Raw genomic sequence first — 72,089 nt, forward strand, 5'->3', positions numbered from 1 at the left:
TCAGTGCATGGGGCTTGTATCTTTCGCTATCCATGGTGAGGTGCTGTCAGGTCCAACAGCCTTTGTTTCGTTAATTCCCAGGAACTGGGTCATTACTTCTGCCTGTTACCACTATTGTACTCGGCTCAGTCTCAGGGGTAAAGGTCAGGTAGTTGCTCTGGCTTCACCTTGAAGACCTCTTGGAACTTTTCATTGAAGTCTTCACGTTTTTTCCCATCATTCAATGTTAAATCTTCACTTATCGTAGTAAGCCCTACTAGCTGGTCGTTTTTTGTGTCTAGTTGAAGCTTCCTCGAATTTCAGTCATTCTTTCATTTAGTTCTATTTTCCCCAGAATAGCCAACAGCAAGACGAGACAGCGAGACCCACGCCTAACTGTCCGTCACGTCCCAGATCTTGATGAGTGAACGCCAAGTCATGAATGCCAACTTGGAATGCAGCCCGTCCTCATAAACAAAGGCCAATGACCACTCCATCCACCCGCCAAACCCCCTGTTTATGAATGAAAAACGGTTTACACGCGACTCATAACTGATGACGTTCGAACACTTCCGGAACTAGTGCTTCGCTGAGACGACTTTTGTTCGAACCACAACGCTGTAAGTGCTTCATCCACGTACTACAAATACACATAATCAGGTGAAAGGAAACATGCCTATAACCGTTTTTATTTCGCCCGGGAATCGAACCAGGGGTCCTGGTTTGCGAGTCGAGGACGTAGGCTACAGGACCCATATGCACTATTTTCATGGAAAAGTAGAGTGACCGTGAATTACAGTTTGGCTTTCCATTTGCGGGATCGATAGGAAACTCGTTAGGCTTTTCAAGGACGGGCTCACCATAGCCCGTGTTACTTGCCCCGCTCCTGTGCCAGGTAAGTTACGGGCTCACTATAGCCCCGTGCTACTTGGAACTTGTTCCGAGTAGCTGAATCTATAACAACAACAACATCGTTAGGGTTACTGAAGTCCCTCTATAGCCAATAGTTTCTGACCTTCAATAGGACCTTTTCCGACCCTATTTCTATCATGGGCCCGGTAGCGCAGTCGGGTTCGTTCCCGACTCACACTCGGGAATTCCGGGTTTGAATCCCAGGCGGGACATAAATGGTTGGTGGGGGTTTCCTATCATCTAATTCACCTGTTCACCTAGCTGTAAATAGGTATCCCGGAGTTAGTCAGCTTGTAGTGGGGGTAGGATCAGTAATTCGACCTTATGTGGGGGGAAGTGGGGGGGGGGGGATCGATATAAGCCTAAAATGTATGTATATATGTATATATATATATATGTCGTACCTAGTAGCCAGAACTCACTTTTTGGCCTACTATGCAAGGCCTGATTTGCCTAATAAGCCAAGTTTTCCTGAATCAATATATTTTTTTAATTTTTTTCGTATGAAATGATAAAGCTACCCATTTCATTATGTATGAGGTCAATTTTTTTTTATTGGAGTTAAAATTAACGTAAATATATGACCGAACCTAACCAACCCTACCTAACCTCACCTAACCAATCTTTATAGGTTAGGTTGGGTTAGGTAGCCGAAAAAGTTAGGTTAGGTTAGGTTAGGTAGGTTAGGTAGTCGAAAAACAATTATTTCATGAAAACTTGGCTTATTAGGCAAATCGGGCCTTGCATAGTAGGCTGAGAAGTGCGTTCTGGCTACTAGGTACGACATATATATATATATATATATATATATATATATATATATATATATATATATATATATATATATATATATATATATATATATATATATATATATATATATATATATATATATGTTTACATGTTAGGTTTATATAGCCTAACGCTGGCTCTCTGTCCCCCGTTACAATGAAGTGTTAAACAGGGGTAGGGGATACAGCTTTAGTTCTGGGGGATACTTAGTTCCCAAAACATATTTAAACTAATTTCCCAAAGCCCATTCCGTCACTGGGTCGCCTGAGTGGGCTCGTGTTAGCACACGTTACGTCACTCGCTAATTACGTTATCGTACGTTATCGTGCAACGCAAGGGGCCTGACGGCTGAGTGGACAGCGCTCGGGGTTCGTAGTCCTAAGGTTCCGGGTTCGATCCCCGGTGGAGGCGGGGAAAATAGGCCGGAATGCCGCGCCAAAACACTTATAAACAACGGGAAATATCGTGACGTCATCAGTGACGTCTTACCTAACCAATGAACAAGTGACGTCATCAGTGACGTCTTACCTAACCAATGGACTAGTGACGGCATCAGTGACGTCGTCACATGCAGGCTTGCCAGATGCACGGTTCTGCACACAGAAACCTAACTGTCTATCGTCCAATTATCCTAACGTACCGTAAGCCTTACCTCGTACTGAACAGCTTTGGCTGTTTGGGCACATTACTCTATTAACTTAGCTCTGGGGCCAGATTCACGAAGCAGTTACGTAAGTACTTACGAACGTGTACATCTTTCCTCAATCTTTGACGGCTTTGGTTACATTTATTAAACAGTTTACACGCATGAAAACTTGCCAATCAACTGTTGTTATTGTTATAAACAGCCTCCTGGTGCTTCGGAGCTCATTAACTGTTTAATAATTGTAAACAAAGCCGCCAAAGATTGAGGAAAGATGTACAGGTTCGTAAGTGCTTGCGTAACTGCTTCGTGAATCTGGCCTGTTATTTTCCGGTCAAATAAATCGTTTTGTCGGGGACAGGAAGACCGTGAATTTATATAATTTAGGTTTGTATCAAGGAGACATCCCCTTCCCCCCCTCCCCAAGGTCGAACTATTCACCCTTTCAAGAAAGCAACCCCACAACAGTTGGATAAGTCCCGGATACCTATTTACTGCTAGGTGAACAGAGGCATTAGGTGTAGTGAAACTTGCCCAGCCATTTCTGTCCCGCCCGGGAATCGAACCCTGGATCCCCCGATAGCGAGTCGAGAATAGGGCCAATGTACGCGAGCCTAATCGTCAACTATGCTATTTGAGGTTAATATGATTTGCTAAGTTAACTGTTTCCTTGTACCGTGAGGGTAAATGCCCGCCATGCATACACTCTCTACACCGTAACAATAACTCCCAGCACCGTACAATAACTCCCAGCACCGTACAATAACTCCCAGCACCGTACAATAACTCCCAGCACCGTACATTAACTCCCAGCACCGTACAATAACTCCCAACACCGTACAATAACTCCCAGCACCGTACAATAACTCCCAGCACCGTACATTAACTCCCAGCACCGTACAATAACTCCCAGCACCGTACAATAACTCCCAGCACCGTACATTAACTCCCAGCACCGTACAATAACTCCCAACACCGTACAATAACTCCCAGCACCGTACAATAACTCCCAGCACCGTACATTAACTCCCAGCACCGTACATTAACTCCCAGCACCGTACATTAACTCCCAACACCGTACTGTCAGGCACGATACCCCTAAATCCTGAAACCTTGACCAGACGACCCGTCCTCTCTCAGGTGTGGGGGTGGATCCTCCTGTAATCATCTCAAGGTAACTTAAATACCTGTTTGTTCTCAACAATCTCCAAAAAAACTCGAATTTTTAGGGACGAAATTTACCTGCGCATTCCTCAACAGATGACGAATTCCCCGGTGCGGGTCACTTTGGAGACGGCATGACGCTCGTTGAAAGAATTAAGGGAAGATGATAATCAATGTGGCCAGGAGCCCGGAGCCGCTACTGGAACACCTCACCCTTTAAACAGTGAAAGTGTACTGAAGGTGGAAGATCGGCGAATGTGTATGTATGTTTGTGTGGGAGGAGTCCTCCCACGGCGGGTGGTGACAGGCTAAAGCTGTACGATGATTCTTTATCTTTATTCGTCTATATTCATCATGAATACTCGTTTTTTTCCTTGACTGACTGTGCGATGGGTGTTATATGTCTAGGTTTTAATGTATGTCTCATTGTCTCGATGTCCCACTTCTTTGGTTCTGTGATATATGTGTTTTAAAGGATGTCATTGAGAAATATATGATGCCACATGCCGCCAGCAGGTAACATTTGCTGATCAACAGGTGTGTAAAGAAAACGGGAAATGGATCTTCAAAGCCACCTCTCGCCTAAGAAAAAATAATCTACAAATAAATGCAAAATTAACATGATACAGTATTATGAAAATATATAATCTTACTGTTGTCTTTATTTTAAATTAATTGTCGTGAAATGTATTTGTTATACATAAAAAAGTTAATAAGGGATAAGTAAATATAATTACATATAGTATATACACAATATATATAATTATATGTATATACATTGTCATATAGTATATACATATAATTTAATTTAATATATATATATATATATATATATATATATATATATATATATATATATATATATATATATATATATAATATGCCAAAACGGTTCAGGACAAATGGTGGGGGACCTTTGGCAAACCGCGGGCTTCCTGTCCTCATCGAGGCCACTAGAGAGATAGCGGCCCCTAAGGTAAATTCGGGTATATTCTTCAAATGGTCTGTTACCATCAGTTTGTTGTATCTGGGTTTAGCTTCATACACGAGTATGTTACATTTGTGTCAAAAAGAGTTTAGCCCAATTAAAAATGATTAAGATTATTTACAATTAACGTGTCAAGCCTGGGATCATGAACACATTATACTAAGAAGGTTAGGTTAAGTTGTGGTTTTCTATTCAGCTTTTCAATGTAAACTCAAATATTCACAATAAATTAGTATGTCCCATATGCACTTATTCATAAGCAAGATATTGACTATAAGCAAGTGCGAGAAGATACATTTGAATACAAGGATCAATAGTTTGATCAGAAGGCTAGAAACCCAGTTGTTTGTTCAAACTATATATAAATATACACTATTGGCTCCCTGATAATGGCAACCCAAAACTATATGTCGGAGACTGAGAAGCCATCACTGTACCGTCGACCGTGAGTGTCGAATGACCCGTATCGTCGACCGTGAGTAAATATTTGATGAGAGTGAAAGATAGAAATTGTGTATAGTTTATGCTTCATTCAAAATGATCTGCTACCTGATATTTTAGCCAAATATCCCCAGTTTGTTAACTGTATGCAATAACTGGGTGATTGTAACCTTTCCACCGCTGTCCACTGGATGGGTTGGGTGGTGGGAAAGGAGGAGGGGACGTCGGTGTGTAGGACAAACACATCAATTGTAACACTAGCTCTCCACATATGTCAGTTGCTTAATTTAGAAACTGTACTTGTGGTCGGTCTCGTGCCCATTGTTGATGTGACGACGTGCATTAAATATTACAACTATAGCACATCAAGACTGTAACTTGCTTAACTAAATGAATATTTGAGTTCCTAGAGTCCCTTGGCCCATTATGCGACTCTGTGAACCGTTCCACTACCGCCCACAGCATGGGTAAGGGGATGTATAATGACTGAACTATACTGACTCATGCACTGTGTATGAGGCAAGTCATCCGCAGCACCGAGTGTGTGTGTGCATAGTCAGAAATAAGATTACCAGATAGCAGAGTCAGCACAGTAAATCTCGCTATTACGCTGTCGTTGTGTCTACAAAAGATTTACTTTTGTATCCTCAAAAGTCGAACTATTTGCTATACAAATACGAGTATTTATTATTATTTAAAACACAATATTGATATCTTAATTATCTTCTATTTCTAATTCCAATTATTGTTCTAATCCTCATTATTATTCTAATCCTCATTAGTGCTCTAATCCTCATTAGTGCTCTAATCCTCATTATTGTTCTAATCCTCATTAGTGCTCTAATCCGCATTATTGCTCTAATCCTCATTATTGCTCTAATCCTCATTATTGTGCATTCTAATCATCTGAATGTTCAGCTAAGTAGCCTAAAATAAGAATGCACGATTGAAGTATACAAATGGATAAAAGGATATAAACAAAGGAAATACTAATAGTGTTAAATATATCAACAGCATATTGATGTAAAATGGATAAGTTTAATTTGAAGAAAGATCTAGATAAATGCAGGATTGGAAATAGAGGGGGGGGAGGAACAAATTACCGGGCAACATAATAGATGTGTGTCTCTCCTGTATCAATCTAAAATTATGTAGTTGTAGTTTAGAAGAATTATGTAGTAATGATAATACAAAATAATATTAGTTTTCAAAATTAAGTAGGGAGGGTATCGGCTAGACTCGCCCGTCTGTCTGGCACCTCGGGCCCCCCAGGACCTCTCCACTGTAAACAAACCTTGATAGTAGCTACTGTATGTATTGTTGTGTGTGTGGGGTGATAGTAGGCAGCAGCTCTCTCTCTCTCTCTCCTCGTACGCTCGCTATGACCTAGGTAAGGACATGTGCTGCCATCTTAATAGAAGGGATTTGGATAAGATATTTCTTGACTGTGGTTAAAACTATTAGGAGGTGTTGTGATGTGCGTATCGCGATACTATTGGGTCTGGTCAGTAATTGGATGGGTGACTTAATGGGCTTCATGTCACTGAGACTGATATTCAGTACTAGTAATTATTCCAGTTGGGTAAAATTTCCCTTATTAGCCATTTAAGCAGCGATTTCTGGTTTAACTTTGAAGGGGTCCTGTAGTACAGTTGGGTTCATTCTCGACTCGCAACAGGGAATTCTGAGTTCGAATCCCAAGCTGGATAGAAATGGGCGCGTTTCCTATCATCTAATGCATCTATTCACTTAGTAGTAAATGGGTACCTAGAAGTTAGTCATCTTTTTGTAGGGTTGCATCCTGGGAAGGGGCAGTAATTCGTCCTTTGGGAGGGACCTCGATATAAGCTTAACATGTATATGTACACTGGCTGTCTGTCCCCTGACAATGAAATATAATTATTAGGTGAATATCTGGCAACTGCTAGGCCTGTGATCTCCAAAATATGTATTGCTGTCTCTGGACATAGGTTATGACTTTGTCGAAAGGCATTTTTATTTATTGACCCAAATCTATATGATGGCTGATTTCAATGTTCGGCTGACTCGAATGGGTGATGGGCCCCATATAATTCAGGTTGTTGTGCATAGAAAGTGCTATCACTTTTAGATGATGGGTTGAAATATGGATGTTTGGATTGTAGGAGGAATAAAAGATGAACAAAAGTTTGAAATGGTGTAAGTTTTTAAAGGGAAAGTTTAATGTATTGTGCAAGATTCATGTGAAACAAAGTTGAAAGGGTGAAATAGCCCAGACTACATTGGAACCAAGCTACGTTTTCACACACCTTATGTACATTTGTAAAATGTTTTATTATTGTTCCCCCAAGAAGAGCTGTGGGGATCTTAATTAGTGCACCCAATTTCTATTGAATGATCCTGGTTTTCACGGTAAAGACATTCCGTATCCACAGTGACTTATGGCCATGGACGGTGATTAGTTTTGTTGGGGGTTGTACTGCAGGGACTGAGCTGATGTCATGAGTTGCATCCTGGTGAAGTTTAGAGTTATTTAGTTTGTATTTGCTTGTGGGCGGGACTCTTTGAGTGTCAAAATTAGTATTGCTATGTATTATCCTGGTGTTGATAAATATTGGTAGGACCTGTATCATTAAGTACATTTTTAGATATCTCTGGTTAAGGTCAATTATTGTGTATTTATTGCAGATAACAGAAATAATGAGAAGTGCCAGAGAAAGTTGTGTGAGAATAAGAGAGAGTGTTACTGAAGATAATGGTCTAGACCGAAATCTTGAAAAGAATTCTCTTGATGTTCACATGCACCATATGGCAGCTGCAGTAGATATCAATGGAGAGGGATTCTTTTCTCAGGAGGTAAGGTATTTTAGATCTTCGTCATACTCTTTACTGTTTGTGAATTTGCATTTCAGTCAAATATCTAATCTGTTTATAAAAAAAAGATGTTTGTCAATATACCAGTTCTTCACAAATGTAAAGATTATTCAGCCACATGGAAAAAAATAACTCTCACAAGAGCACCTAGAAGGCTCATTTTGAAGATCTTCCATTTGAGATAAATCTTGACCTCTCTTGTCATGCTAATCTTACTAATCAACACATTGTCAAAAGTACTTTTGAGTCTTTTTAATTTAATATTTTCTTTCTTTCAGGCAGTAATGATTACAGAATGCGATGGAGAATCGTATAATACAGATGCCACTCTTCACTTCTGTAGACGAATACTCAGACCTCGTGATGCTATCTTTTCCTGCTTAGGTATGATAATAAAATAAAGAAAAACTCAAAGTGAATTTACAAAGGAAACGCAGTAGAGGTCTGGAAAGGATGTGAAAGAAAAGGAGGACAGTTCGGAGGCAGGGTTAGAGGCAGGATTAAAATCTGGAGCTTTCTGTTATGACTACTCTCTCTCTTTCTTTATTTCATTAATGTAATGTATTTCAAAGGAGTTAGTTTACAGTGGACTCTTGATAAGTAAAATTGTTGAAAGCTATTTACTTAAAAGAAATCGACCATTCCCACTAACTTAATACCTGGGTAACTCTAATTGTGCATCCCTGAGGTATGTGTATGTGTAGTATGTACAGGTCAGGATTTGTCTCTGTCAGTCAGGTGATCATTTGTTTGCACAAACCATTAGAAATCAAATAACCAAACAGCTTGTGCTCCTGTAGAACCAAAATGCTAACTTGCAGCATCATTTCTCATTCAAGATTTCTTTGGGAGTGAATATTCAACAATTGTAAGACTGAGTAAATTAATGGTTCTAAAAAGAGAGTAAATTAATGGTTCTAAAAAGAGAGTAAATTAAATAAGATAAAGGTCAAGACAGTCGAGCTTACTGACCAGCTAAAGAATCAAAGGGCAAATACAACTCTACAAATCACTGAAGCTGGAGGCTGCAGTGTCAACACGTTACCTTCCCTGAAATATGAAACAAACATTTTGATGCAGCTCAGGCACCAGTTACAAGATGTGCTCTATTTTAAGGAAGAGTTGGGAAAAGTCTGTATATTCTGATGCAACTCTAATGGTTCAAGTCCACAAATTCAGAAAAAATATCAGTGCCTGGAACTGGACCAGAGGAGTGACCTTGAATAAAATGATGGATCAACCAGACTTCATCTGTATGACATACTGTAGTTGCTAAATGCAAAATCTGTATTCCCTAAAATAACTGACTTGATTCTAGGTGCCTAACAAAAAAAAAAAAAAAGTTTCCAAATCATATAAGGTTTGACCTGATTTCCTGGCCTTCAAAACTGTCTCTTGGACTTTGTAAGTGCTGCTATCTGTTTGTGATAGAAGTCAGAGTAGGGGTTGGAATAAATGTAAGGTTTCAAATGATTATGTTTGGAGTGGGGAATAGGTGTCTGTGTAGGGGTGGAAGGAACCTTTTGAGAAGCCACAGACTTTCTGACCCTGATGAGATTATTAGGGAGAGGGGGGGGGGTTGCCCTTGGGGTAAATTCAGGTTAATAACATGACAAGATCACTTGCAAAGATACCTGTCATGATGGTGATAGACGTCTCAAGAACAGGTGATAGAGAGTCCCTGAAGAGCCATGTATGAGCTAGCTATGGGAGTATTCGTGGGTCCTACTTAGAAAGGAGCATTTTTCTATGTTCAACAACCTATTATTTTTACATGAAAACTTATCTGAAGTTATTCATTTCATAGGAAATTCTAATTTATATTCTTTTAACATTTCAGGGTATCGTCCATGGAATAAGGATGGTGGTGACCAGTCGTTGTGTGTGAAGGTCTTGAATGTTGCATATTTTATCCTTTTCTTCCTTTGCCTCTGCATAGGACCTGTTCTGCAGTACAACATCTGTCTTAAGTAATTTGGTTTGATCCATTGTAGTTTCAAATAGCAATGCAAAATAAAAGCCACTTTGGCCTTTGACCTCAATTTGTGACCCCATCTTTTCATGTTGACTACTAGGTTCTAAATTGGTTCATTAAAAATTACACGAGTAACTGTATTGACGTATATTAAATTTACTCGAGCAGACAGCATAAGTGTCTGGCAGACACTTGGCAGAACTGGATGAGATCAGAATAATAAATCAGGGTCTTGAATTATACAAAATTCTACCCCAGTAGTAATTAACTAAATTATTCTATTTTAGTATTTTGCGATGCACTGACATGCTATTTATGTTGCAGTAATAGGTTTTAAGAATTTTGCCCAACTTGATGTAATGGTATATCGTGAGATTTTGTTTTGTATTTTATTCTCCTTTCTGCTTCTTTTATTTTTTAACTCCCTGTTTTGTTGCTACATATCACACCTTCACTGATATTCTTTTTAACATTTGTTTATTGCATAGTGAAAATAAAACTGTTCCAGTATGTTAGCTTAACCTGCATGATTAATTCTATAGCGCCATTTTTAATATACTGTACTAGTGGAAGTTGTGTTAAATAGCTAAATCATATTATAAAAAATGTCGGAAGGAGTCCAAGTGAATTTTTATTTTGTGCTACCAGTTCAGACGTCCAGTATTCCGGGGAATCTTTGGATTAGTGAATTCATTGAAATCAAACTTACGGTTAAATTGGAAAATTTAAGAGGTGTTCCAGAGTTCTCCCTATGTACGTTTTTTCCACTTTTTCCCAATAAAACACATATCTGAATAATATTATTAAATATTCCTGTCACTTCCCAGTTGCCAGTGTATTGTACTGTATAAAGTAGAAATGTACACTAGCCAGTGTTGCAAATGATAGTAATTACCACTCTCAAGTCACAAGTATACAGTATAAAGTAGATTTGACTTTTCACCACAGTGTATATAAGAGTTTACATTACAGCAGGCATTTCGGAATAGTTGAAAGGTGAAATGATTCAGGAATATAATTAATAAGTGCGTAAAACTCCCGGAAAACTGTGGTAACTCATGTGTAGAAAACTATATGCTCGTATTGTTGAGATATTGTTAGTATTTTGGTGTTAAATCCAGTGCAAGTCCTGCTTTGTGTATTGTGAATTTCACAAATATTGAACTCCCATACATATCAAGGGCTGTCTTCATTATATTTACCGAACTGCTTATCAAGTATAAGTATATGATTAAAGTGAAATAGTCGATATATCTGAGAAATAATGTACTGTACTGTAGAATATATATTTTTAATATTTTAATTTTCAGAAGAGATCAAGGCTTGGGAAATGCAGTGCTCCACATTTCTCAGAATTTTACTACACATGGTAAGCAACACCATTGTAACCATTTTTACTGCAAGCCTATTCCTCAATGTAACCATCTTAACCACATATTGTCTTCATCACTGTAACCATTTTCACTACAAACAGCTCTCGACACTATAACCATCTAAACTACACACACTACTACATATAACAGCCATCATCATTACTGTACTTTCCTTCATCACCTTACCCCACCTTCCCTCTCCTTCACCACTTCCCCTCTCATCATCACCTCCCCCTCTCATTCACCACCTTCACAGAAAGCATAAGTGCAACAAAGCAAACTTCTGGTTTAGGAAAATTAAGTTCACTCGGGTAACGAGGTGGATATTTCCACAGTATAACACCTTAACTGTAATGCACCAAACTGCCACAGTTCACTAACTGGGTGACAGCCCAGTTCACACCTTCATTCACAAGTAAACCAAACTGAAACCATATACCACCCAAGAAATGAATTGGTAAACAAAAAAATGTGTCCAGAACTTACCTGTGCAAGAAGATAGCTGGAAAAGAGAGCATGGATCAGAGGGGGCATATGCAGTGCATTTAGTACTGACATCCAACAAGGCCGTCCCAAACCGGCCGTTTGGGCTGGTCCCAAACCTGCACACAGAAATAACACCACATGAGACCAGAAGACATGGCAGGATGTGCAGAATACCCCCGTTGAAAAGCAGAGGTGCAACAGGTACTCTGAGAGAGAACTCTATCAACATCAGAGGCCCGAGACTGTTCAACACGCTTCCACTACACATAAGGGGCATAACTGGCAAACCCCTCACAGTGTTCAAGAGAGAACTGGATAAGCACCTCCAAAGGATACCTGATCAACCAGGCTGTGACTCATACGTCAGGCTGCGAGCAGCCGCGTCTAACAGCCTGGTTGATCAGTCCAGCAACCAGGAGGCCTGGTCGACGACCGGGCCGCGGGGACACTAAGCCCCGGAAACACCTCAAGGTAGGCCGTGGAATATCCCAGGCAGAGTTTGTCAGCACCCACAACAAGACCAGAACCCAAACAGCAGCCCAAGATCATTAAAAAAATAGGCTGGAAATGGCCATAACAGCCTGGAAACAATAGGGACATAACCCAGGAAAAATCCAAGCACACAGATCAGGCAAGACTGAGGCACATGGCCCAGACAACAATCAATCCTATGTTCTCTCTGGAGACATGAGTTCTTCCAATCTTTAATAGGTTTTGGGGGATTCCTGTTTGCATGTGATTAATGGAACCTATACTTTCTTGGCAGTTATGAAGAGTACTCGGTTTTGAGGTTGATCTTATATCTCTTTTATTCCCTAGCTTTTATTTTAGTATAGCAGATTCTGGGCCTTGTGTTCAAAAGGCATGTGCATGTCCAGAGGCCTGGTAGTTTTATGGTACCAGAGTTGATACACTAGGAAGCTACTGAGGGCCTGTCCAGAAATAGTGACACAATATTAATAGCAGTTTTTCTAATTCGGTAAAAACAAACAACATTGCATTTAATATTGCTTTGATTAATACTATTTATGAATAGTGTTTTGAAAGATAACTTCAAGAAGTGATCCATTCCTTCTGGAAAGTTTTTGTATTCATTCTGAAGGAATATTTTTGGAAGGAATAAGTGGGTAATACTGAAATTTGACAAGTTTTTATATATTTATATATATTATCACAGCCTGAGAACCCTCGGATCAGACTCTGCATTGTCAGCATAACACTTGGCTTGAATTGTATGTTTCGTGCAGAAGGGAGATAATACAGTATCATATACATAATATATCTGATAATATTCTGTATGATAATACAGAGATACAGTAATTCATTTCTCCTTTCCAGGTAATGGAGACAGTCACTGGTGTTCTGGAAATTTGGTCTTTCTATACATCATTCCCAGTCTGATGTTTTTCTTTGCATTTTTAGTAACATGCATTGTCCTGAGGCTGGGTGAATCAGAACACCTGCAAACATTATTAGAAAGGGTATGTTGAAATTTGTTTTAATTATAGATTTTATTAATTTGCAGAGCGGTTCTCCATATATCCTGAATATTGTCCATATGTTGTGAAAGTTAACTAGATAGGTGAAAAATGGTGATAGATATATTGGATATATTGTATTATTTCAATCTTTAATGCTATATTTAATTTAATAATTCCATTTCCAAGAACTCTGGGTCTCAGAATTTTTCTCGGATATTTAGGCTACCCACCTTTACTTTCCCCTTATCTTCCTCCTCCTCTCTTTTACCATTTGTTAATCCTTTACTCTTTCTGACATCGTTTTCTTTCCCCATGGTAATAAGGAAAATTACAAGCATGAATTTGTTGTCTTTATAAATATCTTGCTTTTGTGCCATGATTTTTTAAAACTTACATTTATATTACTGTACTGTACAGTACTTATTTAAATTATTTCAAGTACAAGTTTTATGTACTCAGTTATGTTGATCAGTGACTAAAATAGGCTTTTAAGATTTGTAAACTCTATTGCCCTCATAATTTTTTGTTTTAATGACTTCACATTCTATATATGTGTACTGTATATATATACTGTATATATATCTCAAATTGTTTCCATGTTATAAACAAGTATATCACACTTTGAGCTTAAACAACCATTGCTCACGTAAACAATGTCCTCGCCTATGGATGAACACATTCTCCTGATTATGATAATCTGTCCTGTGCCTTTATGTAATTGTTTAAAAGTTTAGTTTATAAATATATTGTAAACGTATGAAACAAATTTAAAAAAATTGGTATCTGAAATTGTGAAATTTGATAGGTAGAGGTTGGGGGAGAAAAAATAAAAACCCAATGTTACCTGATCTGGCCTGGCTTGCAATAAGTGTCAGGCAAGTAGGATAATTCAGAAGCATGGCTTTGAGTATTCAATATTTAATGCTCAATGTGTAGGGCATCTTCAACGGTACCATTTCTAGTATTTAATCAGCATAGATAAATATTATTAATTACAATAGGCTACTTGTGATTAAACTGCCCAACCACTTGGGCTGGACAGTAAAGCAACAGTCTCGCTTTATGCAGATTGCCATTCAATCCTTGCCCATCAAAGTGGCTGGGCATCATTATTTTCCTTCTGTCCCATCCCAAATACTTATCCTGACCCCTTCCAAGTGCTATATAGTCATAAAGGCTTGGCACTTTCTCCTGATAGTTACCTTTTGTTCCTATCTTGAGGTGTTTTCAGGGCTTAGCGACCCCGCTTCTCGGTTGTCGACCAGACCTCCTGGTTGCTGGACTGGTCAACCAGGCTGTTGGACGCAGCTGCTCGCAGCCTGACGTATGAGTCACAGCCTGGTTGATCTGGTTCTGATTAAACTCTTAGACTAATTTTGTAGCAACGTAAGAACTTAACAAAATATTTCAATGTACTGTACTGTAAATTATGCCCTCACCAACCAGAGCCCAATATACTTTGACAATGCATTGATTACTTTTTTACTTTCGTCCATGTTGTCTTTAATGTTTGCTTATTACAGTACTTCATTCATCCTTTTGTCTCAGCTGTATTTCTTGTATTTGCTGTATCATACCTGATACAGTGAACCTTACATACCTTAGAATACAAAAGATTTGACCCTTATATTGCTCGGCTATTTAAAAGTACAACAACGTGGTGTGCGTGGCAAAAATAAGTTAACAAATTAAATGGGAAAATTCATGTGTCAATATGTGTACAGAAGGTAATCACAGTAAGCATTCAGAAGAGTGTAAGGGGTTAATAAGTGTTACCCTTAGGGCATAGGAGCAGTCCATTATTATGGTTCTTTAACCAGTTTAAAATATAAAGCCTTATATTAATAGTAGTACAGTGGCGCCTCGATTAACAAGTTTAATGAGTTCCGGTACTGAGCTCGTCATGTGGAAAACTCGTCTTGCGAAATAACAACAAAACTATCGTCGGAGGTGTCCAAGAACCAGCGGGAATGCTCGTTAATCGAGCGAAAGCTTGTCAGTCGAAACATATTTTCTGCGAGTGGCTTGCTCGTTACTTGAAATGCTCGTAACTGGAGCTGCTCGTTACTCGAGGTTCCACTGTAGTAGTGGAAAGGTCAACCCCGGAACTCACAGTTCCTGCGACGGCTCTAAAACAAATCGTATTGGCGTATGCCTTTCCATTGGAGACTTTCAGCGCCGTGGAGAAGTGGGACCTGCTGCCTGGGTAACAGCTTCTCCCCTGAATCAACCTACCCTGGCTTTGCACCCTGGTGAGGCCACTCCAGACTGACAACCAGAGCGTAACTCCATAGTCTCCTGAGACTGATGGATGCCTACTACTGTAGTAGAAATTTTCATTTGGCACCTGACAGCTGGGTGGACAGCGCTTCGAATTCGTAGTCCTGAGGTTCCGGGTTCGATCCCTGGTGGAGGCGGAGACAAAGGGGCAAAATGTTTCCTTCACTCTGATGCCCCTCTTACCTAGCAGTAAATAGGTACCTAGGAGTTAGACAGCTGCTACGGGCTGCTTCCTGGGGGGTGTGTAACAGAAAGTAGGCCTGTTCAAGGACCGGGCCGCAGGGATGCTAAGCCTCGAAATCTTCTCAAGATAACCTTAAGATAGGCATTCAGTAGTAGGCATTTTGGGCATAAAAAAAGGAAGTCAGTATCTTGCATTGTTTTATATCACTGGAACATGGAATAATAAATTACTGTAGCTGTTGATAACTCCAAGACAAAGTAACAAGCACCTTGTTGCAGGTCTATCTACTAGCATCATGTTCGCCGTGGGAGTTTGTAAAGCAGCGTCGTCTCTGGTGTATATTTGTGGGCTGGCTAGTGGTGGGGATAATATGTCTAATTTTATCCCTAACCTCCATGCTTCTGCATATTTTTGCTGCAAAATCTATTTCATATACCTTCATTCATCCCCAGTAAGTACTTTGCTCTCCATGAATGCACTGACATGTTAATGATATTCACATTTGTAACTGCTTTATAATTAATTTTTATATATAATTTAAACACTTGTAAAACATGTTTAAACAAAATTGATGAACTATGACAAAGCTTTTCTAAATGAATTACTTACGTTAATTTGTGCTTGTCTGTTCTTTTAATAGAGATTTCTTTCTTAAGAAAGGCACAGTGGAGTAGTTAAGCAGATACTAATAACTGTCTCTTTATCAATATTGCAGGAGTACAACAGATGCAATACTTCTGTGCACTGGAGCAGTAGGGTCACTGTGGTTGGAGGATGTTGTGGTGGTGATGGGAGTGCTGTTGTACTGTACACAGTGTCACTTACTCTCGAGGCTGCTTGAAATCATCAGGACAACCTTATATCAGGGCACAACTTCACTGATGAGCATCAAGAAGGTAACTATTTTTTTTTAAAGTAACAATAATTTATGGGTTACCTTGAGGTGCTTCCGGGGCTTAGCGTCCTCGCGGCCTGGTCGTCGACCAGGCCTCCTGGTTGCCGGACTGATCAACCAGGCTGTTGGACGCGGCTGCTCGCAGCCTGATGTATGAGTCACAGCCTGGTTGATCAGGTATAATGGGTGACCATAGTGTCATTTACAATTCATTTAATTAACATAAATGAAATGCATAATACAGAAGCAAAATTGGGTGCTGTTCCACATGTTATGTCTAAATAAAATAGAACAAAATAGCATAACAGCCTTAATTATAAATCAAAAGATAACATTTATGTGTAGTATATTCCTAGAGTAATCGCCCTTTTTTTCAGCAAATTGATGAAACGTCAAGATTTCTGCGTCACCTAAACCAAGAATTAGGCTTAAGTGTTGGACTGTATCTCTGCCTTGTTGTTTTCAGGGCAATTACAGCTGCTTCAAGCCTTTTCTCAGCAATTAGGCATTATGAAATGTCTAAAGTAGGTGATGTTATGCAAATGTATTTAAATGAAATTTTGCAAATATCTTTTTTGCCTAAACTATTTTTGTTTATGTAAATAGAGTAACTGTAGCATTATTACTAGAAAATTATGAAACTTTGAAATTTTTATGGTTAATATTTTATAAAAAAAATTATGCAAGATAGCTTAACTTTTTCAGCTGTAAAAGGATAATAAATATCCTGGGCTATCCCGTTTAGTTACTTCCTGAGGCAAATGCATACTGACTTCTGGTATAATCAATCTGACATAATCAAGGCAGATCAACTTTCTGCAAAAGCTGTAGCCGAGACCCTTTCAAACTGTTGCTAGTGGGTCATACTGGGTCATACTGTTGCTGGGGAGACACTGAAGAATACTCAATGCAAACAAAGTACATTACATAAACTCAAATAAAAAAAATCAGGTGTTGAGTGATATAATAAAATCCCATCTAACTAATGACATAATAATTACCACCGGTTATGGTTACTTGAATACAAAAGGGCATAGGGTCCAACATAGAACTTGCACAACACTCTAGTAATGGTCCATTCTCCAAACAGCTGCACACTCTCTTGGCTTCAACACAACAAGGCTGCCTGGTTGACTGTGCATCCCACACCATTCCCGTATTCTCTTAGTGGTTTTCAACATTTATACCTGTGTCTTCTCGAGTGTCTGGTATATGATTTACAGATATAAACTATTCCTTTAATAATCTGCATCCTTTTTAATCTCTGGGTGCTTGTATTTGACACACTTCCAGCCCTTGAGCTCCATAACACTGCTTTTGAGACTGGCATACATCACAGAATATTTAGCATCCATGCAGACATATACACAAACAGCCCTGGGAACAAGACTTTAAATGACAGGGGGCACTTTTTGGAGAATTACTACTACTTTGCCTTAAGTAATCAAATATTACAGCCCCTGACTTACACTGGGATGGATTGAGAATACCGTTCGGTACTGGTACTTTAGTGTCTCCATTCTCCCATTTATAGGCTGGCAAAAGTGGCTTACAAAGATCCTTGCTGCATTCAGGGTTGTGATGGTCTCGGCGGTGACATAAGAATTTAGATATGTCCAAAGTTCAGCTGGACATTTGCCTAAGGAAATGGCTGAATAGATTGTTCGGAAAGTAGCTTTTCATCTGCATTCAAAGCTTTATTATTTTACAGGCATCAGAAACACCTACTGCTAATAGTGCGTACGGAAATCTTGATAAACATTTTGACATTAATCAGGAGCTTCATATATCAGCTATGATTACCAACCTTCTTCCATGGCTAATGCTGACCACAATGCCCCTTTATATGGCAGCACGAGTGTCAAGCAATTACCGGACACTGAGTAAGGTGAGACAGATTTCAGATTTTAGCAAATGTTTCTTAAACATTATATTTCTCTTCTCCATCCTATGATCTGCATCTTCAGAATACATCTGTGAGGTATTTCACTAATGTGAGAGGAACAGTCTAGGAAAATGTATAGCTAATAATGTTGTGAAAATATTAGTTATAGGATGTAGCTTGTAATTTGGTTAGTTTAAGTTTCCTGTGTAAGCACTAGTAATAGGAAGATTAAAGGGTCGCCCCCCCCTCCATTCATCAATTGATCATTCTCTTCCTTGAATACACTTATATAGGAGCACACAAGTAGTCTGTTGTATTTTCTCCATCTCTACCTTTCCTTCAACAAATGTTTGCCATTCTTTACTTGCTTTGCACCTACTTTCTCACTTGCATACGTTTCCTGGAATGACTCTATTTCTCTAAAATACATTCTTGTATATCTGCAAACACATGACTTTGTTTATATTATAGCTCAGCCATCACTAGTTTCTTGGCAAAGTTTTCACGTTCTTCTTGAGTCTTCAATGTATTGGCATTTAAATTTTGTTTTATGTTAAATAAGAGTAATTCCTAGAGGGAACTAGATATTAAAGATATGTAAAGAAAGCTTTTGTTATATTTAATGTATGTGTGTATACTGTACTATATGGCAATGTTTTACAATTTTAGAATTAAAATTGTTAATGTACGAAGTGGATTATATCTTCTTTTTCAGGCTGGTTGCCAGTTACATGGTCGACCCTTCGGCTATCAGTCTACACCCCAATTGGACATCGATTCTTTCTTATTATATGTTTCCAGTTTACATTTGCAAGCAAAGATATTATGGATTCCTGTTCGGACTTATTTTCTTGTGTCCATACTAGTTATTTTAATTATGTCTCTAATTATTCTGAGTTATTTGTATCTATAGATGATCAATGATGTGGAGAGTTAACAAATAGAAAAATATTCTACTGTATATTTAAATGGATTTTATGATATGATTAGACATGCTGTTAGTGCCTGGTTTCATCATGTTCCACCTGGTCATCGGCAGAATATCATGAAATCTTGCATAAACACATCTCCATGCAGCTTGATCTTGATACAACTCTGGTCGTCCAGAGCTTGATCATGGATGATCATCCATGATCATCCATGATCATCCATGATCATTTTACACTTGGACACATAATTTGTACATGTTTCCATGCTGCTAAATCTTACAAATTATATTTAGCCGTTTTCTTTATCAAAAGATGAACCATTTGCCATTAAGTGTTACAGAAGCTCTTTAGGAGACTATATGAGTTGGCTTATCATATAATATTGGTAGGCTGTTACTTAATTATTCAAATGCATTTTTTGTTATAAAAAAATGCACCTTTATATGTCCCTGCATTGCATATGTGAAAGGAAGTAATATATAGCATAACTGTGCAATAATAAGATTGTATTTTGTGTCACAAATATTTATCTAGACAGAAGTCACAAATGAAAGCTTTAATATGAAGAGATTTTATCGAGTTGAAAATCTTGCATGAATTTGATGGAAACAACAGTAAACAAATCTTTGGAAAGTGTGAGAGCATTGTAAGAGAGTAACAAAATAATCTTGTGTATATTATATGTATGCACCAGCATCTCAACTTTTTTGTTGGTACTGTACATTAGAAAGAAATGGGGAAAAAAGGTTTGCATATGGTAATGGTGTGCTTTCATTTGTTTACACTGTTTACAGAGATACTATGGAATAAAATTCTAAGATGAAACATATGCTGATAACCTAACCTGTGCTATACTAATATTGTACTCCATTGATAATCTGTGATAAATGAATAATTACAAAATGTGAAGTGCTAAATTTGTGCAAGTTATATATCGTAGCAATATTTTCAGCTATGTTGACCAAACCACACACTAGAAAGTGAAGGGACGATGATGTTTCGGTCCGTCCTGGACCATTCTCAAGTCGATTGTGAGGATGGCCCATGCCGGACCGAAATGTTATCGTCCCTTCACTTTCTAGTGTGTGGTTTGGTCAACATATTTCAGCCACGTTATTTTGACTCCTCGTCTGCATTTTCAGCTATGCCCTGATATTATTATTTATAACAGGAGATGATTAGTCTGAATTAATGTTAAGATTATTTTCAGAAATAAAACAATGACTGTGAAGGCATTTATGTGGCAGCTGTTCTCACTTGTCTCTTTGTGCATTTACCGTATCAAAGGTTATATCTCTTGAGTTTATGCTGTGGATTTGAATCCAGTATGGTATCCCACAGTAAAATATTCCACAATACAGTATCCCACAGTATGGTAGTATTCGATAATACAGTATCCCAGGCAGTACACAGTAGTTAGCTTTAAAGGTTCATTCATCAATATTGCTACAAATTTACAAGCTGCATTATGCAGTTAATTTCTAGCTGGCAGCCTCTCATTAGTGTATCAATAAAAAAATTTAACTTTGTTAACCATGCATTAATAGATATGTAAATACTTGAATTTTAGTGGTTGTGGATCAGTGCATTGGAGACATTGTTCTTCAAACCCATGAACTTAATACATGTGCTTCTCTTGACCAAGGGGTGAATGATACTGGTTTGCAAAGTCAACGGCAAGCTTCGCGTCCTCAGATGATACCTACTAGTTTCCTGAGTATATATTATATTCCTTTGAAGGCAAAAATAGAGCCAAGGGACCAAAGAATTTGTGTGTGTGTGTGTGAAGACCTAAATCATTGCAAGCCTGTGATAAAGGCAGGCATGGAGGAATATTCAGGAAAATGTAGATGGCTCTGGAATTGTTATGAAAGGATGTCTGTTAAAGATGCGAGAAATGCACATTAATTAACTAATAAGATCAATATTGATTTTTATTTAATTTTTCCAAGTTATTCAACATTTAGAGAGAGTAACTACCTGTAGGCTGTGAATTTTATATTTACCTGAATTTACCTGATTATATGAAAAAGATTTATATTTAAAAAAATAATTATATGGTGCTGACTAGTAGCTTCAACTAGTTTTGTTATTTTTTTTAGTTTATATTGGCAATAATTAAACTTTTTATATAAATAAATTTTTAAAATTCTTAAATGTCTTTTTTGACTATGCATAAACAAGATTTTTTAAATTGTGTAAATAGAAAGATGGTGGGCATTGTAATTATTTAGGTATGTATACAAACTAAAATTATACAGAAGTTGTGTATATTTGGTTAATATCTATTAGAAATGTTGTCATTACACAGAAGGGGTTTCCCAAACATGCGTTCGGCATATCTGCTTCCTCATTCAAATTACTTTAGTCTCAAATCTTATGAAGCTCTTATGGCTGAAGGGTGAAACCTGGACCATGTGTATCTTACTATTGGAACTATATTATCTATATATAACTATATTGTTGCTCACCTTGTAGAATGTCCTGATTTGCTAGATAATTAGAAATTGCTACTTTCTACTGTTTTTAAGGGTTAACTTTTGGCAAACCTCCCTGCCTCCGACATCACTCCTCTACGTTTTTCATATCATACGAGTTTGAGAATAGGAGCTCTTGAATATTTCCCGCAAATATTTAAGAGCTCCTAATGTAGTTGCTGGAAACCAAATTTCCAGCAAGTACAGTATTAATTTGATGATAAGATGGCTGTATTCTTTTACATCACAGTAAAATTTGAAGTGCTTGTCAAAAGAAAGTACTATCCATCCTGACTTAGTACTTTCTTTTGACAAGCGCTTCAAATTTTACTGTGATGTAAAAGAATACAGCCATCTAATCATCAAATTAATACTGTACTTGCTGGAAATTTGGTCATTGTGCTTCAGTAGCACTGATAGGTAATTTGGCATGGTTACACCGACAAGGAGACAAAACAGAAGCTAAGGACTCAAATGAACCACAAAGAAGTTAGAAATAATTTTGGAGTGCCAGGATAGTCAAATGGAATGGACCAGGAAATGATTTGGGGGAAGGCAGATTCCATACATAGCTTCAAATGTAGCTATAACAACCTGATAGAATTGAAAACCTGTTCACCAGTTGATTGAAAGTCGAGAGACGAACAAAGAGCTGAAGCTTATTTCCTGGAAGCACAATGTGGTAAGTATAAGTACATCACATGTTGCCCACACTTCAGCAGGCAGGCAACCAATGCTTACCACATCCCTTGTCACAAACATTAAACACCAATAAAACAACACTACAACATTGAAAGATTAAATATAAATAAATCGAACTTAGATAAAATAACCAGCGGATATAGAAATAATATATAAAAGAGCAAACCCAACAGAACATTGCATTAATAAGAAGGTAAGTACAGTAATCAAAGTCACTTTCATTTGTCGCCTGAATTTGGCATCAGTTGCCTCTACGTTACTTTATCCAACAAACGTTACTGTACTTGCAATAGCCATTAAGCTATGTCCACTTACACTTCACCTTGACATGCATTGTCCCTCTTATTGGTCATTGGCACAGCTTACTTGCAAGGCACTGTATAATGTACATTCATCAAAATTAATTATAATTTCCATGTTTATGAAGCTCAATATTTATGGTTACTCTTATAAAATATCCTAACTTTGCTTCTGTTTACGTTTGCAATAAACTGCAGCTCACAAGATGAATATACGGTGCACAATAAACTACCACTCCCAAGATGAATATGGGGATGTACAATTAATTACCATTCACAGGTTGAGTATGGGTTTGCAATAAACTACCACTCGCAGGATGAGTATGGGGTGTACAATAAGCTACCATTCCCAGGATGAGTATGGGGTGTACAATAAACTACCATTCACAGGATGAGTATGGGGTGTACAATAAACTACCATTCACAGGATGAGTATGGGTGCACAAGAAACTAGCCGTCGCTGTCAACAACAACATTTAAAAAGAAATCTTTGTATACTAGTCCATCCTCCAGTAATGAAAGTACTCACAGCAACTATTTAAAATCATATGTATAAAAATGGACAGTTGGACCCCAAAAATATATCTTTTCTTATTATTGAATTATTTACCTGAATTTACTTGAGGCCACTAACACTAATGACCTTATCAAGGACAGGAAGGTGGTGGCTTGTCAAATTATATCAAATGGCACACTAAGAAAATGGAAAAGTAACTAAAGAACCTATCATTCCTTGATTTGTGTTGCCAGGAGTTGCCCTTTCTGCAGAGCAGCTATTTAATTGATTAAATATTGATTTAATGGGGGGGACGGGACTCCTCTTCCATTCCCTTAAATATGCAGCCCATACTGCGCGCCGTGCAGCGCCCGCAGAAAGCGCTGCACGAATGTCTTCTTTCCCTACCAGAAATTCCCCCGCTTTCTGAGGAAAGCTGTGTCCATTTTAAACAAATAAGCTAACTTATAACTTAACGGTAAAACTTGTTTTATATTTAGATATTAAAACAGTTAACGAAGGTAAGAGATGTACACAAGTGTTTCTTAATATTTATTACAAATCCCATTATCAGTTAATACAAAGTTGGTAGCGTGTCTTTGAGCGCATTATATTAGCAACCGAACATAAATTAGGTGATATTTAATTTACGGTCTGCCCTTCAAAGTAGAAGCTATCAAAAATATCATACATGTTTTTGGACGTAATACACTGTTCATATTTATACTTAAACAATAATTTAGAGACTGTGTGTGAAAAACATTTTAGTGGATTGATGAGAGAAAGATATTTAGCACCACTCACGGTAAAGTCATTCTACACACTCGGGGAAATGTTAATGATAAACATCAGTCACAGTAGCATTAAACTAGCACCTTGAACGCTTAATTTAGCGGTTGGCTTGTAATAGCCGGGACCCGGGGGCCGCTCCTCCACCCCCTCCTGCGTCGTCGCCTTCTAGCGCGTCGCTCCCTCTGCCAGAACGGTAGGGTCTTCTGCTCCAGAGAATGCATAGCGTCCGATAGGTAGTCCAAGTGCTTGTACTCGTGGTTTTGCTGGAAGTAGGCGATGACGATGGAGAGTGAGTAGCGCGCGTCACAGAGGCTCACCAGGCCGGGGTCATCTATATCCTCCAGGAAGCACTTGCTGTCTTCGTAAGGGTTCCTGTCCAACCCACGGAAGAAACGAAGGTTTGTCAGTTTCTGTCTTGTGTACGATTTTATTGGATGAAGAGTTAAATGTTTTAGACAGAGAGAAAGACATAGAGCGAGATATAGGCGAAGAAACAGCGATACAAAGGCAGACAGAAAATAATAACTAAATAAGGACCAAATATATGATGTTTAATAAGTTAAATACAGAATTCAAAACAATCAGCTGGAAGATGAAGGCTAATTGCTAGTTAACCTTGTAGCACAAAGTCAATCAGTGTTTTATTGACAAAAGCAGTCACAGGTTTTGGTTAACTCTAGATTAATATAACCAGCATGGGCTTTTACAGTCAATGTTTACGTACTGAGGCCTGGTAGAGTTCACACCACGCTCATCTGGGAGACTTTTGTTGTCTGTTAGAGTTCTGTTGTTGTTAACTGTTCCTCGCACACATTAATACACACACACACACACACACACACACACACACACACACACACACACACACACACACACACACACACACACACACACACACACACACACACACACACACATGCTTACACACGCACATACTATCACACACACACACTTGCTTAAACACAAACACACTTGTCGGTATCCCACTAGCCAATTAGGGAGAGGCTGCGTCCAAGTGGCCATCCACCCAGTTAATAATTAGATCCGACGGTGCTTGACAGACTGAATAGTGGACACAATATTCATTATCTAAAGCTCTACGTCTTTTATGAATAGTATATACCGTTGGCTGTCAGAGAGTGTTACATTAATTGTGCATGACACAGGGATGGTGCTTGCCTGTCACTCGACAAGTCTGGTCTAAGCCAATAACTGGATGGGTGACCGTCAGAGCAGCCTCGCCCGAGGCCAAGGGGACCTCTAGAAGCCTTCCTCTTCCCCCCTAACTCAAAATAACACCCAGATAGGTTTTCTTCGAAGCATGATATAGTGGTTATATGCGTATCTTTAAAGGCTCTCCTATATATGATTTTTAGACATTTAAAAGTTCAGAATTAAAGAACGTCATGCAACTAAGAGTAAAATGTTAAATACTGGCCTATACAGTATACGCAGATATGCAAGTTAGTATTTTGTAAAGACTATGGTCATGATTCTGTGGTTTAATGGGCTGGGAGCCATGCAAGTGTTCAAAATATTATTGCCTATATATATTTATATATATGACAGTTGAGGTAAAGCAGGAGCATATAAGTGAATATTTAAGTGGCTCTTATGGTGAACAGAATCATGTAAATCCTAGACTTTTTACACCAAGACAACGAAATATTCCAGCTGTATATTTTCCGTCACAGGACTTTTTTTTTTACCAGCTGCATATTTCTGTCTTATGGTCTCCTCCAGCTGTTGGTTTCATGAAGCAGTTCTCGAGCAAGAGCACGCAGGACTGACGTGTTGCTAGCGACGGGGCCGGCGGCTGTCTCCTCTTCATTTTGATTTCTTCTTTGCTTTTTCTGCTTCTGCCTGCCGTCCTTCTTCACGTTCTTCTTCTTGTTCTTCTTATTCTTGCGATTCTTTTTACCTCGTCCTCTTTCTTGGGTCTGGTGTACTTCGGGAGAACCACCCCCGAGAGTTCGAGCGCTCTTGAAGTCTGTAGTTAAGTGGGAACTGATCTGAGGATTAGTGTAAGTGAGACCAGGCTCGGTAGGCTCTGAGACTCTCAAACCAGGTTCGGTAGGCTCTGAGACTCTCAAACCAGGTTCGGTAGGCTCTGAGACTCTCAAACCAGGTTCGGTAGGCTCTGAGACTCTCAAACCAGGTTCGGTAGGCTCTGAGACTCTCAAACCAGGTTCGGTAGGTTCTGAGACTCTCAAACCAGGTTCGGTAGGCTCTGAGACCCTCAAACCAGGCTCGGTAGGCTCTGAGACTCTCAAACCAGGCTCGGTAGGCTCTGAGACTCTCAAACCAGGTTCGGTAGGCTCTGAGACCCTCAAACCAGATTCGGTAGGCTCTGAGACTCTCAAACCAGGTTCGGTAGGCTCTGAGACTCTCAAACCAGGCTCGGTGAGACTAAGACCAGGCTCAGTGACACTCAGACCAGGCTCGACAGGCTCCAACACATTCAGTTTACGTTCAGCGAGCCCCGACCAACTATCTCTGTCTGGCAATACCATGCCACCGTTGACGTCGAGAGCCGAGGACGTTGGAGTGAGAGACTCCAGAGCGACGCCTGCCAGGATCCGATGACCTGACGCAGCTTCCGGACCGGCGAAGTCGTCCTCCACCGTGGTCTCACTTCTTCCAATGGTCGTCTCTCCGAGGGCGGGAAGAGGAATGGAGAACCTCGCTAGGTTAGACACAGGGCTGTTGATGGATATAAAAAACTGATCTTATCACTTCTAGCAATGTATGTTATGCTTTTAGCTGCTAATATGTCGAGAATATGCACGGGTAAGTTGGGAAAACACTGCCGCTAAAGGGATCAATCATATAAAATACAAGAGTAGGTGTTTTTACCTGGCATTTCCATGATTGTCGTAAGCTTTTAGGGCCACGTAGTAAACATTGCCCTCCTGCAGCGGCTCCTGCAGGGGGATGGTCACCCTCACTGCCGTCCCTGCTACCTGGTACGCTCCAGCGGCCACCAGGATCTCCGACGCTCGCAGAAGAGTTCTTTCGGGTGCTCTGTCGAACTGCGACTCTTGCAGGTCATTTATCCGGTCAGTGAGCCGGATGACGTAGCTGGAGGCTGAACAACGTTATAAAATGAGAGCAAATGGACAAATAATGACTGAATAATTCTTGTTTTTGGGAAATGTTTTGCATTTAGAGACATTGTTTATGTCTCGACGGTGGAGAAGGCAGATACTCTCACCTGTGCCGTAGTCGAGGTCGTCGCCGGGGGTCGTCCAGGTGAGGGTGACGCTGTGGGTGTCGAGAGGCACGACCTTCAGGTCTCTCACGTCCACGGGCGGGTAGTTGTCCGTGTCCACAGCTGGCACCTCAATCACCTACACACACACACCCACATACACATACACACACACACACACACACACACACACACACACACACACACACACACACACACACACACACACACACACACACACACACATACACACACACACATACACACACACACACACACACACACACACACACACACACACACACACACACACCAGGAAGAAGAGCTTGCATTACACAATCACTATATAACGAATCAATAAATTATCAGTAAAAGGACAATCTTATATACTAAAAGTAAGAATAATTCCCCACATTGATCATTTAACACTACTTTCATAATTTTGACTCTACCACAGAGCGATATTAATCACATAATATCCATATCCATAGAAATGAGTAATAAGAACCGACTATTGTACTCTACTTCTAGGTGAGTATTCACAAAGAGTTTACTTCAGTCCTGGGCTATGAACAGGACCAAAGTATACTTGCTGGTTGGTCAGTTAGCTAGTGTGTTGGCCTTAATAACCCTCCCGAGGATGATAGTTCTTAACCCCGTCACCAAACCTAAGAATAATGTCACTTTAGAATGATGTGTCATGTATATAAAAAATATTTGCAGTCTCCTTACGAGTCTTGTAGAAGTAAATATTGTCCATAGAAGCAGAATGAATAGATGAATCTTAATATTGTTATAACATCCGTCATTAGTATTATTGTAATTGATGTAACACATCAATCTGAGCTATGCGGGGGTTCGAACGCTTGACCGAGAGTACTCCCAAGCATGTTGATTCAATACCAGAGTTCATGGGGGGAATATACGTAACATCCGGACTGGCTTTAATAGGGGCTTTCAGACGCCCTGTGGATTCAGTGGAATCCCTGGTTGTATAACTTTTACCATGTCGTGATCCAGGGGTAAAGTGCGCGGCCTGGGAATGTACAAGTCGATGGTTCGAATCCTCTGCAATGCTCCAACTGATTTTCTTGTCGATACATGACGTTAGTGCGAGTTTCTTCTGTATTATTTTCATTATTGCTGCAGTTAATAATAATAATAATAATATGTCAATGTGCGTACTTTCGTAAAATATTTTGTCGTTTTTGGCCCAATTCCTTGTCACTTTTTCTTCAAGCACTTTAATAGTCACTCTCACAAGACCTGGGCCTGTCTACCCACACACACACACACTTTCAACACATATTTGGCACTTCCACTGACTTCTTGCCACTCCCAACACACCCTGTAACAAACCCTAGGCACTTACTCTTGGTACTCTCACTAACAATCCTCTTAGCACTTACAAGCCCCTTGGCACTCCCTATCACCAGCACCTGACACTCTTGATGTAAAAGCCATTTGGTTCCACCACTTACCTTGATGGAGCCAGCGGAGGCCACTCTGCTGAGGCCGCCTGTGGAGAGGGCATTGTCGAGGTCGAGGGGCACCTTACTCCCGCAGCAGAGCTCGGGGATGTCCATCCGGGTCTCCTGTTCAAGGCAGTAGCGTTAGTACCCCACAAAGGGCAGTGACTCGCACGGGCAGCACGTTGTAAACCAAGCTATAAACACCTTTCAAAAGGTCTAACAGAAAAGGTTTTACCATCAAGCTAAAGACCTATTTTTTCTCAAACTAAATACCTATTCTCTTTTTTTCCAAGTTGAAGATTGATTCTGGTTGTACCTCACTTTATAGATCTATTTGGTTCATTTTCCATAATCTAAAAGGCCTATTTTAGTTTTTTCCTCGAGCTAAATACCTATCCATTTCTAGTATCAAGCTCAAGACCTATTTAGTTCTATTCCCAAGCTAAAATTCTATCCAGCAAACGCTCAGGTGTATGTCACTTGGAAGGGATATTGGAACAAGGCGCTGGACTCAAGAGGACGGAACTGAGGTGCTCAATCTCTTGGACCACCGGGAATCGAACACTGACCACGCATGGTCCATGCTAAAGACCTATCCAGTTCTATCATAAGGCTAAAGATTTATCCAGTATTGCTGTTCCTTTATTGAAAGGATGATTTTTCATAACAGATGATAATAGAATAACTAATAACTAACACGGTTGGGTAATAATATAATTACCCAACCCGTGGTTGACATGTTCAAAGAATGAATAAAATAATTTAATCTTAAGCCAATATTAATACTCGGTCGCATACTGCAGTTATAATCTTGTACAAACGCAAAAGGAACCAACACGACCGCAAACCTGATCTGCCAGTGAGGATCGAGGCCTCTCGCCTGGCTCTCACTGATAATATACTGATGATACGTGCAGCTCGCTCCACAAGCCTAACCCCTCCCCCCCCCCCCCGCTCCACAAGCCTATCCCCCCCCCCCGCTCCACAAGCCTATCCCCCAAGAAGCGATCTCGATATAGTTGTTCTAGATACCTTTGTGGGGGGTTTTGTGGTCTCTAATCCATTGGCATTTGAGGCTTTGGGGGGGTCATATTCGCTATTTTGTTTTTATATCGTGTTTATGAGGTCAGTTGAAGTTATTTATACGCTCTGACAGCTGAGCATCGTGTTCAGCAAGTAACCCCAACGCAATATTGTTGCAGGTGCCGCGACAGACTCTAATAGCCAGGGAAATTTTCGCAGTTCAGCCTATTTTACGTTGGCTTGTTGACGAAGAGGGCGTATAATTACTTGTTTAAGCTCACCAGTCGTAAACCCTCCTCTTGTGACGTCATCACTGACAACAAACTTTCCCGGGTAATACTATGACTTCGTTTATTATATACACCGGGTCCCTCACCGCTTGTGACGTCATCAATGTAAATAAATCTCCAGCAAAGAGCCAGTGTCAATAGAAAGAGGATCTCTCACTACACAACGTATTAACAAAGCCATAGTGATTATAGTAATGCTGCTCTCTTCATTAATAACGATAATTAATAATAATAATTGAGCAAGTTGTATAGTAGTTTCAGCTTTCTAAAATTTGTTATTAATAAAAATAAGGAAAATCTTGCTCAAAACTGCAAAGAGCAGCTACATACCGAAAGGTCCCGAGTTCAATTCCCGCTGCAATACAGAAACGTTTGGGGACAGTTTCCTCTCACCTGATGCCTCTGTTTACCTCGCAATAAATAGGTTCGCGGTAGTTAGGCAGCTATTGTGGGATGCATTCTGGGGCAGGTGAATAGCTGGCCTAGTGAGGACCTCGGTGAATCCTGTTCCATGTAAAGGGAAAACAGGAAACACACCCTTCTCAACACCCAGTACACTGGCCAGTCTTGCAAGACACTGGTCACTAACAAAGCTGACGGTGCAAGCGAGGAGTCACAATAACGTGGCTGAAGTATGTTGACCAGACCACACACTAGAAGGTGAAGGGACGACAACGACGTTTCGGTCCGCCCTGGACCATTCTCCAAGTCGATTGTGACTTGAGCTGACGGTGTTCAGCCTTACGCTTGTCACTGTCTAACTAGTCCCACACTGGTCACTGTCATACAATGATTACTGTCAGACAACACTGATAACCCTCACAAGTTGCTGTCTAGCAAGATTCATGATGGTACAGTACCGTACTGTACCGTCACGCTGCTAAGACACTTACCCTGTCATCCTCAGGTGTGTCGATTCTTGAAGTGCGTTTGCCTTGAGACGTATACGTGGAGCTGGCAGGTTGGCCTGACTCCTCCTTCTCGAGGCTTGCATGCTCTTGGTTTCTCTCCTCATCATTACTCGTATATTCAGGAACTTTCAAGGAGTTGTCTAAAGGCAGAGCATCTCTAAAGCTGCTTTCGTCTCCAATTTCAAGCCTCCGATGATCTTCACTAGTGGGCAGAGACGCTGGAGAATCCGCAAGATAACTTCTGGACCGTGTCGAACCTCCCTGCTTGGGATAGCTTACTTTTCCGTGGTGAACTGCGGGAAAGAGTGTGGATATCTCGGGCGAGTCTTCGAAGTCTACTCTGTACAATTTTCTTGTGGGATGGTTTCGTCGAGCGCTCCGGACACTGTCCCTGTCTGTTCCGGGAGAGGCTCTTCTTGATACCTCAGGCGAACTGTGGCGATGTCTCTTCCCTGTAGATGTAGATTCCGACCTTTCTCTGTCGTAGTTACCTGTGGTCTGTGAGTCTTGGGGGAAGGGGCGAGCCCCCCCTGAACGAAGTTGACTTCCACCGCGATAGGTACGTGTGCCAGCGCCTCTCTCGGAGTTTACCACAGACCTTGGCGTGTGGGAATCTGTTGAGGTATACCTGGGCACTGGGGTACTTCCCCTGAATCGGTGCCTGGTCACAGCGCGGTCTCCAGCCATTCCTGATGGTCGTTGGTGGGAGGCGGGGATGCTTGTGGTTTCCTGGGAGATCAACAGAGAAGTATTAGTGAATATGTGATGGATTTTTATGGTGGTTCATCTTAAATAGAATTATATATTCCATGTTATTATAAATCTAATGATATAATTGGTCAACAATGGACATTTCTCACTTACTCATCTCCGCCCCTCACTCACCGCCACCCCCTCACTCACCTTCACACGAGTCACGTCGTTGGGAGAATGTGAGTCATGGTTCATTTTCGGAGTGAAGCGCTTCATTTCTCCCTGAGAGCTCCCGCTCCAACCATCCGTCACTATCCAGTGAGGATGGTCTCTATTTCTCTTCTTCCCGAAGTCGCTGACCTGCCTTACTTCGAAGGTCTCGGCTTCCGGAAGAACTCCAAAAACCGGACTGCGGACAGCGGGAGCCGAGGTCTTTTGAGCGTTTGGCATGACGCTCCCACAACAGATGTCTGGACGGTCGTATATTGCCTGCTGAAGAGAGGCACGGAACAGTTTACAGGCGATGAGTCGCAATAACGTGGCTGAAGTATGTTGACCAATCCACACACTAGAAAATGAAGGGACGACGACGTTTTGGTCCGTCCTGGACTATTCTCAATCGACTTGAGAATGGTCCAGGACGGACCGAAACGTCGTCGTCCCTTCATTTTCTAGTGTGTGTGGATTGGTCAACGTAACAGTTTAGCTATAGACGTGTGTCAGGTGTTAATGATTTAAGAATATGACTAGTGTATCAGTCATATCTGTAATATGACAGCCTGATATCACTGATCTGGTATCAGGCTGGTCAAACCATGTCTGGTGTCAATAATCAGGCCGAGAGTGAAGCACCACTTCGGGTATCTGTGTATCAGGCTTCACTTACATCAATAAAGCGCACTTTACAGATTAGAGTTCAATAAAAGTGTGAGTTATTATAACGTCAATATTTGGAAGTAGATTTAGGGATTAGGTATTTACCTCTTGCTCTGTTACCTCCTGTCTGTGCTTGTACCTCTGGCCCACGCCCACGCCCGACACACTGGCCACCACAACCGCCCACATGTGTAGAACCTCTAGCCTCATACTTATTCCTTGGGAGAGACATATTGTTAAGACAACATAAGAATTCAGTAGAATCAAGTTAATGTGATCATTGGTCATGCTGGTGATGACGATAACCACCCACTTGGACTGGACGGTAGAGTGACGGGCTCGCTTCATGCAGGTCGACGTTCAATCCCCGACCGTCCAAGTGGTTGGGCACCATTCCTTCCCCCCCCCTCCCCTTCCATCCCAAATCATTATCCTGTCCCCTTCCAAGTGCTATACAGTCGTAATGGTTTGGCGCTTTCCCTTTGATAATTCCCTCCCTCGCCATAAGGACTAACAAATATGTCTTAAAGAATAACATTGTTTTATTGCTAAAGTCTCAAGATTCTCGATTTTTATGACTTTAAATTCCTACTGATCACGACCCTCAGATCATTTTTGCATTCAGACTTTGCAATATCAATAATATCCAGCTGATATCTGGCAACTATCATCGTTACCTAACCTCAGAACCTTACAACTTTCTTAATTTAATTCCATCTGCCAATCATTCATCCAATTTCAAAAGCTTATCTAGATCGTCTTGAAGTAATTGTGAGTATTCTAATATATATGTATATATATATATATATATATATATATATATATATATATATATATATATATATATATATATATATATATATATATATTTATACCTAGAAGGGGTACCACCTCAGGTGCAAGTGTAGGGACCCATAGCCTCGGAGAAGAAAATAAAGAGTACTCAGGGAAGACCTTGTGGATCCTCACTGAACACTTTGATATTTTCTTCTCATACTACCCCTATTCTTTTAGTGTGTGTGTGTATATATCTAACTTTATTTAAAATTTCATTACACAAAAAGGGTTACAACATTGGTTACATGCAAGGTACAAGACTACTTCTTATCAAATTAAAAAAATATATATATGTTGGTATCTAGACTTCAGTAATCTCTTACATAAGACTTACTGCTAAGTTACTGAAGATTTACATAAGTCTTACTAAGACTTTGGTAAGTTTACGTAATATCTATAATGTGTTTCTGCGACTGCTCCAAATATTGCATTCGACTCAAAAAAAAGTTATTCATAAAAGGGACCTTGTCATTCAGTGGTAATTTAGGCCTTGTGAACTACTGGTATACAGGTATATCATTGTCGAGGATAGGAGCCTTGTCTTGCCCCGACTAGCTGTAGGCACCCCCACCCACCTAGTTACTGGGCAGACCCAACGGTGTTTAACCTGACCGAGTGACGCGCACCTCACCCATTACTCTTCTATAAATGCTAAAAAGTGATGCTTGCAATAATCAAATCAATTCTGCTTGCAATAGTACTGAATCAATTCAAATCTGCTTGCAATAGTGGTGATTGTAATGACAATTTAATAACAGCAATCATGATACTGATATTGGTAGTTGATGGTGTTGCAATGACATAAATGTTGAAAATAGTAATTGGGGATAGTAGCAATGGCGATGAAGAGTCGAACCATAAGGAGTGCATCTGATACCACCCCACAGTAAACTATTCATCCAACGTCACACAGGGGCCACCTGCCGGGAACGAGAAAGAAGTCAAAGGTGTCAAATGGCAGCTGAGGACGGCCTGACCCCATTGGGGGTGATGGGGTGAGGGGGGGGGGGAGAACGCTGCTTAGAGACCCCCCCCCTCACCGGATCCTAACTATTAAATGTCGGACTTAAATCCATTAATGAGTCTGGGGTCAAGTTGATGTCAACACGCCAACCCCCCTCCCCCTTCCCTCAGGACATGCCTCGCCCCCTCCCATTCCACTTACTCAGGACATGCCTCGCCCCCCCTCCCTACCTCCTTGCTCCTTCTTACCCCAGGACATGTCCCCCTCCCTCCCTCCCTCCCTCCCCAACTCCTTGCCTACTCCCCCTTTCTCAGCATATGTCTCTCCACCTCCAGCCCCTCCCCCATCTGCTGCTCCCACAGCTGTTGCTACTTTCACAGCTGTTGCTCCTCCCACAGCTGTTGCTACTTCCACACCTGTGGCTCCTCCCACACCTGTTGGTCCTCCCACAGCTGTTGCTACTTTCACAGCTGTTGCTACTCCCACACCTGTGGCTCCTCCCACACCTGTGGCTACTCCCACACCTGTGGCTCCTCCCACACCTGTTGGTCCTTCCACACCTGTTGCTACTCCCACACCTGTGGCTCCTCCCACACCTGTGGCTCCTCCCAAACCTGTTGCTACTCCCACAACCTCTTAACCTTAACCTTGAGAGGTTGATAGTCCTTATAAGCTCTGTTGGACTTAACCAACCGCTGGAGAATTATTAAGGTCACTCAAGAAGAGTATACCAACCAACAGGAAGTATGCCTTACCTCAAGATATATTCCAGATCTAATGTAAACTCAGTATACACCTACAAGTTGGAGGGGGGGAGGGTATACCTCTCGCTAAATATAACCCTTAACCACGTCGTTCCTACAAACGAACCCTTCCACTCCTGTTCCTTTTGTTGCTAAGTCTATATTGCTACTAAAAATTAATCAATACAAATATTAATGACTGTATATTTTTAATTACGTTAAAAGGATTTTTGACTTTGTTCTTTTTTTTGACCATGTCGTGGCTTAGTCGGCTAGGGCGTGTGTGGCTGGGAACACCCAGTGCACAGGTTCGAGCCTACATCACAGCTCCTACGGATTTGCTCAATGGTATCATTGTTACTACTAGTATTCTTAATACGACTTTCATTACAGCTTTCTTTTCTATGTTACTATTTTTCTGTAGTTCGAAATCCTCGAAAAGTTCTAAGTTCTAAGCCTCGAAATCATCTCAAGATAACTTCAAGATAGTTACTGAGATTACCCTAACTACCGTTATTATTTTGCCATCACTACTACTATTAGTGTTGAAACTACCACTAGAGGCATCAACAGCTCTTTTCCAATTCAATAAATATCGGTTTCATATGAAATAAATTACAACCCAAAAAAAACAAAGAGCAATATTGCACATTAAGGCAAAGAAGAATATGTTAAACACATATATAGTTACCGGTAAATCCGGGCCCAGGAGCTCAAGCCTTACATTACCTCTCTTTCGTAGCATCTTGAGGTTATCTTGAGATAATTTCGGGGCTTATCGTCCCCGGGGCCCGGTCCTCGACCAGGCCTCCTGTTTGTTACACATCCCCAGGAAGCAGCCCGTAGCAGCTGTCTAATTCCCAGGTACCTATTTACTGCTAGGTGTACAGGAGCATCAGGGGCGAAAGAAACTCTGCCCATTTGTTTCCGCCTCCACCGGGGATCGAACCCGGAACCTTAGGACTACGTATCCCGAGCGCTGTCCACTCAGCTGTCAGGCCCCTCATTTGACCACGAGTATTTGACCAAGCACGGTGTAAATAACCTCAGAATATTTCGTGGGTCACAATTTGGTCCAAACTTCGCGGATATTCCAACAATTTGAACTATTTTCTGGATATTCAATAAGAATAGGACAGAAAATCATTGGAAAACATCATCTTGAAGTCAATATTAACGTGATTAATAAAGTGTAGATTGGCCAAAGCACAAAGATTAATGCAAATTATTCGACATTTTTAATACATCAATCTTTCTGAGTTTAGGATTCGCCAGTTAGCTAGGGCACTCAACGCTAACTCTTGTAATAATCGTCTCTGATTTGTTGATGAAATTCGCTGTAACTGGGACAAATGTATTAAACTCGGAGCATTATTTTTGCCCGAGTACGTAATATAATTCATTACGGCTGAACGAAATCATCACTACACAATATTTTACGTATTTAATAACTCAAAACACAGCGGCAAGACATTCCTCGAGTTTTAATTATTAGTTGTAATTGAATTGATCACACGTCAATTTTTCCCACATTCACACAAAACACATTCTCTGTCCAAGTTTATTTTCTATATACAATATTAATACACTGCACAGGACACTGGTATACACACACGTATATTTTCTATGCGAGTCAAGAGAGAGAGAGAGAGGGTGCAGGAGCGGCCGGGAGGTGTTCCTCCTTCAGCGGGCGTCTGCACCGTTGTGTTGAGAGAGCAAGAAGAGGCGTTGACGCATGCTTGGAGCCCCCGCACTGCGCATGACGTCACGTTTCCCCTGTGCCATGCGCTTTGCGCACCCCTCTTAGCCCCCCTTTCTCTTTCCCTGTGCCTTTATTTCCTATTCCAACCCCCCTTCCGGCATTGAAACTCTCTTGCCATTTCTTTCGTAATACGACGGTACTCGGCCCCAGTTCTTGTTTAGCACACTCTGCCCTACTGAGCTGTTGTTGTTTTCAGATTTAGCTACTCAGGACGAAGTGTCCATGTAGCACGGGCTATGGTGAGCCCGTAAACCCTACTGAGCGTCACACACGGAGATCACAATAACGTGATGCATCAAATGAACAAATCCACAAGGGTTTGTCCACAATGCCCTGTCGTAGCTCAGTCGATTAAGGCAGTGTCTGGGATGCTCCCGGACGCAGGTTCGAATCCTCGTCACGGCCCTTGTGGATTTGTTCCTACTGAGCGTGTTTGCTTCTAGTAATTACGGCGGGGCATGTCCTACTGAATACCAGCGGTGGCTGTCTGCCACTATGCTGCCCTCAACATGCCCACTCTTGGCATTCTCACTCATCCTTGTCCCTTTGGTATCTGCACATCCACTTTCCCAGAATTGAGAGGGTGACGTAACCTATCCCAGCACCCCCTCCTATCCTCTGCTCCCCCCTCCCATCCTCAGGACTCCAGTGTCATCAACTATTTCTTATCAGTTACCCCCACATTCTTCTTTATTCTTTCTTCTTTTCCCTCCTCGCTTCGGCAGCACCTATGTTAAAATTCAGAGCGCTGCAGAGCTCTCAGAGCTGCAGAGCTAGAGCTTGACCCCTATTGACCCTATTGACCATGCAGGTCGGCGTTCAATCTCCGACCGTCCAAGTGGTTGGGGCACCATTCCTTCCCCTGGTCCAATCCCAAATCCTTATCCTGACCCCTTCCCAGTGCTATATAGTCGTAATGGCTTGGCGCTTTCTCCATTTAAATAAAATAAAATTTACCCCTATTGTACTCACACAAGATTTACGTGGTCGTTTATGCCATAGAAATGAACAGTATTGTTCCTTTATATATATATATATATATATATATATATATATATATATATATATATATATATATATATATATATATATATATATAATATATATATATATATGGTTCCTATATGTGTCCGTTGTGTATACGTATCATTAATAGAAGATAAATAAATTAAGCTAATTAAGTTTTTTTCATTATATATCTCGCAATAGAAATACTATACATGCTTTACGACGTACACAATCGAGATCTAAAGCAAACTATTGTGACGCAACTTTGAAACCAATTATAAATGCGCGTACCTGTTTGTTCATGAAGCAAGATTACCTGTTCAACAACACCCTATGAACGCCTCACCTGGGACCACGTACGTCAGCCATATAGCCAACTTCTCAGGTTTTTATTTTATTTATTTACCTGAGACATTTGATTGCAAAAGTTATTTTTGTATAATGTTTCTGGATTTAGTTCGCTTCAGTTCCTCAGTCCATTACGTGCCTGTATAACCTCCACTACCCTTCATGGAAAAGGTACTATACGTCCACTAACACCCATAGGATAGGTAGAGACTGTAGAATATATATAAACAAATTCAATAAAATAGTTCACTTTACTCCCATGCCTTTATAGTCTTCCAGCTTTACTTTCTAGTGGAGCTTGTTCTCAGAGATGACAGCATGGAGCACGCCACACTGAGAGAGAGAGAGAGAGAGAGAGAGAGAGAGAGAGAGAGAGAGAGAGAGAGAGAGAGAGAGAGAGAGAGAGAGAGAGAGAGAGAGAGAGAGAGAGAGTGGAAGGCGATAGGAAGGAGAAACTATAACAAATACTCCAAAGAATGAAAACTGAAGATGCATTGCCAATGATAGAGATTAACAGCTGCATAACAGCTCCCAATAACTTGATGGCGACTTTAGGTTAGACTTATATGATGGAGAAGCTCAGTTGATGTGACAACACCGCGGGCGAACTACTCACTTGGCGACACGAGGCAATTTGACCTCATAACAAAGGAACAAAAGTGTTAAGCACTAAATTGCGAGCCTCAATATGTGACTGTTGTGTTGTCCTCTTCTGCTTTTATCACAACAAAGTTAGTTTATCATATAACAGCTGAACAGTAAACAAAGGGGAAAAAAAAGACTTTTTGGACAAGTCGCGGCAATTTCGCGTCCCAGTCGAGGCCACTAGATATATCGTTCCCCATCAGGTAAATTCGGGTAAAATGAACTTAAATGTCACAAGCAGGGGAGGAACAACCTACTTTGTAAATGACATGACATACGAGGTTCATAATTTGTATATAAATAGGAACAAGAGACATCTATTCAGTTGAAGTCACATAACGCGGCTGTTGAAAGCTACAATACGCTGCAACTTTTGCGCTTTACAACGTATGAAGTCATATTATACAACAAAATTCCGCCTACAGCTGTATTAACTAATAATGATGCAATGTTTCCCTTATGAATATAGTATCTAAAAGATACTAGCACCTCCATCCATAACTTTAAAGGCCAGATACGACAACGAATACGAACGACAAAGAATACGAACGACAAAGAATACGAACGACAAAGAATGCGAACGACAAAGAATACGAACGACAAAGAATACGAACGACAAAGAATACGAACGACAAAGAATACGAACGACAAAGAATGCGAACGACAAAGAATGCGAACGACAAAGAATGCGAACGACAAAGAATGCGAACGACAAAGAATACGAACGACAAAGAATACGAACGACAAAGAATACGAACGACAAAGAATGCGAACGACAAAGAATGCGAACGACAAAGAATACGAATGACAAAGAATACGAACGACAAAGAATGCGAACGTCAGAATAGTCAGGGGCCAGATTCCCGAAGCAGTTACGCAAGCACTTACGAACGTGTACATCTTTTCTCAATCTTTGGCGGCTTTGTTTACAATTATTAAACAGTTAATGAGCTCCGAAGCACCAGGAGGCTGTTTATAACAATAACAACAGTTGATTGGCAAGTTTTCATGCTTGTAAACTGTTTAATAAATGTAACCAAAGGCATCAAAGATTTAGTAAAGATGTACACGTTCGTAAGTACTTGCGCAACTGCTTCGTGAATCTGCCCCCAAGAACGTTGACAAATAAAGTGTACCAGGTACAACCTAGCTAATAGTGCTTACCTAACAGTGAAACTAGAGGGTGTATGGTATTACTATATATGTATTATACATTGCTCTGGATGTCTAGTAAAAATATAGTATATGTCCCCTGGTGGTATTAGGCAAGTACCGCTAGGTAAGTACCGTTAGGCAAGCATCGCTAGGTAAGTACCTTTAGGTAAGCACCGCTACACCGAACCTAACCACAAATGTCCCGCCGTGACGTCACTGTGTTGTTGTAGCGTCAGCTGTTTCACAGTGACTACAGCTGAGCAGTGCCACAACGATGCCAGGCACCCAGACACCCTTCCCCCACACACTCCCCCACACACTCCCCCACACACTCCCCCACACACTCCCCCACACACTCCCCCACACTCTCCCCCACACTCTCCCCCCACACTCTCCCCCCACACTCTCCCCACACTCTCCCCCACACACTCCCCCACACTCTCCCCCACACTCTCCCCCACACACTCCCCCACACACTCCGTCATCACACCGCTGTGATAGATGTGCTCCAGATACTTAATGAGTAGTTTAAATGGCATCTATTACCCCCCTGGTAATAGATAGTGACGCAGGCTGCATGAGGCTGGTGGAGATTCTTGAGTGTTTGTGTAAGGGGGGGGGGCGTTTATTATTCGTTTTGATGATGTCATAATGGGTTCCTGAAATGTTTTGAGGGAGAAGGAGATGTTATCGCCCTCTGAGGTCAGTGGCAGGGGGTTCGTCCGTGACATTTGGGAGGGTGTTCATAGTCTCGCTCTCTCTTATGTCTTCGTAATTCCTTCTTCCATTACGTGTCTTTGTTTTTAAGCTTCCTGCTCTCCACTCTCTTTTCTGCAGCCTCGTGGGGGCTTTTCTCTCTCTCTCTCTCTCTCTCTCTCTCTCTCTCTCTCTCTCTCTCTCTCTCTCTCTCTCTCTCTCTCTCTCTCTCTCTCTCTCTCTCTCTCTCTCTCTCTCTCTCTCTACCCATCTGCCTCTCCTCGTTCCCCAGTAATTCTGACTTCCAAACTTACGTGATACTGAGGAAAGAGAGAGTCACTTCGTGTTGATATTGATCTTAATTTTGGTGACAGATACATATGCAAGGTCGTAGGCGTGATATGTGAGGTCGTAGGCGTGATATGTGAGGTCGTAGGGGTTATATGTATGATCTTAGTGGTGATATATGAGGTCGTAGGGATTTCACACACCCAAGGATTGGTCTGATAAATGCCAACTTGAACTTAATCCAATCAGATTTTAAGTTATAAATGTATAAAAAAAAACACCTTCGCCTCCCCTCCCTCCCCAAAAAAAAAAATCGCGGTTGAGTGGACAGTGCTTGGGGGGGGGGTCGTAGTCCAAATGGCTCGGGTTCGATTCCCGCTGGAGGCGGAAACAAATGGGCAAAGTTTCTTTCACCCTGATGGGTTTGTTCACCTAGCAGTAACAGTAAATAGGTACCTGGGAGTTAGACAGCTGCTACGGGCTGCTTCCTAGGTGTGTGTTAGCGAGAAATATATGTAGTAGATATAATAGAGGAAAAATAGATTGGTTGGAAAGACAAGAGATAATAGCTCGATTCTGCACACACAAATAGTAAACACACACACACACACACACACACACACACACACACACAAAACATGGGACAAAGCAAAGTAAGGGGAGATATGATAACCACCTACACAATTCTCAGGGGAATTGATAGGGTGGACAAAGACAAACTCTTCACCACGGGTGGGACACGAACAAGGGGACACAGGTGGAAACTTAGTACCCAGATGAGCCACAGAGACATTAGAAAGAACTTTTTCAGTGTCAGAGTAGTTAATAAATGGAATCCATTAGGAAGTGATGTGGTGGAGGCTGACTCCATACACAGTTTCACATGTAGACATGATAGAGCCCAGTAGGCTCAGGAACCTGTACACCAGTTGATTGACAGTTGAGAGGCGGGACCAAAGAGCCAAAGCTCAACCCCCCGCAAGCACAATTAGGTGAGTACACACACACACACACACACACACACACACACACACACACACACACACACACACACACACACACACACACACACACACACACACATACATCTGGAGAGGATCAAATTTTGTAACCAAGAAACAACACGAGCTCACAAGGAAAGCTTCACACCCACCAAGATCTAAATGATGGATTACATTAGACCTTTAATTACCAACTCTTAACTAGATACGAAAAATAGTATATTGTTAACTTTACACATTATTGCAGTCTTTTTTTGGGTTTATTCCCACATTGTAATCGATAACTCCCAGAGTCTTTAAACAATTTAATTTCATAATTTCTCTGTGTATATATTTGTCTTCTAAACTGATAACGTTTCTTTGGTTATCCTAGGATTTTTTTTGAGTTTTCACTAAATATTAAAAATTATTCCCTGAAATATTAGAGAAGGACTTGGCAGTTGGCAGTAACCTCTGACCAAGCAGTAGAGCCACACACACACACACACACATACACACACACACACACACACACACACACACACACACACACACACACACACACACACACACACACACACACACACACACACACACACACACACACACACACACACACACACACACACACACACACACGATAATAACGATAACGACAGCAGCGTACTCTACACTGGCAAAAGTTAGATCATTCAGAAACCTAAGTAAGGAGGCATTTAGGGCGCTTTACACTGCCTACGTGAGGCCAGTCTTAGAGTATGCCGCCTCATCATGGAGTCCCCATCTGAAGAAGCATATAATGAAACTGGAAAAGGTTCAGAGGTTTGCAACGAGACTCGTCCCAGAGCTACGAGGGATGGGGTATGAGGAGCGCCTGAGGGAACTGTGCCTTACGACACTAGAAAGAAGAAGGGAGAGGGGTGACATGATAGGAACGTATAAAATACTCAGAGGGATTGACAGAGTGGACATAGACGAAATGTTCACACGGAATAGTAACAGAACGAGGGGACATGGATGGAAGCTTGAAACTCAGATGAGTCACAGAGATGTTAGGAAGTTTTCTTTTAGCGTGAGAGTAGTGGGAAAATGGAATGCACTTCAGGAGCAGGTTGTGGAAGCAAATACTATTCATAATTTTAAAACCAGGCATGATAAGGAAATGGGACAGGAGTCATTGCTGTAAACAACCGATGCTCGAAAGGCGGGATCCAAGAGTCAATGCTCGATCCTGCAGACACAACTAGGTGAGTACAACTAGGTAAGTACACACACAGAGTAACATCAGCGGCACATGCGTTGTTGGAAAACACAAGAATCACAATCATAATTTTAATTTAGTTTCTTTATTTTTATTTTGCTCCGGCGGGTTAATTCATTAGGCAGTCATATGTGCAACTCATTCACACGTAACTGGGTCATCACTGATGTTAACTGATCAGCTTAAGAGACTTGTGGCTCAGTCCTTGAACTAATTATACTCTAAAAGACTTGATATATTTACATGACACTGTGTATTTAGCTAATCATGATTGTAACTTGTGGATCTAAATCAATTTGGGGGTTCAGTTCATGAGGTAATTATGTGTCTCTGTAATTTTTTCTGTTGCCACTCACAGGATGGGTATGGGGTCCACTGCCACTCACAGGATGGGTATGGGGTCCACTACCACCCACAGGATGGGTATGGGGTCCACTGCCACCCACAGGATGGGTATGAGGTCCACTGCCACCCACAGGATGGGTATGAGGTCCACTGCCACCCACAGGATGGGTATGAGGTCCACTGCCACCCACAGGATGGGCATGTGGTCCACTGCCGCCCACAGGATGAGTATGTGGTCCACTGCCGCCCACAGGATGGGTATGTGGTCCACTGCCGCCCACAGGATGGGTATGTGGTCCACTGCCTCTTGTCTCTTGCGATCTTTCTGTTTTAATCCTTCTCGTAACTTTAGCATCATCAGCAAACATTGAGAGAAATACTCAATACTTCTCTGGAAGTATTGACTATACTTCTCTGGAAGATCATTTACATATATGAGAAACATGATAGGATCAAGAACTGTGAGACTTCACTAGGGACATCTCGCCACTCTGGGATCTCAGCGTAGCGAGTAACTCCAGTGGATAAGTAATTCAATTATCGTTGACCAAACCACACACTAGAAAATGAAGGGACGACGACATTTCGGTCCGTCCTGGACCATTCTCAAGTCGATTGAGAATGGTCCAGGACGGACCGATAATTCAATTTTCCACTGGACCACCTTCCCTGTCACTCCCGCCTGCATCTCCAACTTATGCACTAGCTAGACTCTTATGGGGCACTTTAGCAATGGCTTTCTTGCAGTCCAAATATAGTTAGTATGCCTATCTCCCCTACACCCAAAGTTCTTGTCTAATTTTTGTCACTTGTGGTCGAAGAATTTGATTAAACCTGCAAGGCAAGATACACCATCCCTAAACCCGTGTTGGTGATGTGTTTCAAAGTTACTTTTCTCCAGATGTGTGTGTACTCACCTAGTTGTACTCACCTAGTTGTGTTTGCGGGGGTTGAGCTCTGGCTCTTTGGTCCCGCCTCTCAACCGTCAATCAACAACACACAGATGTGTGTGTGTGTGTGTGTGTGTGTGTGTGCGTGTGTGTGTGTGTATTTACTATTTGTGCCTGCAGAATCGAGCTATTAGCTCTTGGACCCCGCCTTTCTAACTTATCTATTTTCTCTTCTATTATGTCTACTACATATATTTCTCTCTAACACACGCACACACAGACATACATACCCAGGCAGCAGCCCGTAACAGCTGTCTAACTCCCGGGTACCTATTTACTGCTAGGTGAACAGGGCATCAAGGTGATAGAAACTCTGCCCATTTGTTTCTGTCTCGTCTGGGAATCGAATTCGGGCCCCTTAGGTGTGTGTGTGTGTGTGTGTGTGTGTGTGTGTGTGTGTGTGTGTGTGTGTGTGTGTGTGTGTGTGTGTGTGTGTGCAGCTGGTGGTTGGAACAGAGGCACCACTTGACTCTTCAGAGAACAGGGATTGCTTGACGAGCGAGAAGTTGACGGAGTGGGGTTGACAGGGTGGGGTTGACTGTGTGGGGTTGACGGGGTGGGGTTGACGGGGTGGGGTTGACGGGGTGGGGCTGACATGAGATTCTACCGGGGGGAATGCTTACTTAGTGTTGGTTGACTGGCATAGTTTAGCAATGGTGGATTGACGACCTAGGTTAACTGTGAACCTGTCAAATAACATAGCTAGCTTAACTGCCGTAGAAGGGGGGGGGGGGGAGGCGGATAGTAGTAGTTTGACTGTAGCGGATTTTGTGGTTGACTGGTGAATCCAGTAGACTCCCCTCCTCCCCCGGATGTAGTGGAGATAGAGTGGATTGACTAAAGTGCTTTGGATGAGTAATATGAATCGGGGTTTGGGTGGGCTGGGTGTGGTGAACAGGGGGAGGGGGGGGGTTGAGTCAGAGGTGTGTGAGAGGGTCGTTTGATCTTAGACTTTACGAGGTGATGGAGTAAGTAGACGTATATATGCTATTGCGACCATTTATTTCATAATAACTGTAATTCAATCTTGGATTCTCCGATGTCGCGACTGAGGTCAGCAGACGAGGGGAGGGGGGGGGGGGGAGAGGAAGGGGGGAAGGGAAGGGGGGAGGGGGAGGCAGAGGAGGTTGCAAAATAAGAGGTTGAGGAAGAGGGGAAGGAAAGAGGAGAAGAGTGGAAAGGGGAGAGTGAGGAGAAGGGAAAGGGTAATAATTTCCCCCTCTTCCTTTACTTCTCATTCTCTCTCTCTCTCTCTCTCTCTCTCTCTCTCTCTCTCTCTCTCTCTCTCTCTCTCTCTCTCTCTCTCTCTCTCTCTCTCTCTCTCTCTCTCTCTCTCTCGTATCACTCCCCCCTCCCTCCCTCCTGCCCCCCCTCTGTCTCTCCCCCCCCCGGCTGAGTCATTAGAGTGACACCGTTACACTTAAGTAAAACAAACACTGTAGATGAGAGCAAGTTGGGGCTGGAGGGCGTGGGTGTAGAGTCTCGGCTTCCGGTACTGTGTCTTAATGACTCTCCTTTGCGTGTTCCTGGCCGCCATATTGGTCTTGTTGTCTGTGGCGGCCATGTTGGTCCTTGTTGTCTGTGGCGGCCATATTGGTCCTTGTTGTCTGTGGCGGCCATATTGGTCTTGTTGTCTGTGGCGGCCATGTTGGTCCTTGTTGTCTGTGGCGGCCATATTGGTCCTTGTTGTCTGTGGCGGCCATATTGGTCTTGTTGTCTGTGGCGGCCATATTGGTCCTTGTTGCCTGTGGCCGCCATATTGGTCTTGTTGTCTGTGGCGGCGATATTGGTCGTGTTGTCTGTGGCGGCCATATTGGTCGTGTTGCCTGTGGCTATTATCGTACCCCGGTTACTTGTCATGGTGTTCTGTTATTGGCTGGTTGGATTGTTTAATACTGCCATTTGCAACTTTCTGATTTTCAGCTGTTACAATCCACAATTACAATTACAGATTTCAGTTACAATCCACATGATGTGGTGGAATTGCAAATTTCTCAAACAATCCTTTCCATTTTTATCAAACAGATATTCCTCCTCTTCAGTTTTTGTCATTACTTATAATTTGGTATCCCAGAGAAACATTATCTCTTAGGACTGGAAATTTGTATTTCCACGTTTAGTTCATTAATTTTGTTTGATGTACCATCCGCATTTGTGTATCATAGTTTTAACTTTATTCTTTGACCGCTAGATGGAGGTCGTTTCGATTGGGAGGGAAGCAAGACTGTTTTATTAAACACAGAAATCACAATAGCGTGATGCATCAAATGAACAAGGCGCGTCTGGGATCCTCTCGTACGTAGGTTCGAATCCTCGTCACGGCCCTTGTGGATTTGTTCAGACAAGACTGTGTTGTTTCGAAGCAGTATGGATATGGCAATTTGCAGAGGGTGGTAATGGAGTTTAAAGGTAGTGTTACGGATGGGAAGTTGGGACTATTACGGAAAATATGTTGTGTGTACTCACCTAGTTGTACTCACCTAGTTGTGCTTGCGGGGGTTGAGCTCTGGCTCTTTGGTCCCGCCTCTCAACTGTCAATCAACAGGTGTACAGGTTCCTGAGCCTATTGGGCTCTATCATATCTGCACTTGAAACTGTGTATGGAGTCAGCCTCCACCACATTGCTTCCTAATGCATTCCATTTGTCAACCACTCTGACACTAAAACAGTTCTTTCTAATATCTCTGTGGCTCATTTGGGCACTCAGTTTCCACCTGTGTCCCCTAGTGCGTGTGCCCCTTGTGTTAAACAGCCTGTCTTTATCAACCCTGTCGATTCCCTTGAGGATCTTGAATGTGGTGATCATGTCCCCCCTAACTCTTCTGTGTTCCAACGAAGTGAGGTTTAATTCCCGTAGTCTCTCCTGTGTGTGTGTGTGTTTGTGTGTGTGTGTGTGTGTAATTACCTAAGTGTAATTACCTAAGTGTAGTTACATGATGAGTAGTGTCCCGTCTTCCCAGCACTCTTTGTCATATGTGTGTGTGTGTGTGTGTGTATGTGTGTGTGTGTGTGTGTGTGTGTGTGTAATTACCTAAGTGTAGTTACATGATGAGTAGTGTCCCGTCTTCCCAGCACTCTTTGTCATATGTGTACTCACCTATATGTACTCACCTATATGTGCTTGCAGGATCGAGCATTGACTCTTGGATCCCGCCTTTCTAGCTATCGGTTGTTTACAGCAATGACTCCTGTCCCATTTCCCTATCATACCTAGTTTTAAAAGTATGAATAGTATTTGCTTCCACAACCTGTTCCCCAAGTGCATTCCATTTTTCTACTACTCTCACGCTAAAAGAAAACTTCCTAACATCTCTGTGACTCATCTGAGTTTCCAGTTTCCACCCATGTCCCCTCGTTCTGTTATTATTACGTGTGAACATTTCATCTATTTCCACTTTGTCAATTCCCCTGAGTATTTTATATGTCCCTATCATATCTCCTCTCTCCCTTCTTTTCTCTAGTGTCGTAAGGTTCAGTTCCTTCAGCCGCTCTTCATATCCCATCCCTCGTAGCTCTGGGACAAGCCTCGTCGCAAACCTCTGAACCTTCTCCAGTTTCTTTATGTGTTTCTTCAGGTGGGGGCTCCATGATGGCGCGGCATACTCTAAGACGGGTCTCACGTAGGCAGTGTAAAGCGCCCTAAAAGCTTCCTCATTTAGGTTTCTGAATGAAGTTCTAATTTTCGCCAGTGTAGAGTACGCTGCTGTCGTTATCCTATTTATATGTGCCTCAGGAGTTAGATTAGGTGTCACATCCACTCCCAGGTCTCTTTCTCGAATCGTTACAGGTAGGCTGTTCCCCTTCATTGTGTACTGTCCCTTTGGTCTCCTGTCACCTGATCCCATTTCCATAACTTTACATTTACTGGTGTTAAACTCCAGTAGCCATTTCCCTGACCATCTCTGCAGCCTGTTTAAGTCCTCTTGGAGGATCCTACAATCCTCGTCTGTCACAACTCTTCTCATTAATTTTGCGTCATCTGCAAACATTGACATGTATGATTCCACTCCTGTAAACATATCATTTACGTAAATTAGAAAGAGGATTGGTCCCAGCACCGATCCTTGAGGTACTCCACTTGTTACTGTTCGCCAGTCCGACTTTTCGCCCCTTACCATTACCCTCTGGCTCCTTCCTGTTAGGTAGTTCTTCACCCATACTAGGGCCTTTCCGCTTACTCCTGCCTGCCTCTCAAGTTTGTATAGCAGTCTCATGTGCGGTACCGTATCAAAGGCCTTTTGGCAGTCAAGAAATATGCAGTCTGCCCAGCCTTCTCTGTCCTGCCTTATCCTTGTTACTTTATCATAGAATTCTAAAAGGTTTGTTAGGCATGATTTCCCTGTCCAGAACCCATGTTGGTGCTTGTTTACAAACCCAATGTGTGTGTGTGTGTGTGTGTGTGTGTGTGTGTGTGTGTGTGTGTGTGTGTGTGTGTGTGTACTTAGAGGAAAAGGAGGATTAACGAGCTACAAATGGCACGACAGTGGCCCACTCCGGCACTGACCTCTGGCGACGATATCATCTCCTCATGCTCTCCAGGACCACCACATGACATCATCAAAACAATTTTTATTTTCTCTCAGTGTCTCTCTATCTCCCTCTTGCTCACATTCCCTATTTATTTTAAAGTAAAAAAAATTAAGACTTAGGTTCATTAGAAATGGTGCTCATGTTCATGATGAAACTGCACGGAAAGATTTGTTTTGTAACATCACTTCATCAAAAAGCTTGACTCTAGGATTAGGAACTCATCAATTTAGCCATCAATTAGGAACTCATCAATTTAGCCATCAATTAGGAACTCATCAATTTAGCCATCAATTAGGAACTCATCAATTTAGAAGCCTCTAGGAACTCATCAATTTAGCCATCAATTAGGAACTCATCAATTTAGAAGCCTCTAGGAACTCATCAATTTAATGTGTTTAATCACACACTGTAACGAGGCTGCAAGCAAATAATCTAACTTACACTTAATGACCTCGAAACGGACCGAAATGTCGCCACTTATTTTTTCATTTCATATAAGTGTGGGTTAGGTTATGTTCTTATTATTAGTTAACATTGATAGTGAAGTTAATGCTAAGTTATAATCATGTTAGTTACTGGAGGAACTTGGAGCCAGCTATGTGCCGGAGCCTTCGAATGGTCAGTTAACTTGATTTAATGTGTACTGAGCACTGAAATGCTTTTTTTTTTTTAAATAGGCTTCAGCATAAAAATGAGTGATTGCTGGTGGACTGATATTCATGGGAAATGACTCAACCAGGATGATTTTCTATTGATTGATGGACACTTTGTTTTGTAGTTGCCAACTTATCTTTGCCCCTAAAGTTGGTCCAAGTGAGGAATCGGTAGAATATTGGAAATATACAAATAAAGTTGCTATCATTCTGGTCTTGAGTTCTCTTACCAGCCCAAGCAGAATGAGTCAAAACTTGAGATGGGGGTTGTTGACCAGACCACACACTAGAAGGTGAAGGGACGACGACGTTTCGGTCCGTCCTGGACCATTCTCAAGTCGATTGTGATGGGGGTCCTAGAGATGGGGGTCTTCTTCCAAGGTTTTCTACCTTGTACAGTATGCATGGATCAATTATGGGTGGCAGGCTAGCCAAGAGAGAGAGTTGCAGTCTCAAGCTGGGAGTGAACTCGAGCTTCAAATGAAGTTTTACAACCCCTGCTGTCGAGAAAATATGAAATACATCTCAGGAATTTGTTTTTTGGCAGAATTGCTTGCTAGGTTCAGATTCCCCTCTCTCTCTGTCTGTCTCTGTCTGTCTGTCTGTCTGTCTGTCTGTCTGTCTGTCTGTCTGTCTGTCTGTCTGTCTGTCTGTCTGTCTGTCTCTGTCTCTGTCTCTGTCTCTCTCTCTCTCTCTCTCTCTCTCTCTCTCTCTCTCTCTCTCTCTCTCTCTCTCTCTCTCTCTCTCTCTCTCAATTCAATTGAAGTTCAAGTAAAGTTTTTTTAGATAATTACACACATCTCAAAACGATTGAGCAGCTTAAACTATTAATTACCATTGTAATTATTTTAATTAGGGTTTGTGGAATTGAATATCTAATCTCCCACCAATGAAAATATATGGGATTATTGGCTTTGTGTTGTATCCTGTCTATTGTTTCCTGGTTATATTGGAGTACATTGAGACCCGCCTGTTGCCTGCAGGTGCTGTCTACATCTACTACTTTCTACATCTACTTTCTACCTTCTACCTCTGATGCAGTGTTTCTACATCGTCCTTAGTTACCACACGCGGCTTTTTCCACTTTTTCCACTGAACACATTCTTCTTAATTCTTTCTGGGTTATTTGATTACCTTTTTTTCCTTTAATTGATTAAGTTTTTCTTCTATTTCTACTCATTCTTGTATTCCTTCTCGCTGCTCAAATGTTTCTATGGTTTTGTCTTCCTCATTGCTATAGGTATCTAGAGTGGTTTTGCAACATTTGCATTAGGGTTCTAGTTCTATTGAACTAGAACCATCGTAGTTCTATTTTGGCTAGTTCTATTGAACTAGAAACTATGTTACCTCCGGGTGTCTAGTTCTGTCTCACCTCGTTACCTTGAAGTGTCTAGTTCTGTCGGCCTCGTTATCACGAAGTATGTAGTTCTGTCCACCTCGTTACCACTAGGTGGCAACTCTCTGCTTTTACATTGATGTGAAGTTTGCTTTCCTTACTCTGCTTTCATAACCAATTTCTTTCATTTTCCTTGCCCTTGGCTAGGTGGATATCCTTGCCCTTGGCTAGGTGGATATCCTAGCCCTTGGCTAGGTGGATATCCTTGCCCTTGGCTAGGTGGATATCCTTGCCATTGGCTAGGTGGATATCCTTGCCATTGGCTAGGTGGATATCCTTGCCATTGGCTAGGGGACATTATTGGCTAGTGGGACATAGTTTCCTTTGGCTAAGGGACATTTTTGACAATAAGGAAGGACACGTCAATAAGCAAAAAACATTGTGAAACGGCATTTTTGTCTCGAACTGAATATTCTAAAATGTTTACCCAGTAATCGTTTTCTTTGATGACTGTCAGAAAACTAGTTGTTGTTTAGGGGAAACTACAGTAAAGAAAATATCTAATTCATATCATCAAAAGTTCTTAACCATTTAACGATTAGAGACCCCATTGGATTAGCCAATATATTCATAAATTTCTTCACAAGACAACTGAAATCCTCATCGTCATCACCAGTATTATTTTGTATATCAGTATGACTTCTGTAGCGAGTATATTATGGAAATAATATACTCGCTCCAAGCTCTCATTATCTTAATGAGAGTTGTGCTACTCTCATTAAGATAATGAGAGCTTGGAGCGAGTATATTATTTACACAATATACTTGCTACATGCAGACGAGGAGTCACAATAACGTGGCTGAAATATGTTGACCAGACCACACACTAGAAGGTGAAGGGACGACAACGTTTCGGTCCGTCCTGGACAGTTCTCAAGTTGATGACCATTCGCATTCTGAGAATGGTCCAGGATGGACCGAAATGTCGTCGTCCCTTCACTTTCTAGTGTGTGGTTTGGTCAACATACTCGCTACACCTTAAACGATGTAAAAAAGCTTGGATTTATTTTACACATGGAAAGCTAAAGGAACAGATCAGCTGAAAATCTTATACCAGCCAATAATTCCCTTGAACCAAAGCCTTATTAGAACCCTAGAGGACCTGTTAATAGTAAAGGTGTGCATGAAACTGAATGCAGGCGATGAGTCACAATAACGTGGCTAAAGTATGTTGACCAGACCACACACAAGAAGGTGAAGGGACGACGACGTTTCGGTCCGTCCTGGACCATTCTTGACGACTTGAGAATGGTCCAGGACGGACCGAAACGTCGTCGTCCCTTCACCTTCTAGTGTGTGGTCTGGTCAACATGAAACTGAATAATAATAATAACAATAATTATAATAATTCTAATTCTAATTACCCTACCTTCCTCATCGCAAACATGGACATAACACCATCAGATACCAAGAGACTTACCCGTACCTTCAGGTTAAATAGTGAAGCAGCAATAGGCAATCTCACAAATGCACTTCACAATATAAACTGGGAATCTGAATTCAATAATACACAGGATATATACTCATTACCCATCATTTTCCTTTCCAAAACTCTAAGCCTCTAGAACACACACTGTCCTCTCCTCACCAAGCAAGTAACTGCCTAAAGATTAAACAACCACTGGCTCACAAGTGGCATATTCAAAGCATTTTCCTCTAGCATACTTCATTCTTAGCTTCAGCTCTCTGTGTGTAAGGCAGTAGACACGTTTGCCTGTGGATATGTCGTGCTTTGATCAAGCACAGTTTTGTGTTAGAAGAGGTACGAAACATTAGCTTTTATCTCTCTCTCTCTCTTTCTCTCTCTCTCTCTCTCTCTCTCTCTCTCTCTCTCTCTCTCTCTCTCTCTCTCTCTCTCTCTCTCTCTCTCTCTCTCTCTCTCTCTCTCTCTCTCTCTCTCTCTCTTTGCCTCCTTTTTGCAATATTATCACATGACATATTGGCCTTCGGAAGGTATCTGAATTTACAGCTTCTTTCATGATCAAGTTCACGACAGAATTCGGATACGCCAATACACGTTACTTGCATCATTCACAGTCTGTCATCCTCTGCCGGAAAACACAGTTACGTTGGGTCGTCTTGTTACTGCAGCGTCAAAGGTAGCAAGGCCAGCACCTTAGGAGCAAATATTTGCGGGTGTGAAATCGAACTTAATCAACCGTCAGCCTTGATGGTTGATCTTGGTTGACTGTCGTGTATTTTAGTGTATTTGTATAAGTTGTGGTGTATATTTTGGTTCAGTAAGCATACACGTATTTAGCATATAAAACCGATGTAAACTCCAACTATTTAAATTATAAAAAAGGTAGAGAGATTTAAATGTGCCGGGCTCATTTCAAATGCTTCCACGGGCTCGCCGGGCGGGGGGGAGCCCGGTAAGGCTACCCCGAGTGCTGCATATTCTCTTCTTCGAGGCCTGAGGGTCCCTACAAACACAACCAGAGGTGGTACCCCAATATATAAATATATATAATTTTGGGGCAATGGAGGTGACTTGAACCAGCGTTTTGGTGATTCCCAGACAACTGTCTCAACACACTTGCCACAAAAGGACAACCAACCAACCTGGAGCCAGATTCACGAAGCAGCTACGCAAGTACTGACGAACCTGTACATCTTTTCTCAATCTTTGGCGGCTTTGTTAACAATTATTAAACAGTTAATGAGTGTGGGAAAAACCTGCTGGGATTGATATAAGAGGAGACTACCAGGGACTTGTACTGAACTAAATTAAAAATTACTGTCTGCAAATTAATTCAATTAAAATCTCTAGCTAGGGTTGTAAATCCTAAATCCTCTTTTCCTAATGACAGACTGTGGGCTGTAAGGGACAGGTGGGGTGAATGACTATGTTGATAGAAGTTCCAATCCACCTGTAGACAGGGATCTCACATCAGCTTGTATTTTATACAAGGATAAGATTTGATAAATTCAGTTATCTGACTGAACACTGGCTCTGTTTAAATCAGGGATTTAAACATACATAGTCTAACCTAGCACCATAACTTAACAGCCAATAGATTCTTATACTATAAACAACAAATTAAATTGTAAAAGTATAAATAAATGACCTTAAATGTAGTCTTAATACTATTAACTTAGTACTAGAAATTATATTCAATTAAATGAACTTATATGATAACTTAAAAATTAACTAAGCAAGCAATTGATAACTTAATTTATATATTCAAATATATATGCAGACATATTCACTTTATACAGTTAGTTTGACTGAATCTCTTCCAAGACTGTGGACACTTGTGAGGTTTTTACTTATTGAGGCTGAATTCTTTTCTGACAGAATGGACACTCATGAGGTTCAGTGCTTGGATAAGATTCACAGCTACACTACAATTTTAATAAACGTACCGATATGTGAGGCTTAGCCTCGCTTTTTAACCAACAGACAGATTTATAGGATATTAAAGCTACACAAGCACACAATTGGCCAATCATATACCAAATAACCTTCAATATACTTCTCTGCCAGTCGGGGTGCCTGTCTGACAAGTTTGCCAGACTGATTAACTCTCTTGTCGAGTTTAGGCACGATATTTTGCTACAGCGTTGCTGTATGATGATCTGGTAGCGTTGCTACGTGATTTTTCTTTAACTGCGTTGCAGAAGAATGATATGATAAAGATAAAGAATGAAGGTGGAGGAAACCGTGTCACCGTGATCTCCACTATACACTCTTATTTTATGAATGTTCTATGATTTTCCTTGTAGATATTGTCCAGGTACTCCCCCAGTTCTAGAGAGTATTCACTGGCGATAAAAAATATTAGATAAGGTGTCCTTGAGCTGGTAATGTTCGCTAAGGATCAGTCACTTGTTCACTCATTTGTAAACAAACGCGGAGTCCCGCTGGGCTTGTTGGTGGGCACTTCACTCCCCCCATCGCCCTGCCATGCTCTCTGAGCACGGTAGCCTTCTATGAATATTGATTGATTATTTTTACAGTCTAGACTTATTATTGAAATAAGATGTGATTATAATATAATTAGATATAAGATTTAAAGATTATAAGTAGTATTTGAAAGTACCACTGAATCTTATTAAGGATTCGATTTTTAATCCTACCGGATGTTGAATCAATGTTCCAATAGTTTTTTAATTAAGAAGTCCTTCTAGAAGCTTCTGGATCCTTGAAAGATCATGTACAAAGTCACGTAGGCATCAAAAGGGCCCCTGTTGCGTACGTGTTCATGGTGCCATTGTCATCCAGGACCAAGCTATAATGATTTTGATACGATTTAGATATGATTTTGATATGATTTAGATATGATATAGAAATTATACATTTCTTAGATGATTATTAGATATGGTGGGTAAAAATTTCCCACATCTTCCAGAGGGAGAGAACTGGCACAGAGTCCAATACTTAGGACAATAGTAACCATATGTATTTATTTACTCTCCATTGGATTGATAATACAAGTGCAAATTTTGCTTGCACTTTTGTGCTGCTGTCCGTTGTGGACGATTGTGTCTGTTAGGAGTCTGTGGGTCTTGTGGAGTTAGAGTGTCTTGAGGTCTCTCAGGATCTAACTGCAGCTGGCTCACTGATTCCATGTGGATGAGTTTGTCCAATGTCTTCAGGGAAGTTGCTCCTTTAGACAGGATTTTGACTATTCTCAAAATCCCCTGACTATCCGGATGGACTGAGACAACTTTACCTAATGGCCAGTCAGCCCTAGGGCCATCACTGTCTACCAAGACAATATCGCCAGGTTGGAGATTAGATATATTATGTGGGACATTGGCCCCATAGTGATGTTCTCGTAGAGATGTAAGATATTCTTTTGTCCAAACATCATTCCATTTTTGGATTATGCTGGACAGATGCTTATACCCCTGAACCAACTCGCTCTCACCCACATATGAGGGATCTCTGATCTCATCATCCACTAGAGATGGTACTGGAGTCAGAAGTCTTCCATACATTAGGTGGGCAGGACTTAATGGCTCATGTTGAGTAGGATCCTCAGACAAGTAAGTCAACGGCCGGTTATTCACCCTTGATTCTATTTCCGTGATTACTGTCTGGAGTTCTTGAAGATTGATTTTCTGACGGTGTAGAGATTTTCTCAAGGATCTTTTTACAGTTCCTATTAACCGTTCATAAAATCCTCCGTGCCATGGGGCTCTCGGAGGGATAAATTTCCATCTGCAATGACGCTGTTCCAGTGTGGAAGTAACTGCAGGATGGGAACAGATTTCCCGTAGACATGCTTCTCCAGCTACCAAGTTTGCTCCGTTATCTGAAATCATCAGCTTAGGGCATGATCGGCGTGCTGCGAATCTGCGGAAAGCTTGAATAAATGATTGAGCAGTCATATCGGGTGTTACCTCTAGATGTACTGCCCTGGTGGTAGCACAGGTGAACAGACAGATGTATGCCTTGATAGGTTGCTTATCTGCAGTCCCTGTTAGATATATTGCTCCTGTATAATCTACTCCTGTCGTTTCGAAAGGTTGTAGATGGACCACTCGTTCCTTTGGCAGGGGTGGTGGCCCTGGATAAGAGCAAGTTCTTGCATCGTACCTTCGGCATATCATGCAATTCTTCAAGATTGATTTGACTGACTGTCTTCCCTGAGGAATCCAGTACTGCTGTCTGATTTGTGTGAGTGTGTCTAACACTCCTCCATGTTTGATGATTTGTTGATGTGTATGCAACACAATCAACCTTGTGATCCAATGATTTTTTGGTAAAAGCCATGGATGCACGGTATCTAGATTGATATCTGCGTGTTTAAGTCTCCCTCCACAACGCAGAATGTTGTGATTTTCTTGGTCTATCCACAGACCGAGATTGTGTTTTAACTTATGTGGAAGATTTTCATAGTTATTCCCATAAGTTTCTCTCTGGGCTTGTCTTACCCAATAGATAAGTGCATCAGGAAAAGTGTATTTTATACCTTTTTTCCTGAGATAATGAAACACGTTCAGTGTTACATTGATTAATTTGATGAGCGAGGAGTAACGAGTACAATCCAAGACTGATATTTGAGCTTGCTGCCTGGTGGTAGTTATGGTTTGTGTCGTAATGACGTGTGGCTTTTGTTCAGGCCAACTACCATTCACTAACCATCGAGGCCCATGAAACCAAATATCTGCCTTTGCAAACTGTTTAAATGTCATACCTCTTGATAAGAGATCAGCTGGATTATCCTTTGTTGGTACATGCAACAATTGAAAGCCTGCGGAAATTTCTTTAATTTCCGAGACGCGATTTTTTACATATGGAGTTGGACAGTTGTCGTTTCGTACCCATTGTAAGACAGCTTCATTGTCAGACCATATAATGACATCTTTGATGTTCATGGTAGACAAGACTTGTTTGATATGCACTGCTAAGCGTGTTCCAGTTAGCAGTGCTGTTAGTTCCATCTGAGGCAAAGTCCTCTTTTTTAATGGAGCGACTCTGGCCTTAGAGGTGATAAGATATGATTGATTAGAAGTCACTAAGTAAGCACAAGCTCCAAAAGCTTTGGCTGACGAGTCTGCGAATACATGTAGTGATACTTCTTCATTTTCCTCGACTATGTGTCTCGGAAAGATTATCTTTTCAACTAAAGTTTGTTCTTGAGCCACTTCCATCCAAGCTTTTTGTAACTGGATTGGTAGTGGATCATCCCAACCAACCTTAGCTTTCCATGCTTCTTGCACTAATAAACGCCACTTGATAGTCAAAGGATTTAGTAGACCTAGTGGGTCGAATACTTTGCTAACTTGTGAAAGCAAATCCCTTTTTGTAGTGATGTTGTAATTTACTGGCACAGATTTGATCGATATTGTGTCCGAGATTAAATCCCAATCCATACCTAACACCTTTTGTGATTCTGGTACGTGATATTCAGAGTAATCTCTTGCTATTTGATTATTCAATGTTGCATTATTAGAGGCCCAAGATTGTAGTGGCATGTTTGCACCTTGTAGCTCCTTGTTGGCCTCTTGATATAATTGTAACAGTTCAGTAGTACTGTTAACTGTCCCTTGAAAATTATCTACATATAGATTTTGACTGATTTCAGTCTTACAGGGACTTGATGATTTCTTCAGATGAGTATCTAGAGTTGCTTGCAATAGAAATGGACTGCTTGTCGCGCCGAAAAGAACTGAAGAGAATCTGAAAGTCACTACAGGACTATTGACATCTTCTGGGTTCTCTACCCATAGAAACTTAGTGAAGTCTCTATCTTCTTCCTGTAAGCCAACTCTTAGAAAGGCCTTACTTATATCTGCTGAATACGCATATTTGTTAAGTCTAAACTTCAACAGTATATCATACAATTTCTGAGTTAGACTTGGACCTGTTTGCAAACAATCATTTAGACTGGTTCCTTGGGGTCCAGATTTAGAGCTACAATTAAAAACTATCCGTAAAGGAGTCGTTTTTGATTCTCTCTTTACAGCCATGTGTGGTAAAAAATGGCCTGTTTGCTTATTGTCATGTTTCACGACTTCGATGAATTTATTCTTTAATTGTTGAGCAATAATCTCATGATAGAGTTTTAAATGCTCAGGCCTTTTTCTTAGCTTTGCTAGTTGAGATTTAAATTGACTATAAGCCATGTGATAATTGGTAGGTAAGGTTTTATGGTTTATTTTCCATGGTAGCCTTACCCAGTACTGTCCATCATAGTACTGTACAGTTTCTAAGTATTGATTATATGCACAGACATCATCAGGACTTGGTTGTTCAGGAATTATTCCTATGGCATCAAGTTCCCACAATTGAGGTACAGATTCTAATCCATCATCAATCATGTGGGGGATTTTAAGTGGTGACTGTTCTTTGCCTAGTCATGCCACTATTACAGTTTCTGTATGATGTGATTTTTCAGGAGTTGAAGGTTCAAGATCTAGTATAGGTCCTGTCATCAATATGCCTCCTGCTGATTTGAGTATATTCATACCCATAGATTCTTCTGATCCCAGAATGAATCGATGATAGTAGTCAGCTCCAATCAGGATTCCGATATCCCCTATGTAGTCAGACTCGAGTAGAGGATCTGCTAATTGGATTCCTTCTTCTTTTAGGAATTTAATAGTTGCTGTCAGACCAGTCACTTCCATTTCAGTAGGAATTTTATCAACTACTATGGCTTCTACTGTCCTTTGGGATGTACCTAGACAGACATTGAGTTTTACTACTGGAAAGGTTCTACGACCAGAATTAGTAAAAAACCCTGATATGGAGGTAGATACTTGCTTTGAAGATTTAAGTTGTAAATCTTCTGCCATCTTTTTACTGATAAAGGTTTTCTGTGACCCTTGATCAAAAAAGCCTCTAGTTGGAATACAAATTCCTTGATTGCATAGTTCTAGCTGTGCAGTAGGCAATATGGCTGTTGTAACAATTTCTGTATCCAAGTCGTTGACATTGCTCATTACTGTACAGAATTGTACGGCTGTTGTGGTATTATCATCTTTGGGCTTTGCCTGAGATGCAGGTTGATTATTGGAAGTCTGTGATCTGGATTGAGTGTTAATATCACCACAGAGTGCTGTGTGATGTACACTTTTATGACAATATTGGCAGTTCTGCAATTGAGTGATACACTCACTTGTATCGTGCTTCCGTAGACTACGGATGCACCTGTTCAGAGATTTCAGTCGATCGATTCGACTGGCACGGCCTACATAAACTGTGCATTGATAAATGGTATGCGATTCTTGACAGAATAAACATTTTGGGGCACTTGTAGCTCCTTTTGTCTTATCTGTCTTAGGAGCTTGGTTTCCTACAGTTCTGTTAACTGTGGGGGATATAGCATAAGAGCCAACATTATTCTGTTTCCACTTTGCAGAAGAGGAGTTTTGTTGTCTTGATTTTTGACTGCCATTCTGGACATTTTTGCTTTTGTCCGTGGATTCACTTTTGGGGATTTTTTCTTGAGATCTAAGTTTTCCTCGGCTTCGTAATCTTTGTACGTAAGCTCGAAGTCCATCAAAGATTTGGCTTTGTGATAAGATGTTGTTACAAGTATGTAAAACTTGTAGGTAAGTAATTACATGCAAGTAGGTCATACAAGCATGTAACACTTGTACTCCTCCAAGGATATCCTTAAAGGATGAATTGTATCTGTAATAATGTGTATCTACATTATTCATGATGTGATGAAGCATTTTGCTTTTTCTTTTTTCTCGGCTTTGCCTTTTCTATTAAGTAAGTCTCTTTGAGATGCTTGATTAACTTCAGATTTTCTGAGGCTGCTTTCACTCCAGTGAAAGCATGAGATTAGGTGATCAAGACTTTATTCTTGGATTAAGATAGTTATCTTAGATGGATGATAATATTTGTATTCACATTGTCAATGTGTTGTTAGCCTTTCAGATTGTGATGTGAGATTAAGATTGGTCTTAATCCCCAATTGTAGACTATTGTAGCCAAGTGATGATGACATTTGTCTATCACCTGATTTAAATGGTCTGTAGGCTGTAGATTCAAGTGATTTTTTAGACACTTTGTGTCCTTTTCTTTTCTGTTTCAGTTGCTGGTGGAATACTGTTAGTCATTTTGACCTTTTCCGAGTTTTGGAGATTCCGAGATTTTTCTCTTTTTTTCTGATAAATATGTATGATGTTAATGTATTTTGATAAATGAGCTTTCCTGTCTACTTAGGTAATGATTCCAAAGATCGTCCTTCATTTCCTCCCTGGAATCTGGTTGTAGCAGGTGTTCAATTATCAAAAGTACTGTAATAATTTGATTTGTGACCCGAATGCACGAATGCACCAAGTTGGTAAATCTTGTAATAATTTTTTAAAAATAGTAAATGGCACTATTTTTGCAAAGTTATTACAAAATCTGTTACCATAATAATTGTTAGATAAAATACAGTAGAATGTCTACTGGTTTTACCTGTAATATAGGGTTTGTACAGTTGATTATGGTTAGATTGTAATGAAATGCTCTTACAGTGATGATAACACTTTTTTAAAGAATATTATGTAATGAGCAGCTCTGAAAATCAGTAGATTAGAGATAATGCTAGATAATACACTTAAATATATATGTAATGTTACCACAATGAGGTAGATAATTGATATTTATGATTAAGATGCAGTTGTGTCTGTGACACTGATATAATTAAGTACTGTGGTTTCTTAACACAAAACAATATCAGATTGTTATGAATGCTTACTAGTTAATGGATATGGTGGCTTAAGCCACTGCAAACTATTTGTTTACTTAGATATATAGCTATGATAAATATTGGCTGATAGCTAGGCTAGGCTAGAATATGTAAAAATTATTCCAATGCAAAATCAAGAAGTTTCTTATGTATTTGGCACTGAAATATTCGGTAAACGAATGATCATAAATATCTAGGTATAAAGGACCATTATTATCCGGTTCGAAGGACCATTAATGTGGGAAAAACCTGCTGGGATTGATATAAGAGGAGACTACCAGGGACTTGTACTGAACTAAATTAAAAATTACTGTCTGCAAATTAATTCAATTAAAATCTCTAGCTAGGGTTGTAAATCCTAAATCCTCTTTTCCTAATGACAGACTGTGGGCTGTAAGGGACAGGTGGGGTGAATGACTATGTTGATAGAAGTTCCAATCCACCTGTAGACAGGGATCTCACATCAGCTTGTATTTTATACAAGGATAAGATTTGATAAATTCAGTTATCTGACTGAACACTGGCTCTGTTTAAATCAGGGATTTAAACATACATAGTCTAACCTAGCACCATAACTTAACAGCCAATAGATTCTTATACTATAAACAACAAATTAAATTGTAAAAGTATAAATAAATGACCTTAAATGTAGTCTTAATACTATTAACTTAGTACTAGAAATTATATTCAATTAAATGAACTTATATGATAACTTAAAAATTAACTAAGCAAGCAATTGATAACTTAATTTATATATTCAAATATATATGCAGACATATTCACTTTATACAGTTAGTTTGACTGAATCTCTTCCAAGACTGTGGACACTTGTGAGGTTTTTACTTATTGAGGCTGAATTCTTTTCTGACAGAATGGACACTCATGAGGTTCAGTGCTTGGATAAGATTCACAGCTACACTACAATTTTAATAAACGTACCGATATGTGAGGCTTAGCCTCGCTTTTTAACCAACAGACAGATTTATAGGATATTAAAGCTACACAAGCACACAATTGGCCAATCATATACCAAATAACCTTCAATATACTTCTCTGCCAGTCGGGGTGCCTGTCTGACAAGTTTGCCAGACTGATTAACTCTCTTGTCGAGTTTAGGCACGATATTTTGCTACAGCGTTGCTGTATGATGATCTGGTAGCGTTGCTACGTGATTTTTCTTTAACTGCGTTGCAGAAGAATGATATGATAAAGATAAAGAATGAAGGTGGAGGAAACCGTGTCACCGTGATCTCCACTATACACTCTTATTTTATGAATGTTCTATGATTTTCCTTGTAGATATTGTCCAGGTACTCCCCCAGTTCTAGAGAGTATTCACTGGCGATAAAAAATATTAGATAAGGTGTCCTTGAGCTGGTAATGTTCGCTAAGGATCAGTCACTTGTTCACTCATTTGTAAACAAACGCGGAGTCCCGCTGGGCTTGTTGGTGGGCACTTCACTCCCCCCATCGCCCTGCCATGCTCTCTGAGCACGGTAGCCTTCTATGAATATTGATTGATTATTTTTACAGTCTAGACTTATTATTGAAATAAGATGTGATTATAATATAATTAGATATAAGATTTAAAGATTATAAGTAGTATTTGAAAGTACCACTGAATCTTATTAAGGATTCGATTTTTAATCCTACCGGATGTTGAATCAATGTTCCAATAGTTTTTTAATTAAGAAGTCCTTCTAGAAGCTTCTGGATCCTTGAAAGATCATGTACAAAATCACGTAGGCATCAAAAGGGCCCCTGTTGCGTACGTGTTCATGGTGCCATTGTCATCCAGGACCAAGCTATAATGATTTTGATACGATTTAGATATGATTTTGATATGATTTAGATATGATATAGAAATTATACATTTCTTAGATGATTATTAGATATGGTGGGTAAAAATTTCCCACATCGAGCACCGAGGCACCAGGAGGCTGTTTATAACAATAACAACAGTTGATTGGAAAGTTTTCATGCTTGTAAACTGTTTAATAAATGTAACCAAAACCGTCGAAGATTGAGGAAAGATGTACACATTCGTAAGTACTTGCGTAACTGCTTCGTGAATCTGGCCCCTGGAACTCTATTGAATTCAGTGGCAGGTTCTGGAGGCCCGAAGCAGAGCTGAACTGTGGGAAAGACCTCGTGTGCATGAAAAATTCAAAATTCAAATGTTTATTCAGGTAAAGTACATACATACAAAGGATAATACAAATATTGATAAATTTATAGATAGAGCTAGTACATACAATGCCTAAAGCCACTATTACGCAAAGCGTTTCGGGCAGGAAAAACACCACTAAAGGCTAAAACTTAATACATGAAACTCGTATTAAAAAGCAATAAACCCACACCTAACAAAGCAACGTATTAAGCAATAAAAATTTTAAGGAGCAATAAAGCCTGGGAGTAGAGACATTAGCAAGTAGACAAGCAACTTTCTTGCTTTTCGTTTCTCGATAGAAAAATCGTAAATATATATACAGACAGGTTTCCGTTTCAGTATCAAACCATCAAGTCTTAACTCGCTCGTAAAATATTTAATGCGGAATCGAATATGTCTTAGGGACATGATAATTCTCCCAGGAGAGTCAGAGAACCGCTGCAGAGATGCACGTCCATGTCTGGGGCTGCATATTCAAGAGCGGTCTCACGTACGTGATATATTACGCCCGGAAGGTGAGTGTGTACAAGATTATAAAAGTGAGTAGCATAGTATATGCTGTGGATATTATTATGTTAATATGTGCTTCTGGCTTACATATGGTGATCGTGTGAGCATTCACCAAACAGAATTCTCCTGTGATAATATGTCTAAATTACTTACGAGTGGAGCATTTAAATCAAACGTAATTATTATTATACAACCAATTGTGAATAAAGTTGCTGAACTTGCGTGCTATTTCCTTTACTACACGTACGAATAATTTGCAATATTAATTCTCAATGTAATTATCGGTGTTAAGAATTAATTATTCAATATATACTTCTATGTGCCAATTAATATTAATTTAATGCACTAACTACTCTTACTAAAGCTACAAGTAATCGTATATACAATTTTACAAGAATGCATAAACTCTTGTATATATAAATAAAAAAAATAAAAAAAAAAATAAAAAAAAAATAAAAAAAAGTTTATACATATTTATAGACATAGATTTTTTGTGGAAAGATTTTCAGTGTTTTTGGTCTGATAATATTTTTTAATTTCACAAATGTGTTTCCTGCTTGACTCTCATAAATACATGCGAGGGAAACACACACACACACACACACACACACACACACACCCACACACACACACACACACACACACACACACACACACACACACACACACACACACACACACACACACACACACACACACACACAGGTACAGACACAGGTCCTCGCGGCTGAGTGGACAGCGCTCAGGGGTCGTAGTCCTAACGGTCCGGGAATCGACCGCGGCAGAAACAAATGGGCAAAGTTTCTTTTACCCTGCTACACCTGTTCACCTAGCAGAAAATAGGTACCTGGGCTAGACTGCTTCCTGGGGCTGTGTGTTGGTGTGTGTTAGAGAGAAATATATATAGTACAATTGATTGGGGAAAACACGTTGGGACTCAGTACATTAGACACCCGACGGTTAAAAAAACGGGGCCCAAGAGCTAAGAGCTCGATCCTGCAGGCATAAATAAAAAATACAAAACAAAAAATACGCACACGCACTTTCACACTCTGATAAAACTGGAACGAGAATGGTGGGCTGAATGTATTTCTTGATTTCCAGAATGCTTTTGAATCAGTTCAGTACAAAAAGCTCCGGTACAAAGTTGAGAACAAAGCCGGTGATTTAGGGAAAGTGCTAGAGTGTATGAGGGAATGCCTTTCAGGAAGGAAACAAAGAGTAATGGTGAGAGAGGAAAAAATGTGTTTGGTGGGTGGACACAAGTGGAGTGCCACATGGCTCGGAACTCCAGCCCCACTGAATTCCAGATATATGCAAATGACAGGTGGATGATCAGAGATGTTAAGGAGGCGAAGGGCAGTACATTGTGGCCACCTCCTTGTGGCCACCTCCTTGTGGCCACCTCCTTGTGGCCACCTCCCGCCTCTGCACAAAAAACAAGAAGGAACTGAAGAAGATTAAAGAGAAGACGATCATCCAAAGGCACGTCGCTGCGACCTTAGACATTGGATCTGACCCGTTCCCGAGGGTCAAGTCCCCGTTCCAGTTCCCTTCTATAAGCCAGACGCCGACTATGACCGTACCAGCTCTACCAAACAGTGGCTCCTCCCAACAGATAGATCAGCCGGCCTCCACACTGGGGACCTAAGGACCAACCAGCACCCTCCACTCCAGCTCCCAACACTCCCACCATCACCATCTCAGCAGACACACCAGCAGACGTGCTGTCTACACATACTAACAGCACCACCAACGCTCCTGAAATAGCTTCTACCACTAATCCAAGACACCTGAGCCTACCTCAGGCTGCGAGAGGAAAGACAAAACCACCAATTACGTACGGATGTTACGGACTCCTCATATGAGGAAAATCTTAGTAGGAGCTCCCCTGCTGCAGCACAAATACGACATCTATTCGGTACAAGACCTCCTCACGGAGGCCATCTCGCCAAACTCCAACGACAGCGCGGCTCAGCCAAAGTCCAGAGGTCTGCACCAGTCCACCAGCTCCATAACTGGTACAGCCAGCCCTCCGAGGCTGAAATCTACCATGAAGACCCCCCATCCATCTCCCCAGATCTCCAGTATCAGCTATTAATACAGATAATGCCTCCAAGGAGCCTCCACTTACGGGCTCACCATAGCCTGTGCTACTTGGAACTTTTTATTCTCAACAGTGCATTGTGGCGGGGTGGTGGTGATGGTGGTGGTGGTGGTGGTGGTGGTTGGTATCAGCTTGGGGTGGCGGTGATGTCCGTGGAGCTGTGATTTGAAGCTCGGTTTCAGCGGCGTGAGTCCGGGTTCTTAGCAAGCTAATTGAACCCGGTTCGGCGCGTATACGAAGTAGTATCCGTTCGTCCTGAAGGTGTTACTCGAAGGGCAACTCCCCACTGCCAGATGACTCACAATATCGCGAGGTTCTAGCAGTAGATCGGCATAGCAAATCCTTCCAGGCAGGGTGACACAGGGCTGTAATCCTTCCTGGAATATCCCAACCTGGAGAGGAAGAAATTTTAGCAGAGTAGAGAAAGAGTGCTACAACCGACAATACTCATTACCTAAGTAGGTCCTCCAGCTTTCCCTGGTTATATTCAGAGTGGAAGTAAGGTTAGCGCACTAGGGTAATGAGTCTTTGCCAGCGATCTCACTGACAAAGCTGTGCATCTGCACGGTGAATATGTGGAGAGGAAGCGATATCGTTGCCTGGGAGGAAGCGTGTGCCAGTTTGCCTGGGTGCTGCCTTGTTCTGGCTGTGATAAGTGTGTGGCCCCAGACAGGGTTACCACTAGAGGGTGCTCGTGTGGCCCAACCAAGCAGCCCTGACCTCGTATGATAGCAACAGGTGCTACTTCCGTTCTGCATCTCTGCTACAGAGTCCATGACCATGATCGCTGTTTGGGTTGTGATGCCAAGAAAATCCAAAACGGGGGGTCCTCATAAAGCTGCGTGCGTGTGCGTGTAAGCTGACTCACGCGCGTGTCATGGGGTTGAGTGTGCGGGCGCGCGAAGCTGGATCAGTCGCCTTGTGATCGCCGCCATGGACGGGTGGCCCTGTGTCGCGCGCCGCCTCGACCCTTCCGCGCGTGGCGGACTCTCAATTAACCCGTCTTGCTAATTACCCTCACGTTTACTCCCGTCGTTCTTGAGAGGGACTCTTGAGTGCACGGAGCCTTCTGGCGTGCAAAACAACTCACAAACTATTGTTCTTTATCTACATAATTTGATTGTACACCGGAGAACGAGTGATATAGGAATTCAAATAGAGGGAAAGTACATTTTAATCGCAGTTATGGATGGTAACGCACTCTGTGACGAGCCTGAAGTGTCCACTTGGATGAGTGTCCGCTCTACTGAGGGCCTTGAGTTGTTACTTGAGTATGTCAACAGGTACTGAGGATAGCAAAGGTGAGATCATAGATCCTGGTGGTAATGTTTCTCTCTTTCTCTCTCTCTCTCTCTCTCTCTCTCTCTCTCTCTCTCTCTCTCTCTCTCTCTCTCTCTCTCTCTCTCTCTCTCTCTCTCTCTCTCTCTCTCTCTCTCTCTCTCTATTTCAATCGGGTTTAAAAATCTTAATGAATAAGTATTTGCATTTTATAAAGTTCAAAGGCTTTAATTTATAAAATGTTTGTGCTTTTATAATTGACTTGGCTGTCAAAAGTTAAATTCATTAATAATTTAATAAGAAAAATGAATAATAATAACCTAGCATTGATCATTTAATTATAAATTGAATACTGTCCATTTAAGAATGGCAAGGCCTATTCTTACATGATGAAAAAGTGGACTAAATTTAAATAGTTTACAATATATATAGACTTTGAGACATAGAAGACATGAGATATAACAAATATCATAAAGAAGTAAGCAATAAGATGCATTCAAATTGAAAAATAACTATTAAACTCTATACAATTACAGTGTCTAAGGCTTTCGGGTAACGTGGAAAAGTGCAGGCAGTCTAGCTGTCTTTTCACTCTTTTCTCTTTATATATTGTGTTACTCTGGTCAGTTTACTGAATCTTTTCTATGTATTCAACTTTTGCGATCTTTATTATTATCTTTAGAAATTTATAAATGTATGCATGTCAATTGGCTTTGGTCTGTAGTTAAGCGCCTCCTGCATATTTTTTTCTCTTATATATAGGCGCTAAATTGTCGGCTTTTAGGCTGCCTGACAACTCTCCACTGTCAGTCGATGTATTATATATATATATATATATATATATATATATATATATATATATATATATATATATATATATATATATATATATATATATATATTGTTGGATGTATTTTGAATAATGCCCCTGCAGCTCTTCTTTGCACCTGTGGACAACTTCTGTTGTGTTCTATTGCCTTGGTTACAGCCAGCTTTACCATCCTGTGTTTTGCAACATTTATTGACACTTCTACTCAATATTTTGTATCTAGTGGTCATGTCTCCCTCATTTCTTCTCTCTTCCAGTTACGTGATGTTTAAATCTTTCAGCCTTTGCTCGAAATTCAACTCACTAAATTCTTTCCAGATTCGTTGTTTGTTTAATGAGATATAGTTTACATGTTGATAATGAATGTTCAAGAATATATCTGAGATGTGTAGTAGACAAAGACATGAACTATTCTTTGTTAAGATTTACGAAGACAGTTCTTATGTTGTTGTTGTTTAAGATTCAGTCACTCGGAACACAAGTTCCAAGTAGTACGGGCTATGGTGAGCCCGTTGTGGACCTTTTGACAGTTCTTATGTTTAACAACTTTGCATATGCTGCTGATGATGTGCAGATGAGGTTTGTGATGTTGCTGACACCGTCATTCCCTGTCTCCAGGATGGCTTCTCTCCCATCTACCAGCCACCATGTTCCTAGCACTTTGATTCATTACCTTGCACTTGCTTGAGTTAAACTCTTGTTGTCACTTCTTGGATAGGTCTTAAAGTTTCACCAGGCCAGCGTGCTGGTCTTGCAGTCTTGCACAGTTTTGTGTGTCCTGTTTTACGCAACATCAACATGCATTGAAAAAAAGAAGTCTGTTGACCAGACCGCATACTAGAAAGTGAAGGGACGACGACGTTTCGGTCCGTCCTGGGGCCAGATTCACGAAAGCACTTACGCATGCACTTACGAACGTGTACATCTTTCCTCAACCTTTTGACGGCTTTGGTTACATTTATTAAACAGTTTACAAGCATGAAAACTTCCCAATGAACTGTTGTTATTGTTATAAACAGCCTCCTGGTGCTTTGGAGCTCATTAACTGTTTAATAATTGAAAAACAAAGTCGCCAAAGATTGAGAATAGATGTACAGGTTCGTAAGTGCTTGCGTAACTGCTTTCGTGAATCTGGCTCCTGGATCATTCTCAAGTCGATGAGAAATCATCGTCGATGAGTCGATCATCGACTTGAGAATATTCCAGGACGGACTGAAACGTCGTCGTCCCTTCACTTTCTAGTGTGTAATCTGGTCAACAGACTTCAGCCACGTTATTGTGACTCATCGCCTGCAAGAAGTCTGTTCTCTGTGTGTGAGATTTTTCAAACAAATGAAAACAAGAAAGACTCTAGTACTGACCTCTGTACAAGTGTTTTTGCCTCTGCTTCTCACAACTGGAAAAACGAAGCTTCGAAGCTTGCTTCGAAGTTGAATCTTCGAAGCAAGATACAAATACACACAAACAATTAGATATTATAAAGAAGATAAGTTATTGCATATTAATGTCGAAGATATCCAGAAGGATATCAACAGAGGATAACGAGTCTGCAGTAATACAGACTCATTAAGAGGTAAGATAATTATCAGAATGTACTAAGGAGTACTAAGGATGTACTAAGGATAGGACGAAGGATGGAAATGGTGTCCAACCACTTGGACGGTCGAGGATTAAACGCCGACCTGCACAAAGCGAGGCCATCGCTCTACCGTTCATGCCAATACAAAGAAAGAAATAACCACAATATGACACGGAAGATTTTCTCGTTAATCAAATCATCATAATAACAACAGCCATTACGGAACAATGCAATATCCGCGTGTGTGTAGCAGACGTTGTCTAGCAGGCAGATAGACAGGAAGATCAACAGGGAGGCAGATAGACAGGAAGGCAGATAGACAGGAAGATCAACAGGAAGGCAGATAGACAGGAAGATCAACAGGGAGGCAGATAGACAGAAAAATCAACAAGAAGGCAGATAGACAGGAAGATCAACAGGAAGGCAGGTAGACAGGAAGATCAACAGGAGGGCAAATAGACAGGAAGATGAACAGGAAGGCAGATAGACAGGAAGATCAACAGGAAGGCAGATAGACAGGAAAATCAACAGGAAGACACCCATGCAGGAAGATCAACAGAAAAACAGAAAGAGCGACAGGAAGGGAAGGAGATAGGAGAGAGATCTCGTATTTCAAACCTATTACTGATGTCGAAAAAGTCGTCGTCGTTGTTGTAAGAGATAAAAATACCAACCCCACACGCCGAGTAAAACAAGAGAAGTGCGGATATGTTGGCTCCACTGCCCCCCACCCCACCTAACCTCTTGGCAATATCTTTCAGGGGAATGCTATCCTAATTGACTATTATGAAGGTATACGATACTCGTGCTCCTTGTGGTCTTATCACGTGCCCTCCACGAACATTCATCTCCCTGGTGTCCACCACCATCATTCACCCAAGTGATAAGGGGGCAGCAATACACTGAAAAAAGAATTGATATCCTGTTGCCCAGACCACATACTAGAAAATGAAGGGACGACGACGACGTTTCGGTTCGTCCTGGACCATTCTCAAGTCGATTGTGTACTTGAGAATGATTATTTGTATTGCTTATCGTTTCTAATTGATAAATATATATATATATATATATATATATATATATATATATATATATATATATATATATATATATATATATATATATATATATACATATATTTATAATCTTGGAATTACATAGGATCGTGATTATTTCTTAGAGATGTGAAGGGCATTGAGAGTAAGGGTGTAATAGGAGAGAGGAGAATGCAATGTGAGAAAGAAAGGCGTGAAGGAGAGCCTAAGGGCAGACTTGGTGAGGCGGAGGTGGGAGAGAGAGAGGCGGAGGTGGGAGAGAGAGAGGCGGAGGTGGGAGAGAGAGAGGCGGAGGTGGGAGAGAGAGAGGCGGAGGTGGGAGAGAGAGAGGCGGAGGTGGGAGAGAGAGAGGCGGAGGTGGGAGAGAGAGAGGCGGAGGTGGGAGAGAGGCGGAGGTGGGAGAGAGAGAGGCGGAGGTGGGAGAGAGAGAGGCGGAAGAGAACAAAAAGAAAGGGGGGGGGTAATAAAGAGGGATAGAGGATGGGACGTCTATTCCTAACGTCCCTACCCGGGAGGAGGAGAGGCCAGAACATGAAACAAATGGACTTAGCTATTCACTCTTGATAATTACTTGAGACCAGTTAATTTATAATTATTAATCTCTTCAGCTTGTTGATGGTTAATTCCCAGATCTTAATTATTCTGGCACTTAAAGGATAACGCAAAAACCATCAAGGGAACTCCAGACGATTTTCTCAGAATAAATAAAGGGAAAATTTAACTATAAAAGATCAAATAACACTCCAACACAGAGTTTAGTTATAAAATAAATAATATCCCATTCTAAATCCCTAACGAAGCAAGAGGTCACACGAGTGATCCATCAACAAACAGAACTCAGAAATAAATACTTTGAACCTTCTGCAACAAGGAAGAGAGAAAAGAACAAACCATCACCACTACCAAAGAGCCAAAGCTCAACCCCCGCAAGCACAATTAGGTGAGTACTATAGAGCACACGAGAACAAGGAGTCAACTCCTTGCCCTTAGGCACTCCCCACGCTGCTACCGTCCATAACCACACTAACTACTATTGCAACTCTAACAGCAAAGTTACCATGAGGCTCCAACTCTTGGCCACAAGCTCTTGGGTACCATGGGAAACAGCCTAGTGGTACTGGACACTTTATCACTAACAGATACAGAGATCTTAACCCAACACTTGAGGAGAGAGAGAGAGAGAGAGAGAGAAGGGAGAGTCTTTAAGGAGGTCGAGAGAGACCTAGAGGGAGGGAGATAAGAGGCTTGAGTGATGAGAGAGGGTTGTCTACAGCTACTCTTACTAGATAACTTGACCTGACCTAGTAGTAGTACCAGACATCCATCAGTCTCAGGAGACTATATGGAGTT

The 72,089-nt window shown here is 41.0% G+C and overlaps 3 protein-coding genes across 5 annotated transcripts in view; 2 read left to right on the plus strand and 1 right to left on the minus strand.

The window, feature by feature from the left end:
* The first annotated feature begins 6,177 nt into the window (after positions 1–6,177).
* Positions 6,178–21,417, plus strand: LOC123759652 (Gustatory receptor-like Holozoa). Its single transcript, XM_045744852.2, has 11 exons — positions 6,178–6,309; positions 7,587–7,754; positions 8,051–8,156; positions 9,613–9,742; positions 11,058–11,116; positions 12,945–13,087; positions 15,830–16,002; positions 16,267–16,447; positions 16,824–16,970; positions 18,158–18,334; positions 19,047–21,417. Exons 2-11 carry the CDS (start codon positions 7,599–7,601, stop codon positions 19,242–19,244), a joined length of 1,470 nt encoding a protein of 489 aa, XP_045600808.2. The 5' UTR covers positions 6,178–6,309; positions 7,587–7,598; the 3' UTR covers positions 19,245–21,417.
* Positions 21,418–23,773: 2,356 nt separating this feature from the next.
* LOC123759653 (uncharacterized) lies at positions 23,774–36,769 on the minus strand. 3 transcript variants are annotated; one of them, XM_069317870.1, is made up of 9 exons: positions 36,662–36,760; positions 32,608–32,720; positions 31,837–32,115; positions 30,916–31,662; positions 28,719–28,832; positions 27,241–27,376; positions 26,883–27,114; positions 25,818–26,729; positions 23,774–24,398 (listed from the first exon to the last, which is right to left on the minus strand). In XM_069317870.1, the coding sequence occupies exons 2-9, from the start codon at positions 32,710–32,712 to the stop codon at positions 24,119–24,121; spliced, it is 2,805 nt and encodes a 934-aa protein (XP_069173971.1). In that variant the 5' UTR covers positions 32,713–32,720; positions 36,662–36,760; the 3' UTR covers positions 23,774–24,118. The 3 variants fall into 3 exon arrangements, with proteins under 3 accessions (XP_069173971.1, XP_069173966.1, XP_045600811.2); XM_069317865.1 differs by having other exon boundaries at positions 31,837–32,118; XM_045744855.2 differs by having other exon boundaries at positions 24,260–24,398; positions 25,736–26,729; positions 31,837–32,118; positions 36,660–36,769.
* A 30,161-nt stretch (positions 36,770–66,930) lies between these two features.
* LOC123759654 (rhodopsin) overlaps positions 66,931–72,089 on the plus strand; it is a 45,730-nt gene continuing 40,571 nt past the window's right edge. Inside the window, exon 1 of the mRNA XM_045744856.2 lies at positions 66,931–67,299. The gene's annotated coding sequence lies outside the window, so the exon portion shown is untranslated. The remainder of the gene's footprint in view (positions 67,300–72,089) is intronic.

This window comes from Procambarus clarkii, chromosome 8, assembly GCF_040958095.1.
Source record: "Procambarus clarkii isolate CNS0578487 chromosome 8, FALCON_Pclarkii_2.0, whole genome shotgun sequence".
Classification (NCBI taxonomy): domain Eukaryota; kingdom Metazoa; phylum Arthropoda; class Malacostraca; order Decapoda; family Cambaridae; genus Procambarus; species Procambarus clarkii.

What these genes read in the sequence shown, in the direction of transcription:
- LOC123759653 (XM_069317865.1), bottom strand. Translation starts at nt 32,712, where the DNA reads ATGAGGCTAGAGGTTCTACACATGTGGGCGGTTGTGGTGGCCAGTGTG. An exon ending in AGGAGGTAACAGAGCAAGAG is followed by an intron (nt 32,119 to 32,607) that starts GTAAATACCTAA and finishes GCCTCTCTTCAG; the next exon opens with CAGGCAATATACGACCGTCC. An exon ending in CGACCTCGACTACGGCACAG is followed by an intron (nt 27,115 to 27,240) that starts GTGAGAGTATCT and finishes AACGTTGTTCAG; the next exon opens with CCTCCAGCTACGTCATCCGG.
- LOC123759652 (XM_045744852.2), top strand. Translation starts at nt 7,599, where the DNA reads ATGAGAAGTGCCAGAGAAAGTTGTGTGAGAATAAGAGAGAGTGTTACT. An exon ending in CAGTACAACATCTGTCTTAA is followed by an intron (nt 9,743 to 11,057) that starts GTAATTTGGTTT and finishes TTTAATTTTCAG; the next exon opens with AAGAGATCAAGGCTTGGGAA. An exon ending in ATTACCGGACACTGAGTAAG is followed by an intron (nt 18,335 to 19,046) that starts GTGAGACAGATT and finishes CTTCTTTTTCAG; the next exon opens with GCTGGTTGCCAGTTACATGG.